Source organism: Nicotiana tomentosiformis, chromosome 5 (genome assembly GCF_000390325.3).
Source record: "Nicotiana tomentosiformis chromosome 5, ASM39032v3, whole genome shotgun sequence".
Classification (NCBI taxonomy): Eukaryota; Viridiplantae; Streptophyta; class Magnoliopsida; order Solanales; family Solanaceae; genus Nicotiana; species Nicotiana tomentosiformis.
The window spans coordinates 124,026,673-124,098,761 of NC_090816.1; the positions used below are offsets into that span (position 1 = coordinate 124,026,673).

The 72,089-nt window shown below is 38.1% G+C and overlaps 1 protein-coding gene, 2 long non-coding RNA genes and 2 pseudogenes across 7 annotated transcripts; 2 read left to right on the forward strand and 3 right to left on the reverse strand.

The window, feature by feature from the left end:
- Positions 1–6,096: 6,096 nt before the first annotated feature.
- Positions 6,097–8,562, reverse strand: LOC104116298 (5-epi-aristolochene synthase 3-like; annotated as a pseudogene).
- An 8,967-nt stretch (positions 8,563–17,529) lies between these two features.
- Positions 17,530–18,174, forward strand: LOC108944489 (uncharacterized). The gene is made up of 3 exons (XR_011408172.1): positions 17,530–17,764; positions 17,913–18,022; positions 18,123–18,174. It is a non-coding gene; the product is annotated as an uncharacterized lncRNA (long non-coding RNA).
- Positions 18,175–26,879: 8,705 nt separating this feature from the next.
- LOC104086468 (uncharacterized) lies at positions 26,880–30,536 on the forward strand. Of its 5 annotated transcripts, none has more exons than XR_011408011.1 (4): positions 26,880–27,131; positions 27,306–28,976; positions 29,041–29,956; positions 30,033–30,536. XR_011408011.1 is itself a non-coding variant. In XM_018767426.3 (4 exons), the coding sequence occupies exons 2-4, from the start codon at positions 28,845–28,847 to the stop codon at positions 30,115–30,117; spliced, it is 321 nt and encodes a 106-aa protein (XP_018622942.1). In that variant the 5' UTR covers positions 26,883–27,131; positions 27,306–28,844; the 3' UTR covers positions 30,118–30,536. The 5 variants fall into 5 exon arrangements, 3 of the variants coding, with proteins under 3 accessions (XP_018622942.1, XP_070031398.1, XP_018622943.1); XM_018767426.3 differs by having other exon boundaries at positions 26,883–27,131; positions 29,081–29,184; XM_070175297.1 differs by having other exon boundaries at positions 26,883–27,131; positions 28,791–28,976; positions 29,081–29,184.
- Positions 30,537–31,032: 496 nt separating this feature from the next.
- Positions 31,033–31,822, reverse strand: LOC104086467 (uncharacterized). The gene is made up of 2 exons (XR_001967350.3): positions 31,428–31,822; positions 31,033–31,328 (listed from the first exon to the last, which is right to left on the reverse strand). It is a non-coding gene; the product is annotated as an uncharacterized lncRNA (long non-coding RNA).
- Positions 31,823–35,860: 4,038 nt separating this feature from the next.
- Positions 35,861–49,885, reverse strand: LOC104086469 (vetispiradiene synthase 2-like; annotated as a pseudogene).
- Positions 49,886–72,089: the final 22,204 nt, after the last annotated feature.

Consider the following 72,089-nt stretch of genomic DNA (forward strand, 5'->3'; position numbering starts at 1 on the left):
TGCAAGACTTGCTTGATAAGGGCTTCATTAGACCTAGTGTCTCGCCCTGGGGTTCGCCCATTTTTATGTGAAGAAGAAATATGGATCAATGAGGATGTGTATTGACTATATGTAGTTGAACAAAGTCACCATCAAGAACAAGTATCCGTTGCCGAAGATTGATGACTTATTTGATTAGCTTCAGGGTGCTAAAGTGTTTTCGAAGATTGATTTGAGGTATGGCTATCAGTTAAAGATTAGGGCATCCGACGTGCCTAAGACAGCTTTTCGAACTTAGTATGGGCATTAAAAGTTCCTAGTGATATCATTTGGGTTGACAAATGCCCCAACAACATTTATGGATTTGATGAACCGGGTGTTCAAGCCCTATTTGGATTCTTTTATGATTGTATCCATTGATGATATCTTGATGCACTCCCGCAGTCGAGAGGAGCATGAGCAGCATCTTCGGATTGTACTTCAGACTTTAAGGTATAGCCAGTTATAAGCCAAGTTTTCAAAGTGTGAGTTTTGGTTAGATTCAGTCGCCTTTTTGGGACACGTTGTATCGACATAAGGTATAAAGGTGGATCATAAGAAGATTGAGGCAGTTCAGAACTATCCTAGACCTACTTCAGCTACAAAGATTCGGAGTTTCCATGGTTTGGCGGGTTATTATCACCAGTTCGTGGAGGGGTTTTCATCTGTAGCATCCCCATTGACCAGATTGACCCAGAAGGGTGCCCATTCATATGGTTGGATGAGTATGAGTTGAGCTTTCAGAAGCTCAAAACTGCTTTGACTACGACATTAGTGTTGGTGTTGCCCACCGATTCAGGATCTTACACCGATCTAGGATCTTACATCGATTTAGGATCTTACACTATGTATTGTGATGCATCTCGTATTGGTCTCGCTGCAGTATTGATGCAGGATGGCAGGGTGATTGCATATGAGCCATGGTAGTTGCAGGTTCATGAGAAGAATTACCATGTTTATGATTTGGAGTTGGCATCCATTGTTCATGCACTGAAGATTTGGAGGCACTATATTTACAGTGTGTCGTGCGAAGTATTCATGGATCATCGGAGCCTACAGTATTTATTCAAACAAAAGGATCTCAATTTGTGGCAGATGAGGCGGTTGGAGCTGTTGAAACACTATGGTATCACCATTTGTATTATCTCGGGAAGGCTAATGTGGTGGGTAATGCCTTGAGTATAAAGGTTGTGAGAATGGGTAGCCTTGCGTATATTCCAGTTGGTGAGAGGCCACTTGCATCAGATGTTCAGGCTTTGGCCAATCAGTTTGTGCGATGTTTCAGATCCCAGTCGTGTTCTAGATTACACAGTCGCTAGGTCTTCCTTGTAAGAGCCCATTAGAGAGCGGTAGTGATAACCCTCATTTGCTTGTCCTTAAGGACATAGTGCGACACGGTGGTGCCAAGCAGGTTGCTGTTGGAGATGGTGGGGTTTTGAGGATGCATGGCTGTATTTGTGGGCCCAATATAGATGGACTTCGTGAGTTGATTCTTTAGGAGGCCCACAGTTCCCGGTATTCTATTCACCCGGGCGCCGCCAAGAGGTATCAAGACTTGTGGAAAAATTATTGGTGGAGAAGGATGAAGAAGGATATAGTTTCATATGTGGCTCACTGTCTAAATTGTCTGCAAGTTAAGTACGAGCATCTGAGACCTGGTGGTTTGCTTCAGAAGTTAGAGATTCGTGAGTGGAAGTGGGAGCTTATCACTATGGATTTTGTTGTTGGAGTCCCACGAACTCAGAGGAAGTTCGATGCGGTATGGGTCATTGTAGACAGGTTGACCAAGTCAGTACATTTCATGCCAGTGGCAGTTACCCATTCTTCAAAGTGCTTAGCAGAGATCTACATCCGTGAGATCGACCGTCTTCACAATGTGCCCGTGTTTATCATTTCTGATCGAGGCACACAGTTCACCTCGCACTTCTGGATAGAAGTACAACGTGAGTTGGGCATGCAGGTTGAGTTGAGCACAACATTTCATCCCTAGACTGACGGACAGTCCGAGTGTACTATATAGATATTGAAGGATATGCTTCGCGCTTGTGTTATGGATTTCTGGGGTTCTTGGGACCAGTTCTTGCCACTTGCGGAGTTTTCCAACAACAACATCTACCAGTCAAGAATTCAAATGGCTCCCTATGAGGCATTATACTGGAGGCGGTGCCATTCTCCAGTTGGATGGTTTGAGCCGGGGAGGCTCGGTTGTTGGGTACAGGATGCCTTGGACAAGGTCATGATTATTCAGGATCGCCTTCGCACAACTTAGTCTAGGCAGAAGAGCTATGCTGACCGTAGAGTTCGTGATGTTGCATTCATGGTTGGAGAGAGGGTATTACTCAGGTTTTCACCCATGAAGGGTGTGATGAGGTTCGGAAAGAAGGGCAAGTTGAACCCTAGGTATATCGGGCCCTTTGAGATTCTTGAGAGAGTGGGTGAGGTGGCCTACCAGCTCGCATTGCCACCTAGTTTATCTGTAATATATATAGTTTTCCATGTGTCCATGCTCCGGAAGTATCACAGTGATCCGTCCCACGTGTTAGATTTTAGCTCAATCCAATTGGACAAGGATTTGACTCATGAGGAGGAACCGATGGCTATTCTAGCCCGGAAGGTCCGAAAGTTGAGGTCTAAGAGTTATCATTCAGTTCGAGTCCAGTGGAGAGGTCAGCCAATCAAGGCAGCCACCTGGGAGTCCGAGTCGTACATGCGGAGAATATATATCCACACCTTTACACCAGTCCGGGTACTTTACTATGCCCGTTTGAGGATGAACGGTTATTTTAGAGGTGGAGAATGTGATGAGCCGATAAGCCATTTATAGTTTTAACCCTAAATTCCATGTTTCAAAACCCCGAGTAGCTCCATTTAGCCTTCCTTGATTTACGTGCGCAGTCTTTTCCGGAAGTTTGTTTTGTGAAAACATTGATTAAAATATGAAATTGTTCTTTAAAATTCATTTGAGTTGACTTCGGTTAGCGTTTTGAATAAATAGACCCAAATTCGTGTTTTAACGGTCCCGGTGGGTCTGTATCGTGATTTGGGACTTGGGTGTATGTGCGGAATCGAATTCGGAAGTCCCAAGCTTGATTTATCACAATTCGTTAAAAATTAGAAGTTTAAAGGTTTAAGAAATTTTAAGTTTGACCGAAGTTTGACTTTGTTGCTAACGGGTCTGGATTTTGGTTCCGAAGCTTGGTATAAGTTCATTACTGTATTTATGACTTGTCTTCAAAATTTGGTGCCAAACAGAGTTGATTTGACGTGATTCAGACGTTTGGTTGGGAAATTAAAAGTTCTTAAGTTTTTTTAAAAATTTCATTTGTTTTGGTGTCTGATTCATAGTTCTAGGAGTTATTTTTATGTTTTGATCACGCGAGCTAGTTCGTATGATGTTTTTGGACTTGTGTGCATGTTTGGTTTAGAGCCCCGAGAGCTCGGATGAGTTTCAGATAGGTTTCAGAGTGGTTTAGACTTAAGAGAAATAGATGATGAACTGTGTTCTGGTGCTGCACTGCAGACTTCGCAAATGCGAGGTCTAGCTCGCAAATATGAGCCTCGCATTTGCGAGCATGGGCTGAGGACTGGTTTGTCGCATTTGCGAGATTTAGGTCGCAATTGCGATAGTCTCAAGTTCGCATTTGCGAACAAATTGTTTGCATTTGCAATGGCAGCAGATGTGTGAATTCTTCGCATTTGCGAAGTCTTTTTAGCATTTGCGTGGTTCGAAATTTTGAACCCCAGGTCGCAATTGTGACATATGCACCTGGTCAAAAGCGGAGATAGACGTGATTTTAGCTCATTCTTTTAAATTTTAAACCCTAAACACCTTAGAGGCGATTTTTTAAATAGTTTTTCTTCCTCAATTCATTGGTAAGTGACCTTAATCTACTTTATTTCAGTTACCCATTACATTTCGTAAGCTTTTATCATTAAACCTAGGATTTTCATGGTGGAAATTGAGGATTTGGGTAGAATTAGGGATTTTTGTAAAATTAGAATTTAGACCTCGAATTGAGGTCGGATTTTGAAATAAATTACATAACCGGGCTCGTGGTGAATGGGTAATCGGGATTTAGTTCGAATTTCGGGTTTTGACCAAGTAAGCCCGGGGTTGACTTTTGTTTACTTTTTCAATAATGATCTAGATTGAACCTCTTTCATTCGTGGGTAGTTCCTAAGGCTTATTTTGAATAGTTTGGTTAATAATTTTTTAGATTTGGTTGGTTTGGACTCTTGTTCGAAAGTCAAGGCCGTGGGTGAACCTTGAGTCGATTGCGGAGCGAGGTAAGTATCGTGGTTAACCTTGACTTGAGAGATTATGACTTGTTTGCCTATTTGCTAAATGTCTAATATGTGGATACAACGTATATATATGAGGTGACGAGTACTTATGCGTTGTTGTTTGGTTAAAACATGCGGGTAGAACTTGTTTCCTTGTGATTTATTGCCACTTTAAATATGACATCCATGCTTAGATTAGATTTTTACTTATTTGATCATTCCTTCCGTATTTATGGATTAACTATGATGGTTGAGTATTTTTGAAGTTGAGGTTTGGCATGTTGGAATCATTATTGACGTAAACTTTATTCTTGTATTATCTATCTCCCGAATATTTAGATTCATTACTACATGGTAAGGGAGAGTGTTAAAGCATGAAGGGCGATATCGTACCATTTTATTGTTTCATTTATCGATTAATACACAGTGAGGAAGAGAGGTAAATCACGAAGGGTGATGCCGTGCCATCTATATCAATTATTCATTGCTACATAGGCAAATCGAGTGTAAAAGCACAAAGGGTGATGTCGTGCCATTTCATTCTACTTATGTCATTATTTCATGGTAAGGTTGAGAGTAAAAACACGATAGGTGATGCCATGCCATCTTTATTCCATATCTTTATCCGTCTTTATTGGTTGATGATTTATTTGACTCTCTGGTGTTGTCATTCCTGTTGCAGTTATTGTACCTTGATCCCCTTTCAAATATCCTCTCCCAACCGTACATATTAAATCTCTATTTTGTTGTTTTTTGGTGCATATATCTATGTTTGTAGAGGTTTAATTACGTGATTGTCCTCTCATAGCATCGTCACTACCTCGTCGAGGTTAGGCTCGACACTTACGGAGTACATTGGGTCGGTTGTACTCATACTACACTCTGCACTTCTTGTGCATATTTTGGTACTAGTCCCAACTATATGTGGGGTGCACTAGCTCAGATTATCACATTCGGAGACTTGAGGTCGATCTGCTGACGTCCACAGACCTTGAAGTCCCCTTCGCCTTTCCTCTTTTACTGTTCATTTCATTCGAAACAGTTATATTTATTTCAGACTCTATTTGTAGAATTTCTAGTAGCTCGTGCACTTGTGATACCAGATCCGAGGTTGTACTTAGATATTTTGCTTGTTATACCTTTTCACACTTTATTTCAGTTTAGTTGGTTTTAATTACTTGAATTGTTTAAAAATGGCTTAAGATTTACTCTAACGTTGACTTGCCTTGCGAGTGGAATGTGAGGTGCCATCACGGTCCCGAAGGTGAAATTTCCGGATCGTGACACTCACACATCAAGACATAGTGAATTGTTAAAAAAATGCAGGATATTAGCTCTGTTATAACAAAGAGCCAAACATAGATGGAGAGGTTAATTAGGAAAGAGAGAATTAATAATATACAGATGCAGAGTATTAGAGACCCATGTATTACACATGTTGTGTGGCTAGCTTTGACTCTTGTTCGTATCATTTAGTGCAATGTTCGAGAAGGGATTGTTTCAGAGTAAGAATATAAGTGTTGATAACGTGTTATAAAATAATAAAAATATAGAGTTAAACAAGAGAATTGGAAAAGGATCTTAAAAGAGATCATATTATTTCTTCTTCTTCGTCGGGTGTTACATGTAGGTCAGAAGAGAATCTAATTACAGAAAAAGGAAAACTCCCATAACAAAATTCAAAAAAAAAACTTATTCTTATATAACACGATTTCTCCATAAATCTTGTAATGGCAGAACATCTATAATGCAAGTTGATTCATAACACTTAATGTAACAATGGTTTCTTACAAGGATCTTAAAAAGGTCCTAGTTAGGAAGTGCACTGCACAACCGCAAAAGCAGCTCCCTAACAACTTAATTATACAACATGATACAAATAAAACGTAGTAAATAAATCTACTTTCTCAACAAATCAAAGAAGAACGAAGTTTGGGAAGATGAGCAAGAATTGGCAGCTCAAATTTCGATGGAGTTCACTAGTAGGGCATTAATGTGAGGTTTCAAGACTTTCTCCGGATGAGTGTATCCATCTAGATTGTGTATATAAGTAACCTCAACAATACGGGCAAGATTGAGAAGTCCTTCATTAAGTTCCTTCCATGCCGCCTCAACCATATCTTGAAATTTAGCCATTGCCTCTTTAGTTGATATGCCATAATCTCTCATGCAACACTCAACTCCTGTTGCAATTTGTCCCCTACTTTTCTCAACCTGAAAAGACAAATAGTTTAGGGATTAGCTTTTACATTGCCTAAAGCTTTCGTCGCAAAACTTTGTTTGTCCAAATTTCATATAATGATAATATTTCGTGAGATACAACTCATACCTAGTATGTGGCTGTGTCATCAATAACTCGGCATATAATCACACTAGCTTCAAGAATTTTAGGATTCTTTGACAACCACTCAAAATCCTGCTTCATAGCAGACTTCATCCCCAAGTACGATGTTGTCGCGAGGAAGTAATATGTAGTAGTTGCTAGTGCATTGCTTAGGTATTCAGAAACTAGTGGCATATATCCTTCAAAAAACCATGTCGACTCGACATAATAATTCCTTACTGCCTCTTTCATCTGTGAACACCAAACATATGTATTTAAGTGTTAGAAAATTTTGATTTGATTCTTTCGAGTTTATGGAAACTAAAAGACATACTCAAGGTAAAACAAAGTGAGAAATGAATTAAGCAAAAAAAGTATTTCGATAGTTGAGACATACTCTTTCTTTTGCATGGTAGACAATATGATATATTCCAGCACTAGATACTTCCGTTTCATAATCCTCGTAAAGATCTAGAATAACTTTATAACTGATTTGCATGTAATCAGGAAGCCGATCAATTTCGTTGATATCCCATCTGCAGGATGACAAAATTAAGGTGAACTCATGCATTTTGAAAGAGCACAACTATAATGAGTAGAAGTTCGTCTTAATCTTTTCACAACGACATTCACTATCGAGGAATATTTGAATAAGTGAATTGATGAAGTTCATACCTCTGTATGGCATCTGTGTATGTCTCAAGTTCTTTAACTGTATCGTAAGCATCAAAGGTGTCATAGACAATCGAAATCATTGATATTGTCTTAACGAGCATGACACGGGCTTGATAGTATGAGGATCAAAATAAACTCCTAATGCCCATAAGTAACATTCAACTACTTGATCTCTAGCATATGGAAGTGTTGTTACGAAATCCAAATCTTTCCACCACCTGCAGCATAACAAATTAACATTAGTACTTGAGATATGATCAATCAAAAAGGATTCATGGTTTTTATATATCGCACCCTGATACTTCAGCAAGTTCTTGTTTGTGTAACATCTAGAGCAAGTTGAAATCCAATTTGGCAAATCGAGGTAACACATTATTTTTCGATTAGATTGATGAGATGAAGAATTCTCGACTCTAGGAATGCCCATTGCTCAAGGGCATGTGTCACTTGCTCCCTAAGTGGAGAAAGCAAGTGCGTCTTCTAAGATATCGTCATCATGAGTCCTTACATGTGAAGCTTCATACAAGTTTAATAATCCTAAGACATCACTAGCAAGAGACTCCTTGAATTTGCGATTTTCATCTTGGAATTTGCTGAAAATTTCTGGTATTTCAAGAAAGAAAACTCAAGATGAATTAGCCTTCTTCCAATAAATGGATAATAATTTTAACAACTTCATGATGAACTTACCAGGAGAGATGTTGAAACCGTGTTGCCTGAGCAATCGAAATTGAAGTGCAGAGGTGCACAAATCATTGCAGTTTGAGTTTTGGTTGTAAATCTGATCCAAAATCTCATCAATTTCTTTCTCAAAGTGGTAGGATATACCAAGGCGTTCAATAATGTCAATCAAATTCAATGTATCGGCCAATTTCCTTCCGGTTGCTAACAGCATACTCCTCGTTTGTTCCTTCAATGCTTCAATCTCTTGAGCATATATATACTTTTCCGCAACCTATATGTAATGTACATTAAACTGAAATTAGCAAAATTAATGTTGTTCAACATAAATAAATTACCTGATTATTAATGGAGAACAAACTATAAATATAAATAAAGAATACTAGTATTAGTTAAATTACCTGATTATCAATGGAGAATGAAAGGAACTGATCACCCCAGAGACTAGGGGAGAAGTCGGCGACGGGGCGAACAATCTCTTCTTCATAGTTTGCAACTGCTGCTGAGGCCATTGCTAATTAAAGATGAGTGTATTTTTACTTGTTCTTTTAAGTTTTAAGGAAGAAAGAAAGGAACTCTACTTAAATGGAACAGAAGGGACAAGTATATATAGTGGTGAGAGACTAGTTAATGTAATTGATCAAAAGCACCTAATCATTTAATTTCCCAGTTGCCTTACTAGACTTTACACTAGCTAGCAGCCTTTTGATTCATTGTCTGGCGTCTGGGGTCTATTGATTCATTGTTGGCGTCAGAAAAGATCTATCTTGGTAACTGAGTTAAGGTTCTGTTTGAGTATGCTCTGTGGTTGCAGCTTAGTCTGATCTTCCACACCAGAAAGGAAATAATCTTGATTTGTGTCGTCAGCTACTAAATAATATTTGTGTCAAAATGGGAGACAGTAAACAAGAAGAATCTACATCAAGTGTCAATAATACGTCATCGTTGGCATCTTCGCTTATGACAAGAATTGTGTCAAATGCGAAATTTGCGGTAGAAATTTTTGACGGGTCAGGACATTTTGGGATGTGGCAAGGCGAGGTTCTAGATGTTCTTTTTCAACAAGGGCTAGATCTTGCCATTGAAGAAAAGAAGCCAGATGTTATTGGAGAAGAAGATTGGAAAATTATCAATCGTGTTGCTTGCGGTACCATTCGATCCTACCTTGCTAGAGAGCAGAAATATCCATACACAAAGGAAACTTCTGCAAGTAAATTATGGAAAGCACTGGAGGATAAATTTTTGAAGAAAAACAGTCAAAATAAATTGTACATGAAGAAGAGACTGTTTCGCTTCACCTATGTTTCTGGTACCACAATGAATGAACATATCACCAGTTTCAATAAGTTGGTCATAGATTTGCAAAATATGGATGCAACTTTTGATAATGGTGACTTGGCCTTGATGTTGTTAGGGTCACTTCCTAATGAGTACGAGCACCTTGAAACTACTCTACTCCATGAAAATGACAAAATTTCTCTCAGAGAAGTTTGTTCGGCTTTGTACAGCTATGAACAAAGAAAGGGAGAAAAACAGAAGGGCGGAGAAGGAGAAGCACTAATTGTGAGGGGTCGTTCTCAAAATCAAACGAGGACTAAGAAAGGAAGATCCAAGTCGAGATCTAGACCCAACAAAGATGAATGTGCCTTTTGTCGAGAAAGGGGGCACTAGAAGAAAGATTGTCCGAAGTTGAAGAATAAGGCCAAACATAACAATGGAAAGGCCATTATGGATTCAAATGTAGCTGATTGTGATGATACAGACTTCTCATTAGTTACAACAGAGTTATCAACATCATCAGACATATGGTTGATGGACTCAGCTTGTAGCTATCATATGGGTCCCAACAAGGACTGGTTCGTGAATTTTCAAGAAGGAGAATATGGAGTCATCCACACAGCGGATAACAGTCATCTTACCTCATATGGCATTTGTTCAATAAGATTAAGGAGCCATGATGGAATGATCAGAACATTAACAGATGTTCGATATGTACCGGGTTTGAAGAAGAATCTCATCTCTGTGGGAGCCCTAGAATCAAAAGGGTTCAAAATATTGCAGAACATGGAGTGATGAGAATATGCTCTGGTGCACTAGTGGTAATGAAGGCCAATCGGAAGAACAATAACATGTACCGCTATCGTGGTAGTACAGTTATTGGGAAAGCAACAGTGACATCCAGTGATGACAAAGAGGCAGAAGCAACCAGGCTATGGCACATGCGCTTGGGACATGCTGGAGGGAAATCCTTCAAAGCTCTATCTAATCAAGGATTGTTAAAAGGTGTAAAGACTTGCAACTTGGAGTTTTGCGAGCATTGTGTCAAAGGGAAACAGACAAGGGTTAAATTTGGTACAGCGATCCATAATACTAAAGGCATTTTGGATTATGTACACTCTGTTGTTTGGGGTTCTTCCAAAACATCTTCATTGTGTGGGAAGCACTATTTTGTAACCTTTATTGATGATATTTCCCGAAGAGTGTGGGTGTATATAATGAAGAGGAAAAATAAAGTGTTGGGAATTTTTCTCAAATGGAAGACGATGGTGGAGAATCAAACAGGCAGGAGGACCAAGTTTATTCGCACAGAGAATGGAGGTGAATACAAAAATGATCATTTCAATAAGGTCTGTGAAAATGATGGCATCGTCCGACACTTCACTGTCAGACATACACCACAATACAATGGAGTGGCAGAACGTATGAACCGAACTTTACTGGAAGGTACGGTGTATGTTGTCCAATGCTGGCTTGGGCAAAGAATTTTGGGCTGAGGCAATTACATATGCATGCCACCTCATTAATCGTCTACCATCTGCTGCTATTGATGGCAAGACACCATTTGAATAATGGTATGGAAAACCTGCTGTAGATTATGACTCTTTGCACGTGTTTGGCTCAATTGCATACTATCATGTGAAAGAGTCAAAATTGGATTCGAGAGCAAATAAGGCTATATTTATGGGGATTACTTCTGGAGTCAAAGGATACCTCTTATGGTGTCCAGAGACAAGGAATATTATATTCAGCAGAGATGTTACCTTTGATGAATCTGCCATAACAGATAAGGTGACAGTTGAAGATGTCAAACAAACCGGTGGTGCATCAAAGCAGGTGGAGTTTGAGGGAAATTTTATTTTTCCTACACAAGAAGCAGAGGAGGAAACTCATGAAGATTACCCTCTGGAAAAAGAGCCAGTAGAGAGGGAGATTCCAACTCAGGAACCTCGACAAAAACTTGAATCAATAGCAACCAGCAGGCCAAAAAGGACAATAACGAAACCTGTTCGTCTCATAGAGATGGTTGCTTGTGCAACCTCAATTGTAGCTGATGGTGTTCCTACCAATTATAAAGACGCAATCCAAAGTTCAGAAGAAGATAAGTGGAGGATTGCCATGAATGAAGAAATGCAGTCCCTTCATCAGAATCATACATGGAAATTGGCCAATTTCCCGAAGGGAAAGAAAACAATTGGGTGCAAATGGGTATTTGCAAATAAAGAATGATTTCCTAACCAAGAAGATGTTCGCTACAAAGAAAGATTGGTGGCCAAAGAATATGCTCAAAAGGAGGGAATTGATTACAATGAAGTATTTTCTCAAGTTGTAAAACATTCCTCTATTAGAATTATGTTGGCTTTGGTACCATAGTTGGATTTGGAACTAGTTCAGATGGATGTAAAAACTACGTTTTTACATGGAAACTTGGAGGAGAAAATCTACATGAATCAGCCAGAAGGATTCAAAGTTGCTGGAAAAGAAAATATGGTATGCAAACTTGAAAAATCGTTATACGGATTGAAACAATCTTCTAGACAATGGTACAAGCGATTTGACAAGTTTATGTTGCGGCAAGGGTACAAGAGAAGCAAATACGATCATTGTGTGTATTTGCACAAACTTAATGATGGTTCCTTTGTATATCTTCTCCTATATGTTGATGATATGTTGATAACTTCCAAGAATTCGGAAGAAATTGATAAGTTAAAGATTCAACTGAAGGAGGAGTTCGAGATGAAGGATCTGGGTGAGGCAAAGAAAATTCTTGGCATGGAGATAATAAGAGATAGACGTTCAAAGAAACTCTGTTTATCTCAGAAAGAATATTTGAAGAGAGTACTACAGCGTTTTGGCATAGATAAGAAGACTAAGCCAATTAGTACGCCACTTGCTCCCCATTTTAAGCTAAGTACTACTATGTCGCCAAAGGATGAAACTGAACATGAGTATATGTCAAGGGTACCATACGCAAATGTTGTTGGTAGCTTGATGTATGCAATGGTTTGTACGAGACCTGACATTTCACAAGCCGTTAGAGTTATTAGCAGATATATGCATAATCTAGGAAAGGAGCATTGGCAAGCTGTGAAATGGATTCTACGGTATATTCATAGTACTGTAGATGTTGGGTTAGTTTTTGAGCAGGAAGGCAATCGGTCTGTAGTTGGATATTGTGACTCAGATTTTGCGGGTGATCTGGACAAACGAAGGTCAACTACTGGTTATGTGTTTACTTTTGCAAAGGCACCAGTTAGTTGGAAGTCTACTTTGCAGTCAACAGTTGCTTTGTCTACAACAGAGGCAGAGTACATGGCTATTACAGAGGCTGTGAAGGAGGCAATTTGGCTTCAGGGGTTGCTAACGGAGCTTGGTATTGAACAAAAAAATATTACATTTTTTTGTGATAGTTAAAGTGCTATTCAATTAGCGAAGAACCAAGTTTATCATGCAAGGACGAAGCACATTGATGTTCGGTATCATTTCGTACGAGAAATCATAGAAGAAGGTGGAGCCACGGTGAAGAAAATTCATGCTACGGAGAACCCTGCTGATATGCTGACAAAAGTGGTGACTGCGGTCAAGTTTCAACATTGTTTGGATTTGATCAACATTGTTGAACACTAAAGATTGAAGATGAAGACACAACCAAAATTTATTATTGAAAGAAGTTATTGAGAGAAAATTGAAGATGTGAAATTTTGCCAAGGTGGAGATTTGTTGAAATTGTCAAAAATCCCACATCGGTGGATGACAATTTTGAATGGGAATTTCACCCTATAAAAGGAGGCCTAATGTTTAGGATTTAAACACACCTCTCATTTGCCTTTTTATCTTCTTAAGGCATTTTTATATTCTCTCTTTAGTATTATTTCACTTGTAATTTTGTAGTGGAATAAAATATTGATTGTGTCCGAGGAAGTAGGCATAATTGGCCGAACCTCGTAAATTCTGGTGTTCTTTTATTGTTGTCTTATTGTCTTGTCTATTATTTAGTAGTTGTCATAATTTTTAGTATAGTAGTTGTGACTCATTCACACTATATATATTTGGCTTCCGCAACACAAAATACATCGTCCAGGAAGAACAAAGAAGACATTAGCTTTGCATGTAAGAAGAAAAGATAATTAGTAAGTACCAGATTGTCAATGGAGAAAGAAAGGAAACGGTCGCCCCAAAGAATAGGAGAGAAGTCGGCGCTGGGGCGAACAATCTCTTCTTCTTCAATCTTCACAAGATTATTGCCAACTGCAGCTGAAGCCATTGCTAATTAATTTATACTTTTAGTAGTTGTTGCCACAAAAGACTAAGAGAATTTTTGGTACTTTAGAATAAAGAAACTACTCAAATGGATATATGAAAGAGTAATGAGTGAGACGATGACTCAAATGAATAAGTATTTATAATGGTCTGCTACAACCATCTTGTTTTCCTTCTCTCTTTTACTTTAATTACTAGTCAAATTGCCCGTGCTTCGCGCGGTTATAAGAGAAGATAATAAATTTTAAATATCAACTTATAGTAAATTTGATCCAAATATAAGAGATAAAAAAATTATGCACATGAGTAAAAATTAAGTATATTTACTCTGCTAAGCAAGCTTTCTGTTCGCTTTTCTTTTTCGAATATTATTGTGTTTTGTCCCTCTAAATGGAAAGGCAGACGCTCAACAACCGGCTTTCTATAATGTATGTCAAATTTAAAGATCCTCCAGCAAGCTTCTGTAGCTGATATGTATCTGCAGTCTACAATATTTTTTTATCTCATCAATTTCTGTACCAGTATTGGTAGATTCTATAGTTGTAGTTGCTCTATCAGACCCTTTATGGACATATTTGAACAGGTACTTCACAGACCTTGTGTAATTGCATAATTCGACATTTATATGTGCATCATATTTGACAAGCAAATCCCTATTGTAAGGGACAGCATATCTATTGTCTAAGTTGGCACTATTTTTCTTGACTTGAGTACCTGCGTTCCTTCTCCTATAAATAGGAAATCCATCTGAATCAAAAGTTGTTCGATCATTTAATTTCTTCGGAAAATGCTTCGTGCACTTTCCTTGCCTCATACATGGGCAATGTGGATTCAGTACTCCGCAAGGTCCATGCATCATAAAGTTCTTAACAACATTATAACCATCAGGATCAACTTCCAAATCAGGTATTTCTGCTGCTATTACTCTGTCAATGTGATCTGTGGAGGGGCTTTTTTAATGTGGGATGCAGAAAGAGCAATATATGCTCATGAGGTAAGCCTCTTTTCTGAAACTCAATTGTATATAAACCTGAAAATGAATAGAATAAGGTTATGGTTAGGATGCAGATACAAAAGATATGCAGTACACATTCTTTTGCCAACATATGCAGAAGCTATACTATGTAATTATTCTCTGTTTTTCGGTAGTAAAGGTTTTCCTGGATTAAGATTGAGATTTAATCTGACATGAAAAAAAGGATTTGGTAAAATCAATAAAAACTGTTGTCTATGTGCATTTGTGCTAAAAAAAAAGTAATCTCAACAAACGTATGATACGTCAATGATTCTTATCTGGACATTGGCAGGACGTTTAGTGACTCATGACAATTACTCCATTGCCAATCCTGGTGAATGGTGGGCTTATGGCTAAGGTTTAATAATCTATTTTCTTTTGGTATTAAGTCCTATAGTTATGTATTAGTGATGAAATTATTTTTCAAGCTTGGATCTGTATCTAGGCTTGCTATTCAGACTGGGATAGTTGGTATCATTGTGTGCTCGCCAACTCGATTATGTACCTGCGAAAATCATCGCTCCTGAAGAGCTATGTAACTTTTTCTAACTTAGTAGTTATTCTTTTGGTTCTTTTGCTTGGACATGCCACCTATGTATTTCTTCTAAAGTTATCAAATATAAGTCTAATAGAACTTCTATACATGCATATAAATACATTTCATAATAGAATTTTGTAAAATCGTCTGATTCAATTTTGTGAAAATAGCATCAAGTAGCATCGTTAACAATTCAAAATATTTTTCTTGCTTAGTTTTTCAAGATCCTTTACTATCCCACATATATGTATGCTGCATTATATTGTTACCAAAATTCAGATGAGCACATTGATGTGAATGCCATGTATATTGAGATTATGCACGACTAAGTTGTTGGATTATGAGGAACTTCTTTAATATCGTAGCTTCTGTAGCTGATATGTATCTGCAGTCTACGATATATCAACCTGGCTGTCATCGCTCTCCTGTCCAATTAAACGGAGCATTTCATTTATTTCTGGCCACTTTGGGTTGCAAGTGAAAGTAAGGAACAAATCTGGATATCCAGCCCACCTACAAATTGCCATTGCATCTTGATAGTTTTGTACCCTATATCGAGGTCCCCCAGTGTGTGAATAAGGCAAGATAATGGTTTTCCCTATCATTGAACAATCAGAATCACCTCGAACAATAGCATCCATCAATCCAGAAAATAGATCAGTCCTGAGTTTTTTTATTTTTCCGGATATAACGAAATCTTTCATCTTCAATTGCCATGTGACCATCCACGATGTACTGCTGCAATAGTCTACCAGCTTGTAGAAGAGTGTGCGCTTTGTTAAGTCTTTGTTATATCCTGAAGCAGTAGAGCTGTCTCATTGTCAACTTTTCTCTCACGAAAGTTTTGTTGATTACATTTGTCAAAAGAATTCCAAGCTTATATCCATCTTCACCATATGGTTGTATTAATGGGTAAGTTATAAACATGAAACTTGGGTGTAAATCTGTGATTCTTTGAAGTTCGTTTTTCCGATGTTCTACTATAACATCTCACTAGAAATTTTCATCAGTAAGATCACCAATTATTATTCCTGCAACTTCAGAAGTTGTCGGTATATTGTATTATCGGCCATCTCTTGTCCTATCAGATGGGAGTCGTAGACGAAAAATAGATTCATGATGTTGTTTATATCTATCCCTTGCCATTCGAAATGTTTTTGCCAAAATATTATGCTCGTCCAACATTTCAGATAAGCCCTGAACAATTTTAGGATCAACTTCATGGAGCAGACTATTCATTGTGTTATGTATCTCATTTTCAGTATCATATATATAAAGCTGGGAAAACTGTGGTTTTTTTCCCACTTTCCGGCAACAAAGAGCCAATGTGACGATAATTTTGACCACTCATCGTGAAAACGTATGGGCCCTTTGAACGATTGACGCTTCTGCCAACTCGACCTCCCATAGATGTAAATGCGAACATCGAGTTATAAACTCTGATATTTTTTCGAAAACTAATACCAAGTTGTCCAGAATCTATGCTCAAAAGATATTTGAGATAGGGCAGGGGTTGGCTCATTAACGGTAGTCTTACACGGCCTTCCATACAACAAAATGAGAATTTAGGTCGTGTTGTCTGTTTAGTTTTTTTTGTCCGTTCTTCATACCATAAAATGGCACCACAATATTGGCAGATGTTTGTAGGAGAGCCAAAATTCCAAGTTGTTGTATTATGACCTGCCAAATACAAATTTGAAAATCAATATGAACTGTCTTTCAAGTCTAATGTTATTGACATCTCTTGCAGATACATTAGGTGTTTGTGAGCTGTCTTGGAAGTCATTTAAGATTTGGATGTCAGTAGAAAGTGCAGAGAACCTCTAATGTTAAAGACCTCCATGTTATTTAGTATTAGATTGAAACAGGTTCGAAATGAGTGAAATGGATATTGAGGATTCATATTGCCACGCCAGCAAGCTTTTTCACGTTTCAAGAACAAAATTTTTATCGCAAAGAACACTGGACATTCAAACTGAAGTCCGTTGATTGCATTTTCTGCTAAGTTGAGCAACATGCTACATTTGTTCCTTTTGAAGTAGGATTTGGTTTATTCAAGCAGAAATTCTATAGAATTGGTTTCCCCTTTGCGTTTCCATATCAGGAGACTTACTGTTTTCTAAAGTATTTTAGTATGCAACCTTTGAACATGTTATGCATAGATAATAATGTGTCTTTTTTCTTCTATTTTATCAGGATTTTGACAACAATATGATCAGTGACGTTGCTCTATTTTGAGAGTGATTTGGGATGGATACAATGTCATTTTCTCTTGAAAGGATCTTTCAGTTTTTAGCTGAAGTTTATAATTGATGATATAGTGCTCAAATTGCGTCTTGAAATTGAGTAAATGGTGGAGTGGTCAGTGATTGCTCAATCCCCCACTCGGTTAATAATGAACTCATATAGAGAGCAAGATAAATAAGTGATTCTCCAAAAACTGGTGCCTATTAGTTTTCAAGGCTTCTCTTGGCTTGTTTATTAATTGCTTGTCTTTTCTAATATTCTAGACTGATATGCATCATTTATTTCTGTTGCAAAAATTATTAGTCCCTTCATTCCCCTATTTATAGTCTCCCGTCACTTCCCGTATAACATGAATGGTTGTTTTGACAGGCAACAGTAACACACAATTTATCAGCCCTTTGATTGGTGAAAAAACTGAAACGATATAAGGCTTATAAGTTTTGAGGTAATATTGCTTTTTATTCAAAATTTATTTCCCATTCTATGATTTTTTTTACAATCATTCAAGCAATGTATGGTCCAGTTATTGCAAAATGCTGATATTTGATTCCTTGAAGCTAATATCTTTTCTTTCGCAGATGGAGGTTGATTAGAATGATGTGATGCCTGAAGTTTCAGCTAAAACCACATCTAGAATTTGACAAGGGGGATTACTGGCCAAAATTGCTTAAATTTCTACCATAAGAGTCGATGGGAAATACCTGTATGATTAAAACGAAGGTGCTCTAACTGATCTAAGTTATTTCTGTTTTTTCTTTCTGTTGTTTGTTGATTCTTTCCCTTTGTGAAATATTGTTGAGCAGTGTGTAGAGTCTATTGTCACTATGAAGCCGAGGAAGCATTTTCATATCAGGATGAGACAAAAAAAGGTAATATGTTGCAACTACAGAAATTATTATTCATTGTAAGAAAAGAAAAGACACAGTATAGGCTGAAATTAATAATTTTATCTAGGAAGTTCATAGCAAAATGTAATTTTAACAAACTAGAAACCTTTTTACCATTAGTGTCACGACCCAAACTAATCCTATCGTGGAACTAGGCAAGCCGACTCATTTCCAAAACAAACCGATATTTTCATTTCAAAGATAATTTCAAGGCTATTTAACATAAAAACCTTCGTAAGGGAGTTCAAATCAAAATAAAAGTGCGGAAAAGAAAAGCCCGACATCGGGGTGTCACTAGTCATGAGCATCTACTACAATTTATCTGACAATATCGAGACTAATACAGTCTTGAAAATAGCTAAATACAACTAAAGGAAGATAAGAGGGAGAAGAGCAGGGCTGCAATCGCCAGCAAGCTACCTTGCTTTCCCCGAGAAAATCTACAACCGAAATAGTCAACAATCGCTACTGTGTCCAGATACGCATGGATCTGCACACAAGGTGTATGGAGTAACGTGAGTACACCAACCCAGTAAGTAACAATAGTAAATAAAGACTTAGAAGTAGTGACGAGCAATAATGCAAGTAAAGTTCATATCACAAAAATTCAGTAAAATACAGTATGCTTTTAAAACCAGAGTTTGAATCAAATCAACTTTTTTAAATCCAGTTCCAGTAAATTCATTTAAAGACATCATTCAACAGTTTTCAAACAAAGGCTCAATGCAAAGGTGAGCAAAATAATGAAATCATAATCAGCCCCTCGGGTAACATCACTCATATACAACCCCTTAGGCAAACCTCACAATCACTCGTATACAACCCCTCAGGCAGACCTCACCATCACTCATGCCTCCCACTCACTCAGCATTCGGCACTCGACACTCGCACTCAGTAGGTACCTGCGCTCGCTAGGGGTGTGTACAGACTCCGGAGGTGCTCCTTCAGCCCAAGCGCTATATCAAGCCAATCATGGCATAAATCAATGAGGTCATCGGCCTATATCAATCATGTTGCGGCATGCAATCCGATCCCATAAATATCCTCACAAATCAAGCCCTCGGCCTCACTCAGTCATAAACCTCTCCAGCCTCTCGGGCTCTCAGAAAACAAAGTATTCAGCCCAAACAACATTTATATGATACATCAAAATATGTAATAGAGACTGAGTTATGCTGTAAATATGTATAAACATGACCGAGTATAAATTTTCAATAAAAAACAATGAGAAGATAGCAAGAAAAGACTTCTAAGGGTCCAAACAACACTTGCATAAGGCCTAAACATGGCATCCAGCCTGATTTACAGAAATTCTTTTGAAAACACATAAGAATCATATAGTTTCAACAAAATATTTAACTTTATAGTTGATACGGGATGGACCAAGTCACTATCCCCAACGGTGTACGCCCACACGCCTGTCACCTAGCATGTGCTCCACCTCCAAATAGTAAAATGATACAAAATTTTGGGGTTTCATACCCTCAGGACCAGATTTACAATCGTTACTTACCTCAATCCGAGCAAATCTCTACTCCGCAATGCTCTTGACCCTCAATTCAGCCTCCAAGTGTCCTAAATCTAGCCACAAGCAATACAATACGATCAATATAGGCTAAAGGAATCAATTCCACAAGAAAAATACCAAATTATAGCCAAAATTCGAAATCGGCTCAAACCTAGCCCCCGGGCCCAAGTCTCGAAATTCGACAAAAGTCACAAAACTAGAAAGCTCATTCACTCACGATTCCATACATACAAAATTTATCAAAATTCGACATCATTTGGTCCCTCAAATCCTTAAATTATACTCTCCAAAATCACAAGCCCTAACCCCTTATTTCACTTCAAAATTCCTACTAATTAGGTGAGAAATCAACGGAAAAATACCATAGCTAATGATAATAGAGCTCAAGCAACTTACCTCAGTGAATAACCTTGAATCCCCTTCAAATATCCCCTCAAAAGCTCCAAAGTCCGAGTTAAAAATGGTGGGAATGAGCAAAATTCACAAAGTCCTGAATTTATACATTCTGCCCAGCGAAGCAGCACCCGCGGTCTCTTTTTTTTCACTTCTGCGACACCACACCTGCGGAATTTCCATTGCAGGTGCGGAACTCACTTAAGATCCCAGGTTTCGCATCTGCGGCCAACATTTCGTGCCTGCGCTTGCGCACCTACGCATAACTCTCCGCATCTGCGAAGGAAGTCATTTTCCTCCCTTCCGCATTTGCGCCCTAGGTCTTGCACCCGCGGGCTTGCAGATGCGATAGCCTTCTCGCACCTTCGGTTCCAGTCCACCTTATCCTTGCCCGCACCTGCGACTTCTCCAAGCGCTTCTGCGCCCTCGCACATGCGGCTTCCCCTCCGCAGGTGCGGAAATACCAGTAGCAGCAGCTTCAGCTGCATTTTTCCAACTCCAAACAATCTGTTAACCATACGTAATCACCTCGAGACCCTCGGGACTTCAACCAACCATCCAAAAAGTTATATATCAACATACAAACTTAGTCAAACCTTCGAAACACTCAAAACGACATCAAAACACCAAATTATACTCGGATTCAAGCCTAAGAACTTCTAAACTTCTGAATTCCACCAACGATGCCGAAACTTGCTAAACCACGTCTGAATGACCTCGAATGTTACACACAATTCAAAAATAACACCACGAACCTATTTCAACTTCCGGAATTCCATTCCGACCCCTATATCAAAATTTTCACTACCGACCAAAATCGCCAAATTTTCAACTTTCGCCAATTCAAACCTAATTCTACTACGGACCTCCAAATCACATTGCGGATGCGCTCCTAAGTCCAAAATCACCTAACGGAGCTAACGGAATCATCAAAAATCAAATCTGAGGTCGCTTACATATAAGTCAACGTCCGGTAGACTTTTCCAACTTAAGCTTCTACCTTAGAGACTAAGTGCCTAAATCCACTCCGAAACTACTTCGGACCCGAACCAACTAACCCGATATATCATAATATAGCTGAAGAATACGAAAAGAAGCAGAAATGGGGGAAACGGGGCTATAACTCTCGGAACGACCGACTGCATCGTTACAATTAGCATACGTAGATATGTCAGCCGGATGTGCGTAGTCTTTTGAAATACGAGTGAATCTTACTTGAAAATTGTATTACAGCTCGTAGCTCAATTGGTGAAAGGGATGTAGGGCTGACATTCTCCATTGACTAGACAATCACCTTGAATGTGGTATGTCAGCAAAGTGTAAGTGAAGAAAAATACTTCTCTTTGCGTGGAATTTGACAGTACTACTTCTCTTAGGAAATATTGTGCAAGATTTTCAGTAGGTACATTTTGCCTTATCCCTGTAGAAAAACTGCTTGAAGAGCTTTTCCACATAATCTTGTTCTTTTTTAAGTAGTAATAGATCTATTGATTTTCACTGATCCAAAAGAAAAGTAAAAATATATCATGATTTTCAAATTCCTTGTTACCTCTGTTTTTTGATAGTTAACACTAATGCAATTTATCAGCCATTGGCAGTTTAGTTGAAAGGATGAGCAGGGAAGTCAGATTGTCTAAAATAATATCTCCTATACTTCTTCTACTTCATTGTTTGGAGATAATTGGTCCAAATGATGCGTTTCGAATCTTGAGTCTTATGTGTCTGGTGGAACACGAAAGTTGCAAAAAAACAATATAAATTTTTAAATATTGTCACGGCCCAAAATCTCACCATAGGCGTAGTGATGACACTTAGTCTCTAAGACTAGGTAAGCTGATTACAATTACATTTCGAGCCCTTTTTTTTAGATATTCGAAACCAACAGCGGAAATAAATACAACAACCTCTCAAGACTGGTAATACTGAGTCAGGAACTCTGACTTAATATAAGCAATGATCTCAAAGGGACTGCGATGGCCAAGCAGCTGTAACGACCCGACTTGTCATTTTAAGAATTTATTCCCCGTTCAGTGACTTAAGGTCTTGAGAAGCCTCGCAATATGTATTATGACCCACGTGTGTGGTCGAGTTTGATTTACGGATGATTCAGAGAGATTTGGAACACTTAGTCCCTGAGATGAAAGCTTAAGCCTTAGGATTTTTACCGTAGTCGGAATTGTGTGAAGACGACTCCGAAATAGAGTTATGTCGGTTCTGTTAGCTTCATTGGGTGATTTTGGACTTAGGAGCATGTCTGAACCGTGAATCTGAGGTCTGTAGCCAATTTAAGCTTGAAATAGCGAAAGTCAAATTTTTGGGAAGTTTGACCGGGGGTTGACTTTTTGATATCGGGGTCGGAATGCGATTTTGAGAGTTGGAACAACTCCGTTATGTTATTTGGGACTTGCCTGCAAAATTTGAAGTCATTCCGGATTGATTTGATGTGTTTCGGCACAAGTTATAGAATTTAAAATTTCAAAGTTCATTATGCTTGAATTGGGGTATGATTCATGGCTTTGATGTTGTTTGATGTGATTTGAGGCCACGAGAAGGATCGTGTTATGTATTGGGACTGGTTGGTACGATTGGACGGGGTCCCGGGGGCCTCGGGTTTGATTCGGGGTGGTTCTGGACCAAGTTTGGGTGTTTTGATGCTGCTGGTTGCTGGTTCTGGTATTGTTCTTCACGTTTGCGAGGATCCTCTCGCATTCGCGAAGAAGGAATTTGCTGTTAGGACTTTGTTCTTCGCGTTCGCGAAGAGGTTCTTGCGTTCGCGAAGAAGGAAATTTTGCTGTTTGTCGTCTAATTTTAGAGGCTGATATCTCGCAATCTATAAGGAATTTGGAGATGATCCAAAAATGAAAGTTGTAGACCTTTGTGTCTAGTTTTCAGAAAGGGAAACCATTTGTCATTTGGAATTGTGTACAAAAGGTTATGATGGATATACTATAGGCTATCTAGGAAGAGTTTGGAAATCCATGTTGCACAGGGCTGACTTTGGAAGCTTATATCTCATAATCTATAAAGAATTTTGAGATGAGAAACAAATTAAGATTATAGCCCTTGGAGTCTAGTTTTTAGAAAGTTAAACCATTTATCATTTGGAGTTATGTACAAAACATTATGACCATTATACTAGAGGCTGTTTGAGAAGAGTTGGAAAATAACTTTTGAAGAATTTGTTCTTCGCGAACGCGAGGTGAGTCTCGCGAACGCGAAGAACAAACCCCTAGGCAGTAGAATAAAGTCCAAATTCGTGTCATTCTTCCATTTTTGGACCAAGGAAGCTCGGGTGAGGCGATATTTTGAGAGTTTTTCAAGGAAAACATTGGGGTAAGAATTCCTAACTTGATTTGGGTTAAATTACATGAATCTATTGTTGTTTTTATCACTAAATTAGTGAATTGGGTTGAAAAATTTAGAAAATCCTCTTGGTTTAAATTTAAGATTTGGAGGTCGATTTGTTATTGGAATTCGATAAAATTGGTATGGTTGAACTCGTATCGGAATAGGTGTTCGGATTTCATGAAAAATATGTCGGGTTCCGAGAGGCGGGTCCCGCATTGACTTTTGTTGACTTTTTGGAATAAATTTTTAAGTCGACATATTATTATCCGGAATTGTTTCTGATGAATTTTAATGGAGTTATGCAATTAATTTGTTTAGATTTGAGCTATCCGGAGGTCAATTCAAGCAAGAAGGCTATTTTGGAATATCAGCCTAACTTCAAAAAGGTAAGTATCTTGCTTAACCTCGAGTGGGGGAAACTCCCCTTAGGCATTGAGTCTTATGTGGAACTTGGGTAATTGAAAACCATGTACGCGAGGTGACGAGTACGTACTTGGTTTATATGTGCAAATTTTATTGAGATAGTCTTGAGCATATTGTGTAGTAAATTGGATAATTGTTGGCATATATTTAATCATCTACTTGTCGTGCCTAAACCCTTGTTGTTGACTCTGTTATTATATGACAATGTGATGTGATTGTTATTTGATTATTTACGAAATTTCGTGAATTTGCTGGCTTGATAATTATTGGAATTTAATTTCATTTTGGATTTTTCCCTCTGCAAATAATTAATTAAATGAGCTTAAGAAGAGGTGTTTATATAATTATTAAAAATTTGATATTTTATGAAGACTTTGTTTTATGTTGAGTAATTTCTATCTCTATTGATTATTTTTGGGTGTTGTACACATTGTGTGGAGCATTTGGTTATTTGCTGTGCCATAATCGTGTAAGTAACACGGAGACAGAATATATATGAAAATAAAATCATAGAGGGATTCCATATCAAGGTCGGAATCAGGGAGGATTGAAGGGTGTGGAGGCTAGAGTTTCTCAAAGACGAATGGGAAAGGGAGGATTCAAAGGCGGCTGAAGTGGGGATATGGGATTAGGGTTCAGGTGAGGGGATATAAGGAAAGGTGGGGATTTATTATGCGTCATTGATCATTTAAGATCAACGGCCAAGATCGAATAGGAGATGGGCGGGTCAAATGAACGGGTCCCCGACCGGGTTAAATTAGAGGGTCGTTTGGCTTGGGCTCTATGAATTGAGCCATTAATATGGTCCGAAAATTGGCATAACTTGGGCTATATTTTAAATACAAGGAATTAAGGGAAAATAATTTAATAAAATAGTTAAATAAAATATAAAAATGCTATTTATGAAACTTAATAATTTAAAACAACAATAGAGGATTAGAAAAATGTAAAACATTATTTTGACCTTAAACAAAATGACAAATGTAATTAATTATAAAATATAGTAAAATATAATTATATGAATAAATTGAAAATATTATGAAATATATTTGTGGGTGTAAAAATAAGTTTGGATAATTAAGTCATCACAAAATAATTTGCAGGGGTAATTAGTAAATATTTGAGTAATTAAAATGCAAGAAAATCAATTTTAAAGCCTTAAACGTTGTGAAAAATTATGGAAAGCACTTATATGATTCTTGTAAATTGGTGATGGTGCAGAAATGATATTTTAAAATTATATATTACTATTTCAAATATGAGGGCAAAATTGGGTATCAACACTCGGTATATTATTTCGTACTGACGTCCCTTTTGTTGGGGACGTTGCATGTCATGCCTGCAGGTCCTGATAGACAGGTGGATAAATCTTCCTAGTGGACAAAGTCAAACATCAGCTTGGTAGGTAAGCTCCACTTCCTCGGAGTTACCAGGTCTAGACCTTGGAGTCCATTTTATATATACACGTTTGATGGGTAGGTCGAGGCTCTGTCCTGACCATGATACAATTTTGTTATCTCTAGAGGCTTGTAGACGAGCCCTCTATAATTTGTATATCAGTATTGTGGCCTTACCAGCCCTATGTACATGTTAGTTTGGTATTGCTGGTTTTAAACATTCATGGTGACCTCGTCGGTCTTGATTTGTAAGGTTGACCTCATCTGCCTAAGTTGAGGATTACCCCTCCAGAGTTCATAGTTATAGAGTGGTACGCTCGGAAAAAATATGACACCAAGTGCCGGCCACGCCTCCCCAAGTTTGGGGCGTGACATATAAATATATATACCGAGCTTTATCACCTTGAGTTGTTGGTAAGTTATTGAGAAACGGTAAAGGTTATATTCACTTTGTGCTTATGTACTGTATTGTATGTGCGTGTCTCATAATTCGATAATTTCCTTCCTTTATTATGGAGTGGGCCGAACGCCTCGACAATATAATAGATGCATCTATGGTTCGTGCCGCTCAATCCTCGGCAGTGTACACATATTTTTGGATCGGGTCATGCGACCTCGGCATAATCGTGCGTTATATCTCTAGCAGTCTGAATATTCACAAGATTATCCTTCCCCTAGTGCCCGACATTTTATATGGTAATTCCCTATCCGTTTGATATTGGCACTTGATACATCTAAGCTGTTGAGATAGAAAACGAGACTGAAAAATTTATATCCTTAAAAGAATTTTTTTGGAGATTATGTAACTTACAGTATTACCCATTATTATTGTTGTGTTTCGTATCTACTTATGATTTATCATATGACTTTATTGGACCTCTAGTAAGTGTCGATTTCGACCCCTTGCCACTATTTCTCCGGGGTTAGACTAGATACTTACTGGGTAAGCATTGATTTACGTACTCATGTTGTACTTCTGCACTAAATGTGCAGGATCTGACGGGTTCAATTGGTGGTCATCTTGGCGCATAGACGGAGCTGATGACGAGATTTATGGTGAGCTATATTCCAGGCTGCGTATCGCCACCCACAGAGTCTCCATCAGACTATTTACTTTATCCTTCCTTTTTATATTTCGGGCAGATATTGTATTAATATTGTACTCCTTAGCAAATTCTCATGCACTTGTGACACCAGGTTTTGGGATACTCTAGTGGTTGTTTATGGTTCAACTCAATATTATCATCTTTTATTTTATATTTTACTAATATTTTAAGTATTCATGATTTTTAAACGCATTGAATCCTTTATTTAATAAGACTTATGATTTTAAAAATAATAAAATAAATAATTGAATTGATAGTTCACCGCTGGCTTTCCTAACAACGACGTTGGGCGCCATCATCATCTATAGTGGAAAATTGGGTCGTAACAACATGACATATAGTCGCTCCTACGTGGTTAAGTGAACCAATCAGAATTTAACACGTAGACTACACGTGGTTAAACCTTCTAGAGACAAATTTAAACGGAAAAATAAAATGAAAATTAAAACGATACAAAAGAGGGCAAATGAAACAGGGGTTTTCATATTAGTAAATTTCTTTTTTACTGAAAACCCTAATTCCCAAATCTCCTCAAATCGATCTATATCAATATCTTCAATGGTGGGGGTAATCGTTCAATATCTTTGATAAAGCTTAAAAAACTAGAACATTATACATTATTTTCCTTTAGTTTTTCTTCGTTCATATTTCATTAGTCATTGGTGTGGAAGATATCAATATCGATCGGAGTGGGCTTGAAGATAAATAACATAAGAGATTTTGTTAAGAGGTATTAACATTTCTACTGTTTGTTATCTTTTTTTCATGTGTTTGTAAATGGGATTTTTTTTATTTTTGGGAAAGGTTTTACTCTTTTACTATACTCTGTTAAAGGGGAAATGTTTTAGCCTTTTCGTCTGTTAAAGGGTAGGGAATCTTGACCTTTATTTCTTGTCTTTTTCAGAATTTGTTCACATGTGTGGCTCTATTATTGTTGTTTTTCACCATGGTGGTATGGTTATTGAAAGATAATATGTTGGGGAGTTGGAAAGGGTTGTTTTTACTATAGATAAATATCATTTCTCTCTGACTCAGATGAAATGTTACACTAGGGATAATGGGTACGATAAAGTTGAAGGCTTTTATGTTGAAGACCCTACCTATATTCAATTTGTTGCATTGGAAACTGATAGCCGACTATGTAATATTGTTAAAGACTTGCGTACTGGGTCCATTATTGACCTGTATGTGAAACATGTCATGGAGGAAGAAGGGGTCCCTGCTGGAATTATTGTAGGTCCACTGGTTGGTGGCATAGACCAAGAAACAATTAATATAGAAAGTCGAGTTAATTCTAGGAAAACATAGATTGAGGGTTCTATAAATATGACCTTAAATGAGGCAGCTAGGAGGGGGGGGGGTAGAACAACCTTCTAATGATGAAGATAGTAGTGATGAAGATAACTTAGAGAATATTCCTGATGAAGATGATAGTGAAATTGATGAAGAATTGAGGGTTTCTAGAGAAACTGATAGAAAAGAAAAGATAAGTGAAAGAAAGACCAAAAAACATAGAAAATCCAATGTCATTCATGAATTGGAGCTTAGGGAAGCTAGGGTAGATAAGGGATTTGAAGATCTAGGGCATAACAAGAAAGACAGATTTGTTGGAAAGTTGGGTGGTGATAAAGACTTCATTGACTCATCAGATGATGCTAGTGAAGACACTAGTGAAGATTTAGATGTTCTTGCACAACCATGTGTTGATTTACCTTCCAGAAGAAGAAGGAAAAAGCTGAGGTTTGATGATTTTGCCAAGTATGCTTTATTTGAATTAGGTATGGTATTTAAAAATGTGCAAAGTTTTAGACAAAGCTGTAGCTGACTATGCTATTCAGAAGAAGGTTCAATTAACTCTAAGACCCAATGAACCACATAGAGTAAGGGTAAAATGTAAAGGAAAGTTGTGTAATTGGGAACTGTATGCTAGTGTTGATAAAGATTCAGGAGATTTCACTGTGAAAAAAATACTATCCAGCCAATAAATGTAATACAAAGAACAAGAACAAGTTATGCTCAATCAAATATATTGCTAAGAAGTTCAAGGACATAATAATCTCTCAACCTGATATTAGAGTGTATAAGCTACAAGAAACAATTAGAAAAAGTTGGGGTTGCAGGTGAAAATATCAGTGTGTTCTATAGGGAAAAGATGAGTATTATTAGTAAGTTCATGGGTGACTGAGCTCTTGAGTTTTCAAGGCTGCTGGACTATGCTGATATTATTAAGAGTACAAATCCTGGGACTTCTTGGTGGGTCAGAATTGATAATAAGACACGACTTGGGAAATATTTGTTCAAGTATTTTTATGTCCGTTTTGATGCATTGAAGAAGGAATGGTTAGAAGGTTGTAAGAGGATCATAGGGTTGGATGGTTGTTTCTTGAAGGGGGCTTGCAAAGATGAATTGTTAGTTGCTATTGGAAAGAATGGGAATCAGCAAATGTACCCAATAACATGGGAAGTTATTGACCAAGAAACTAAACATTCTTGGAGTTGCTTCTTAAGTCATCTCATTAAAGATTTGGAGCTTGGTCTAGGAGATAGATTAACAGTAATGTCTGACATGCAAAAGGTACTATACTAAACATGCTTTATGTTGCTTATTTCATTTTGTTTCCTTTTATTATGTCTATAAGGGTCTTGTTCCAGCTGTTCAAGAATTACTTCCTAATGCAGAAAGGAGGATGTGTGCAAGGCATATTTGGGCAAACTAGCAAGAAACATGGAGCGGTGAAGCAAGAAGAAAAACTTTCTGTAGATGTGCTAAGGTCAGTTTTGAGGTAAAATTGAAAGAAAAATTTGAACACTTGGATAAACTCAGGCATAACATTTGTCAATCCCTACTTAGTTATAATAAAGAGTACTGGTGTAGGACTTATTTTAGTGAAACTGTTAGGTGTGATGTTGAAAATAACATGTGTGAGACATTTAACTCTTGGATTGTGGGTCCTATACATAAATCAGTAATTAGTATGCTTGAAGACATTAGACATAAGATAATGAATAGACATAGGGATATGGTCAAATTTGATGAAACTTGGGTCAGTGACATTTTACACATGGCAAGATCAGCTTTAGAAAAAAATAAAGAAGTTGGTAGGAGATTAAATGTAATGTGGAATGCTGATACTAGATTTGAAATTGAGGAAGGGGAATATAGGTTCATTGTTGACATAGTTAGGAAAACATGCAGTTGCAGACTGTGGCAGTTGAGGGGTATCCCTTGTGCCCATGTATTTTGTGCATTATCTCATATTGGGGAAGATCCAGAAGATTATGTTGAGCATTGGTATAGAAAAAAATACATACTTGAATGCTTACAAGTACTTCATTCAACCAATCCCCAATATGAAGATGTGGCCTAAATCACATAACCCACCAGTCGAGCCACCTGAAGTTAAACCAATGCCTGGTAGACCTAAGAGATGTAGGAGAAAGGACAAAGATGGACCAAGAAAAAATAAATGGGAAAAAACATCAAAGAAAGTAGCCAAGATGACATGTTCTAAATGCCACCAAGTTGGCCACAACAAAAAATGGTGCAAATCAAGAGTATGTCCTTTGTTATTTTCATTGATCTACTTACTTTTTAACATTTGTCTTCTAACCTTTGTTTTGTTACTTATAGCCTCAAGAAAGAACAAGAACAACAATCGAAGCAACACCAAACAGTCAACCTGCTACTAAACAATCTAGTACAACTACTGAAGTAATACCAATGAGACAACCTAGTACCCAACATTCCAGTGTTCCTTCTTCTTTGCGTCAAGATACTACAAGAGTTAGAAATAATACTTCTAGTGGGAGAGGCATAGGGAGAGGTCTAGGAATATGAGTTGGCAGAGGAAAGGGAAGGGGAACTGGTATAGGAATGAGAATTGGTAAAGGAAGGGGAATGTAGGCCGGTTCTGATTCAACAAATACACCATCTAGTGCACCTACTGGATTTGCTACTATTGCTTCTCTTCATGCTACTACTTAATATGTTTTTGCTGCTGTTGGAAAAAAAAAGAACAAGAGAATGAGATTTGGCATTTACACAGACATACAATCTGGAAGACAAGTTCTTAATGTAAGCTCTTTCATATTTCTATATGATAGCTATTTCATAAGTTATTAATAGATTGCCTGATAGATATCACTCTAAATTTACAACCTGGAACACTAAGTGAAAGAGTCATTTCTAATGGGAGACAATTAAAGAATGCATCACTTACCATTGATCTTGGATTCAAGCAACCTCGATTGAAATAAAAGGGAAAAACTGTTATTACTGGAAACCAACTTCAACAACAAAAAGAGATGCAAATGAAGAAGAAAAAGGCTCATTAGAGAAGATTCACTTTATGTAGTTTGTTTAAGTGTTTTTTCGAATTTGGTTTTCATGGACCTAAAACTGCAGTTTTTGTTATTTGCTATTAAAGCAATATTTCAGATATATGTTTGACATTTTTTTGTAACTATTACCTTGGTTTGAGCAATAAATTTTGCAGTTTATTCTACAGATTGTATTTCTCTTGGTAGAGTTTATTGTACAGTTTGTAATTGTGTCTTGTAGCTACGGGTTGGGAGAACATTAGCCATGTCAAAATTTTGCTGAAATATTAGTCCAAAAGTGGTTCAACTTGTATTCATCTAAGTTTCTTACATTACAACATTCAAAAGAGCTACTGGTTTACATAACTGCCAATATACAAAAGAGCTCCTTTAACCAACTAAATTTCAACATACATAGCAAATATTACATAAGAAACTCTCTAACAATCCAAGCGAGTATCACAATGACCAGCAACATTCTGTACTTTCTCCTAATATTCTCCTTTTCTTCGTCGTGTTTTTTTATCCTCTTCAAAAATTCCAAAATTACAATCCTAGCTTGTTCAGGAAATTCATCTTCAAACGACTTAAAATACTTACGCTCTTCCTGTAAGACAGTAATAAAGGTCCATAAAAATGAAGTCTTGGCCAACCAATTTTGAAGAAACAAAATAGGCACAAAACAATACCTTTAAAAATTACTTACTCGACCATATTGGAATCCAAGATTCCTGCGACCTGGGTTATTTTGTGACCACGAAATCATCAATTTTGCCTTTTTACCACAACGACAATACAAGGTGACTTCCATTTTTGATAATGTTTCGTAATAGAGAAAGAGGGAAGATAGAAGTAGGAAAGGGTCGGGGAAGAATGTGGATGTATATTTAGGAATTTGAGAATTGGGATAAATATAAAAGGAATTCATTAAGGGTATAATAGTAATTTTGCAGTTTTTAAACCGTTACAACTAAGAAAAATTTAACCTAACGTGCTGCCCAACGTTTGTATCTCACTCGAGTTGCCATGTCAGACACGTGTGCTTACTTGACACAATAAACCCAAACATAAAGTGTGTATATGGTCACCTGGTAAGTTAGAGTGTGAGATAGACATCTGAGGCCAACTTTAGGTGTCTTTTTATGTATTTTGCCTTTTCTAATTTCTAGTTAAAGTATATGTTTTTTTTAATTATAAATAGGAAAGCTAATATCTATTTTCTTGTGTATAAAACATTGTGAGATGTATTGAGATTATGAGTTAATTATTTTTTCGGATAATTGTATCCTTCGAAATTGTTCAATTTTCTCAAAATTTCAACATTGTGTATTCCTACCTGTTTTTTTCAAACTCAACACATCGTTTAAAAGATGGAAGCTCAGTCTCTCTTTCTTTTCGTTTAATTGCCCCAGAACTTGAATTTTTAAAATTTCTGTTATGTGGAAGAGAAGGGGATACTTTAAGAACAATAATAGAAGGATTTCACCTTTGAGTGGAATTCAGAGAGTTGAAATTTCAAGACAAGGTTCAATAATCATCAATGGTTCAAGACATGGATTCTTCACATCATCACAAGGACCAAAATAGGGAGATCCTTTATCTCCATATTTCTTTATATTAGCTGCAGAAGTACTATCTGGATCTCTGAATAATCTCTATAACAACCCTCAAGTTATTCCATTTTTCTATGAATTGCGAGGGCCTAAGCCCTAAGGTTAATCACCTTGTATATGCATATTGTTAAATGTTTGTCATGATTTTTTTATCAAATTTGATTTTCTTATCAAATTTCATGAAATCTGTTGATTCGTCCATGAAGTCTCTCATGAAATCCCTCAACCAAAGCTAAACTGCACTTTTTCTAACCCATAGAGTTGGATTTGGGTATTAAAGAAAGTTGTCGTCGTCGACAGTAGAAGAGTTGACGAATGACGATGGTGTTTGTTAAAATTGTTTTCTTTTGCTGCATGTTTTTAACAAGTTGTTGAAAGTTGAATATTGAGGCGGTGGCAGTGGTGGATGAGGAGATGATGTTGTGCAAGGAACGCCGGCGGAGGTGGTTACCCGATTGCTGCATGTTACAAGTTTACTTTTCCTATTCTTTTTTAACAGGTTCAGGAAAAGCTTAGACAGCGGCGGGGATTCCTTGTTACAATTTTTACCTATCTTGAGGAGCTTTCCATCGAATTAGTCGTTGCTAGCGGCGGTGACGGTGCGCTGCCCAATTTCTTAAACAAAAAACGAGTGGTGGGGTGGGGCTCACATAACAAAGTTCAATTTAATTCTTTTATTTTTTGAGTAAATCTTCTAAAAGGGAGAAAAAGCATGATTTAAGCTTCTCTCACGAGCTCAAATACAAGTGAAATACAAACACATTGCCATGTCAGCAAAAGGGGTTCACGAGACACAGATCTGTTAAGTTGAAGTGTCTAGATGGTTATTAGATACGTCGGAGTGTGCAAGTGACAGTAAATTCCAACTTTAAGTGTCTGTTTAATTATTTTGCAAATCAAAAAATATAAAAAATGTTCTGGACAGAAAGTTAATGACAACAAAAGCTTCTTCATTACTACACCAAGAACCAGTGCTTACAGAATCAATAGATTGAGGATGTGCACAGGTTTTATGGATAAACAATTTCCTTTTACATATTTAGGTTACCCAATTTATGTTGGCAGAAAGAAAATTAGCTACTTTGATGGCATGGATACTAAGGTGGTTAAAAGATAGGGAGGTTGGTAGGGGTAAAATGCTCTCTTGTGGAGGAAGAATGATGCTTATTAAAAGTGTTCTATACGCTCTTCCTACATATATTTTATCTGCTATATGCTCACCCAAAAGTACTCTGAAGCTCTTAGAAAAATATTTTGCTAGATTCTTCTGGCGATCTACTAGGGATAAGGATAACTACCATTGGAGCTCATAGAAGAACTTATGTATGCCTAAGTCTGAAGGTGGAGCAGGGATCATAAGCATGGAAGATATCGCTAACACCTTGGCAATTAAGAGATGGTGGAGGTTTAGAACTCAACCATCTTTATTGGCTAACTTCATCCAAGATAAATATTGTAGTAGAAGTCACCCCGTTAAGAAGAAAGTGGCCAACAAAGACTTTCAATTATAGAAAAATATGATTCTCTTTGGAGACAATGCTGAAGCTAGAATGATTTGGAAGATCAATAGAGAGGAGATAAAATTCTGGTGGGATAACTGGTTGGATATTGGTGCTCTGTCCAACTTAATTCCTAACAGTGACAGAAGCCACAGGGATTCCAAAAGACTAGTCAGGGACTACATTGTTGATGGCCAGTGGAATATCAATAACCTCAGACTAGTAGTTCCTGAGGACATAGTTCAACAGAATATCCACATTGACATAGGTGATCAAAATGATAAGGACTATGCAGTGTGGAAAGACAATGCAGAGGGACATTACTCCAACAAATCAGCTTGGAACATAATCAGACAGAGAAACCAACAGAATCTCGAGTTAAACAAGGTGTGGCACAAAGTCATTCCATTCAAAATGTCTTTTCTGGCCTGGAGACTATACAAATGAAAGCTCTCATTTAATGAAATGCTCAATAGATTTAACAGATCTCGCAATCATATTAGTTCTATGTATTACTCCTACCATACACCTCACAGTGACACCATGCAACCTTCATTCTTTGAGGGTGAAGCTGCGATACACATATGGAAGTACTTTGGAGCTCCTCTTGGAATCATTCATCAACACTGGAGTATTAAGAGGGTCTTCAAAAATTGGTGGCATCTGAAACCCAAGAACGAGGTTCACAAACTCATTCTTCAAGTTATGCATGTAGTGATAAGGTGGGAATTATGGAGAAACTGGACTTCTTGCAAATATGGAGATAAAAAATGATTTATAAAATAAGATGAAATATTATAATGGTTGGATCCTTAATGCAGCATTAAAATATGCATTTCCTTTGGTTATTCTTGCTGGCAGGTGGGCTGACATGTGTGACACTATTGAGAGGTTCTAACCAGTGGTTATTTGGAGGCAGGTGTCCTAGTTTAGGCCTCTCTTAGAATGGGTAAAGGTTAATACTGATGGAAGCTACATGCTAAATATCAATAGAGCAGGAATGGGAGGAGTTGTTAGAAACCACTCTGGTGACTTAGTTATAGGCTATTGCATACCTATTCAATTGTGATAGTAACAATCAAGCGGAGGCTGCAGCTGCTTACTTTGGTACAAAGTGATGCACTCAAAATGGAATGTTGAAATTTAATCTTGAACTGGATTCCATGATTATCTCTAATATGATCAAGGAAGAAGACACTACTAATTTGAAGCTCAGGAAAACCATCAGAGATTCTTCCCAGCTGCTGAAAAATGCTGAGGTTACGATTTCACACTGTTACATGGAAGTTAACCACGTAGCAGACTGTCTTGCCAAGATGGCATCTATGAGTGGAAACACCACCTTCTAGCTGCCGGAAGAAGTGAAGGGAGTGTTTCAACTCGATAAATGTCAGCTCCCAAGTATTAGAAGAAGATATGACAAGTGCAATTTTTTTGTTAGTTGAACACAATTATCAGGAATGGAAGTGCACATGTATAGAACCTTCATTCCTCTGTTTTTGAAGAAAGTATGTTGCTTCCCTTTTGTATCCATTCGTGTATTTTGGAGGTTTAGTTTATGCCCCCTCCTCACTCTGGTTTTTGGTATTTCGAAGGAATGGAATGGGTTCTGCCTGACCCAACACTGAAGGCACCATGCCTAAAGTGAAGGCAAATAAAAAACAAAAAGAGTTGAAATTTCAAAAAACCAACAGATTTTCGAGTAGAGAAGCATTATATTGACACTTGTTCGTATCATTTAGCTCAATGATTTCGAGAAGGGATTGTTTCAGAGTGTGAATAATTATGCTGATAACGTGTTATAAAATGATATAGATTGAAAATAAACAAGAAAATTACAAAAGGAACTTAAAGAGAGATTTTATTTCTCCTTCTTGGTGTATTACAAAAAGGTCACAAGTGACTATTTATAAGAAAAGGAAAACTGCCACATGAAACTTCATAACCTTAAGCTTATTGATATATAACAAGATTTCTCCATAAAATTTGTTATGGTAGGACATCCACATTAATGCACAAGGAGGTCCTAGTTAAGAAGTGCAATGCACAACCGCAAAAGCAACTCCCTAACAACTTTATTCAACAGGATAAAAATAAAACATATATATCTACTTTCTAAACAAAGAAGCATGAAGTTTCCTTAAGATGAACAACAGTTGGCAGCTCAAATTTTGATGTAGTCCACAAGTAGGGTAATAATGTGAGGTGTTAAGACTTTCTCCGGGTTAGTATATCCATCTTGATTGTTTTTATATGTAAAGTCAACAATACGAGAGAATACGATATAAAAGCTCCATAGAGACAGGACTGGGCCTAAGAATTCCTTCATTAATATCCTTCCATGCTGCATCAACCATTTCTTGAAATTTAGTCATTGTCTCTTCTGTTAATACACCATAATCTCTCATGTAGCACTCAATTCCTGTTACAATCTGTCCCCTACCTTTCTCAACCTGTAAGGCAGATAGATTAAGGTTGCCTCAATTGTCATCGCAATACTTTGTTTGGTCAAATATCAAATAATGATCTAATATGTGTGGGATACTACCTCGTATGTTGATATGTCATCAATAACTCGGCAAAATATCGCACTAGCTTCAAAAATCTTAGGATTCTTTGCTAACCACTAAAAATCCTGCTCGGTAATAGACTTCACGCCCAAATAACATGTTGTAGGGCACGAGTAATAGGTGCTAGTTGCAAGTCCATTGGTTAGGTATTCAGAAAAATGTGGCTTATATCCTTCAATAAGCCATTTTGCCTCGATATTATAATTCCTCACTAGTTCTTTCACCTTTGAAACCCAAACGTATAAATTCAAGTGTTAGAAAATTGTAACTCGATTGCTCCAAGTTTATGATCACCTAGACGGGAGATAAAATGACGTGAGAAATGAATTAAGGAAAAAATAATTTGGTAGTTAGGTTACTGGGACTACAGACTCTTTCTTTTGCATGGCAGACAACATGAGATCTTCCATCACTAGACAATTCCTTTTCATAATCCTCATGAAGATCTAAAATAGCCTTATAACTGATTTTCATGTAATCAAGGAGCCGATCAATTTCCTTTATATCCCATCTGCAAGGTGACAAAGCTATGGTAGATTTGTGCATTTTAAAAGAGCATAAATATAATGAGCAAAAGCTCGCCTTAATCTTTTCATGATATTGATCACTTTCAAAGTATATCTAAATAAGTGAATTGATGAGGTTCCTACATTTCTATTGCATCTGTGTATGTGTCAAGTTCTTTAACTGTACCATAAGCATCAAAGGTGGCATTCAAAATCGAAATCATTGATATGGTCTTAGTGAGCATGACACGAGCTTGAGAAAATTGGGGCTCAAAATATACTCCTAATGCCCAAAAGTAGCATTCAACTATTCTATCTCTAGCATATGAAAGTGTTATCACAAAATCCAAATCTTCCCACCACTTGCAACATAATAATTTACATCAGTACTTAGAGAAATGATTAGTCAAAAAGGTTTTATCGTTTTTATATATCGCACCTTGATACTTCAGCAAGTTCTTTTTTGTGCAACATCTAGAGCAAATTAAAATGCAATTTGGAAAATCAAAGTAACATATTGTTCTTCGATTTCTCCTTCTCATAGACTGATGAGATGAAGAAACGGGTCTCAACTCTAGGAACGCCCTTGCTCAAGGGCACGTGTAACTTGCTCCGTAAGTGGAGAATTCAAATGCGGAGCTGCAGATTCAAGATGAATAATGGAGAAAGGAATTGCATCTTCTAAGCTGCCGTCGGCATGAATCCTTACATGTAAAGCTTCATACAAACTTAATAATTCTAAGACATCATGTCACGACCCGAAATTCCCACCTTCGGACCGTGATGTCGCCTAACATTTCACTTGCTAGGCAAGCCAATGTTAGAATAATATTATCCATTTTTTAAACAATTTTTAAATTTAATAATAATAGAGAAAAATTGCGGAAGTAACGTCTGAAATATAGTGAATAATCCATAAAAATAACGGTGTCTAAATACCATCCTAGAATTGGTGTCACAAGTGCACAAGCTTCTAGAATTATACAAATAAAGGTCTGAAATAAAATAAAACTGTCTGAAAATAAACACACACCTAAAGTAAAATAGACGGGGACTTCAGAACTGCGAACACCGTGCAGTTATACCTCAAGTCTCCTCTGAGTAGCTGAAATCCGAGCAAATCTATGGTACGCTGTTGAGACCAACTCCAAAATCTGCATAAGAAGTGTAGAGTGTAGTATCAGTACAACCGACCCCATGCACTGGTAAGTGCTGAGCCTAACCTCGACGAAGTTGTGACGAGGCTAAGACGGGTCATGACTTACATTACCTGTATGCAATATTAGTAACAAAAACAATAATAGAAATAAATCAGGTAATTCATTTATAATAATTGAAGCCAACTCAGCAGTCATAACCAATTGTCATTTCCATCAATTTTGTTGCAGCGTGCAACCCGCTCTCATAATATATTCACATTCAATTCTGTTGCAGCGTGCAACCCGCTCTCACAATATATTCAATTTTAATCAAGTCTGTTGCGGCGTGCAACCCGATCCCCAAATTTATATATGTATGTCGACTTTTAAATAAGTCTGTTGTGGCATGCAATCCGATCCTCCAATATAGACTTTTAATAAGTCTGTTGCGGCGTGCAACCCGATCCTCCAATATATTCATTATAATCAATTCTGTTGCGGCATGCAACCCGCTCCTCTAGTATATTCATTTACCAATTCTTATAGAAGGAATTTTTCCAATAAATGCAATAATTAATAGGAAATTATAAGACAACAAACATACAATAATTATAATTTAATCATGAAATAGATAATGTCAAATAGCAAATTATTATAGAAATCAAGGAGAAAATAGGCAGTTTAATATTTAATATGCTAAATGTCAAATAACAATTAAGACACATAATTCAAGTAGCATGTAACAATTAATGCATGAATTCAAGAATTAATATTTGGCAAAGAATAGGAGAGAAACAATTATTATAATAATTAATTCACGATTTAAAACAATTTATGATTTTCAAGTAATTATGCAAACAATTAATTTGACGATGTATAGACACTCGTCACCTCGCCTATACGTCGTTCACATGAATTTTACATAATAAATAATTTAAGGGTTCTATTCCCTCAAGTCAAGGTTAAAATTCCATATGAATTTACTAATTTTCCGGATAAAAATCCGAAATTCATTTAAATATTCGACAGTGAGACCCACGTCTCAAATCCCGGAAAAACTCATGAAATCCGGACACCCGTTCCGATACGAGTTCAACCATACAAAAATTGTCCAATTTCGATATCAAATGGACCTTCAAATCTTAACTTTTCGGTTTTGGAAGATTTTATAAAAATCTGATTTTTCTTCCATTAATTCACGGATTCATGATATAAATGAGTATGAAATTATGAAATATAATCAATATAGGATAAGGAACACTTACCCCAATATTTTCCCGTGAAAATCGCCCAAATATCGCCTTACCCGAGCTTAAAAATGAAAAAGGGTAGAAAATGGGACGAATCCCATTTTTCAGAACTTAAGTTCTGTTTCTGGGATTTTTACCCTTCGCGAACGCGGTCAGTACCTCGCGTTCGCGAAGCACAAATTTGTGCTATCCCATTTTATTCTTCGCGAACACGAGGGCTACCTCGCGAACGCGATGCTTGCCTGGCTTGGCCTTCGCGAACGCGAGATGCCCTTCGCGAACGCGAAGGATAATTTTCCCGGCCAGCCTCTTTCCCTTCGCGAACGCGAGGCTTCGATCGCGAACGCGAAGCTTTGAACCTCAAGCCTTCGCGAACGCAGTCACTCTGTCGCGAACGTGAAGCATAAAACGTGTCAGCCCCAATTTGCTCTTCGCGTTCGCGAGAGTACCTTCGCGAACGTGAAGAAGAACACATCAGAAGCGTGAAGTCTGCAGAAAATCAGATTTCCTAAAGTCCGAAAATGATTCGTTAACCACCCGAAACTAACCCGAGCCCTCGGGGTTCCAAACCAAACATGTACCCAAGTCCTAAAATATCATACGAACTTGCTCGCGCCATCAAATCTCCAAACTAACACCTAGAACTACGAATCGGACACCAAATCAAAGGAAATTTTCAAGAAAACTTTAAAACCTTTATTTTTACAACCGACGTCTGAATCACGTCAAATTAACTCCGATTCTCACCAAATTCGGCAGACAAGTCATAAATATTATAGTGGAACTACACCGGGCTCCGGAACAAAAATACGGACCCGTGGTCAATAAATCCATCATCAATAATTTCTTAAAAAACATTAAGCTTTCAAGCTTTTAATTTTTCTTCAAAATTCCCTATCTCGAGCTAGGGTCCTTGGAATTCGATTCTGGGCATACACCCAAGTCCCAAATCACGATACAGACCTACCGAAATTGTCAAAATACTGATCCGAGTCTGTTTGCTCAAAATGTTGACTAAAGTCAACTTAGTTGAGTTGTTAAAGTTCTATTTCACATTTTAATCCATTTTTCACATAAAAACTTTTTGGAAAATTGTACGGATTGCGCACGTAAGTCGAGGAGTGATAATTGGTGCTTTTCCAGGTCTTAGAACACAACATTACTTATTAAGTTTAAAGATGATATTTTAGGTCATCACATTCTCCACCTCTAAAACAAATGTTCGTCCTCGAACGGAGTTAGAAAAAGTACTGAGCTGGAGAAAAGGTGTGGATATTTACTCCGCATGTCTGACTCGGACTCCCAGGTAGATGCCTCTACCGGCTAACCTCTCCATTGCACCCGAACTGAAGGATAACTCTTAGACCTCAATTGTCGGACCTACCGGGCTAGAATAGCCACCAGCTCCTCCTCGTAAGTCAAATCTCTATCTAATTGGACTGAGCTGAAATCTAGAACATGGCACAGATCACCATGATATTTACGGAGCATAGACACATGGAACACCAGAATATACGCAAGACTGCCCATACTCACAGCCTTCCTACTCAAAGCATCGGCCACCACATTGGCCTTTCCGGGGTGATACAAAATGGTGATATCATAGTCTTTCAACAACTCCAACCATCTTCTCTGCCTCAAATTAAGAACCTTTTGTTTGAACAAATACTGAAGGCTATGATGATCAGTAAATACCTCACACGAGACACCGTAGACGTAATGCCTCCAAATCTTTAGCGCATGAACAATGGCTGCCAATTCTAAGTCATGAACATGATAGTTCTTCTCGTGAACTTTCAACTGCCGCGACGCATATGCAATTACCTTGCCATCTTGCATTAATACTGAACCAAGCCCAATGTGAGATGCGTCATAATATACCGTATACGAACCTGAACCTGTGGGTAATACCAACACTGGCGCCGTAGTCAAAGCGGTCTTGAGCTTCTGAAAGCTCATCTCACACTCGTCTGACCATCCGAATGGGACACCTTTCTGGGTCAATCTGGTCAATGGGCTTGCTATAGATGAAAATCCTTCCACGAACGGACAATAATAACCTGCTAAACCCAGGAAACTCCGGATCTCTGTAACTGAAGTAGGTCTAGGTCAATTCTGAATAGCCTCAATCTTCTTAGGATCCACCTTTATGCCTTCTGCAGATAAAACATGCCCTAAAAGGAAACTGAGTCTAAGTAAAACTCACATTTTGAAAACTTGGCATATAATTGATTATTCTTCAAGGTGTGAAGCACACTTCGAAGATGCTACTCATGTTCCTCTCGACTACTGGAGTAAATCAAGACATCATCAATGAATAGAACCACAAAAGAATCCAAATAAGGTTTGAACACCCGATTCATCAAATCCATAAATACTGTTGAGGCATTTGTCAACCCAAATGACATCACTAGGAATTCGTAATGCCCATACGGAGTTCGAAAAGCTATTTTAGGGACATCAGATGCCCTAATCTTCAACTGATGGTATCTAGACCTCAAATTGATATTTGAAAATACCTTGGCACCCTGAAGCTGATCAAATAAGTCATTAATTCTTGGCAGCGGATATTTGTTTTTGATAGTAGCTTTGTTCACCTGCCGATAATCTATACACATCCTCATAGAGCCATCTTTCTTCTTTACAAATAATACTGGTGCACCCTAGGGTGAGACACTGGGTCTAATGAATCCCTGATCAAGCAAGTCTTGTAACTGCTCTTTCAACTCTGGCGGGGCCATATGGTATGGTGGAATAAAAATGGGCTAAGTGCCCGGAGCCAAAACAATACAGAAGTTAATATCTCTGTCGGGTGTCATCCCCGGCAAATCTGCAGGAAATACTTCTGGAAATTCACGAACAACTGGTACTGAGTCCATAGAAGGGACATCTCCACTGGGATCACGAATATAAGCCAAATAGGCTAGACACCCTTTCTCTACCATATGTCGAGATTTCATATAAGAAATAACCCTGATGGCAGAATGACCAGGAGTTCATTTCCACTCTAACCGAGCTAACCCCGGCATAGCTAGGGTCACTGTCTTGGCATGACAATCCAATCTAGCATGATAAGGTGACATCCAATCCATACCCAAAATGACATCAAAATCTACCATATCAAGAAGTAGAAGATCTACACTAGTCTCAAGATTACCAATAGTAACCACGCACGAATGATAGACATGGTCCACTACAATAGAGTCTCCCACCGGTATAGATACACATACAGAAGCACTCAGAGAATAAGAAGGCACAACCAATTATGAAGTAAAATAGGAGGACACATAGGAATAAGTAGATCCTGGATCAAATAGAACTGAAGCATCTCTATGAAAAACTAGAATAATACCTGTGATCACAGCATCGGATGAATCGGCCTCAGGCCTAGCTGGAAAAGAAGAAAATCGGGGCTGGGCCCTACCACTCTGAACTGCGTCCCTGGGACGGCATCTGACTAGCTGGCCTCCACCTCTAACAGTCTAGCCTCCACCTCTAGCTGCCTGACCCCTACCTCTAGCTGGCTGAGCAGGCGGTGAAGCAACCGGTACTGGGATGATGGCACGAGAATCTTGCCGAGATATGTTACTCGCCAATCTAGGACAATACCTCCTAATGTGACCAATGTTTCCACACTCATAACACCTATCCTGATGTCGTGGCTGCTGAAGCTGACCCAAATGGGCTGGATAACCACTGTAGTAACTCTGGAGTGGTGATGCACTGATAGGAGCTGAATGTGCACTGAATGTTGGCTGTCCAGAGTAAGGCATAATAGGATCATGATTCCCTGAAGCACTGGGAGATACATGAAGTGCTGAATGAAACGGTCTGGGAGGATGACCCCTACCAAAATAACCTCTGCCTCTAGACGAGGCACCACTGAAATCACCGAACTGACGAGGCCTTTTATCGGACCTCTGCCCTCTCTCTTGTGCAAGAACCATCTCGATCCTCCTTGCGACATTAGCAGCCGCCTAAAAAGAAATCTCACGTCCGGTCTCCTTGACCATCTGAAGTCTGATAGGGTGAGTGAGTCCCTCAATAAACCTCCTCACTCTATCTCCCTCCGTAGGTAGTAAAAGGAGAGCATGACGAGCCAAATCCACAAAACGGGACTCATATTAAGTAACAGTCATACTGCCTGCTGTAGACGTTCAAATTACTTGCAGAATTCCTCTCTCAGTGTGATAGGGAGGAACTTCTCCAAAAATAGCTGAGAGAACTACTCCTAGGTAAGTGCAGGCGATCCGACTGGTCGGGTCAATGTATAATCTCTCCACCACCTCTTGGTGGAACCCTTTATCTGAAATACAGCAAAATCAACCCCATTGGTCTCAACTATACCCATGTTCCGCATCACCTCATGGCAGCGTTCAAGATAATCCTATGGGTCCTTAGAAGGTGTACCACTGAAGTGAACTGGAAAGAGCTTGGTGAACTTATCCAGTCTCAATAAGGCCTCAAAAGACATGGCGGGCCTATCACCGATTTGTGCCGCAACAACTGGCTGAACTACTCCAACTGGTGGGGCTGCTGGAGCCTGATTCTGGGGAGCCATCTGCTCCAGAGCGGGAGTAGTTGGAGTTTGAGCTCCTCCCCCAGTCTGTGAGATGGCTGGTGCCAGTGGAAATGTACCATTTTGGCCATTCCCTCCATAAGACTTACCAAACGGACTAGAGCGTCCTGAAGTACTGGAGTGGCTATGAATCCTTTCGGGACCTGAACGGGTCCAACTGGTACATTCTGAACGGGAACCTCCTCCTGAAGGTCCACCTAAGATCTTCAACAGGTGCAACTACTCGAGCTTTGGAATGAGCTCTACCTCGGCCTCTAGCAAGACCTCGACCTCGACCTCTACCCCTGGCCATAGTTGCCACCGGGGGTTTTGGTCCCTGTCCATCGGTAGAGGTATTACGTGTTCTCACCATCTGTGAGAGAATAAGAGTAGAATGGTTCAGTCATCGATGATAGAATAAAATCACATGACAGAATAAGAAAGAAGTGATATTGTTCCTAAACTTCATAGCCTCTAAGAGATAAGTACAGACGGCTCCGTACCGATCCTTCTGACTCTATTAAGCTTGCTCGTGACTCGTGAGACCTATGTAACCTAGTGCTTTGCTACCAACTATCACGACCCGAAATTCCCACCTTCGAACCGTGATGGAGCCTAACATATCACTTACTAGGCAAGCCAATGTTAGAATAATATTATCCATTTTTTTTAAAATTTATTAATAACAGAGAACAATTGCGGAAGTAACGTCTGAAATATAGTGAATAATCCATAAAAATAACGGTGTCTAAATACCATTCCAGAATTGGTGTCACAAGTGCACGAGCTTCTAGAATTATACAAATAAAGTCCTGAAATAAAATAAAGCTGTCTGGAAATAAACACACAGCTAAAGTAAAATAGACGGGGATTTTAGAACTGCGAACGCCGTGCAGTTATACCTCAGGTCTCCTCTGAGTAGCTTAAATCCGAGCAAGTCTATGGTACGTCGCTGGGACCAATTCCAAAATTTACACAAGAAGTGCATAGTGTAGTATCAGTACAACCGACCCCATGTACTGGTAAGTGCTGAGCCTAACCTCGACGAAGTAGTGATGAGGCTAAGGCGGGTCACTTACATTACCTGTACGTAATATTAGTAATAAAAACAATAATAGAAATAAATCAGGTAATTCATTTATAATAATTGAAGCCAACTCATCAGTCATAACCAATTGTCATTTCCATCAATTCTGTTGCAACGTGAAACCCACTCTCACAATATATTAACATTCAATTCTGTTGCAACGTGAAACCCGCTCTCACAATATATTCACATTCAATTCTGTTGCAGCGTGCAACCCGCTCTCACAATATATTCAATTTTAATCAAGTCTGTTGCGGCGTGCAACCCGATCCCCCAATATATATATGTATGTCCACTTTTAAATAAGTCTGTTGCGGCGTACAACCCGATCCTCCAATATGGACTTTTAATAAGTTTGTTGCGGCGTGCAACCCGATCCTCCAATATAGACTTTTAATAAGTTTGTTGCGGCGTGCAACCTGATCCTCCAATATATTCATTATAATCAATTCTTTTGCGGCGTGCAACCCGCTCCTCCAGTATATTCATTTACCAATTCTTATAGAAGGAATTTTTCCATTAAATGCAATAATTAATATGAAATTATAAGACAACAAGCATACAATAATTATGATTTAATCATGAAACAGACAATGTCAAATAGCAAATTATTATAGAAATCAGGGAGAAAATAAGCAGTTTAATATTTAATATGCTAAATGTCAAATAACAATTAAGACACATAATTCAAGTAGCATGTAACAATTAATGCAGGAAATCAAGAATTAATATTTGGCAAAGAATATGATAGAAACAATTATTATAATAATTAATTCATGATTTAAAATAATTTATGAATTTTCAAGTAATTATGCAAACAATTAATTTGACGACGTATAGACACTCGTCACCTCTCCTATATGTCGTTCACATGCATTTCACATAACAAATAATTTAAGAGTTCTATTCCCTCAAGTCAAGGTTAACCACGACACTTACCTCGCTTTACAAATTCCAATCAATTACTCGACTACAACTTTTCCTTTTTAAATTTGCCTACAAAAGCTTCAAATCTATTCACAAACAATTTGAGATACTCAATACGAATCATAGAAATTAATTCGATATGAATTTACTATTTTTTCTGATAATAATCCGAAATTCATTTAAATATTCGACAGTGGGACCCACATCTCAAATCCCGAAAAAACTTGCAAAATCCGAACACCCGTTCTGATACAAGTTCAACCATACAAAAGTTGTCCAATTTCGATATCAAATGGACCTTCAAATCTTAACTTTTCGTTTTTGGAAGATTTTATAAAAATCTTATTTTTCTTCCATAAATTTACGGATTCATGATATAAATGAGTATGAAATCATGAAATATAATCAATATAGGATAAGGAACACTTACCCTAATATTTTCCTGTGAAAATCGCCCAAATATCGCCTTACCCGAGCTTAAAAATGGAAAAGGGTTGAAAATGGGACGAATCCCATTTTCTAGAACTTAAGTTCTATTTCTGGGATTTTTACCCTTCGCGAACGCAGTCAGTGCCTCGCGTTCGCGAAACACAAATTTGTGCTATCCCATTTTACTCTTCGCGAACGCGAGGGATACCTCATAAACGCGATGCTTGCCTGGCTTGGCCTTCGCGAACGCGAAAGCTAATTTTCTTGGCCAGCCTCTTTCCCTCCGCAAACGCAAGGCTTTGATCGCGAACGCAAAGCTTTGAACCTCAAGCCCTCTTGAACGCGGTCACTCTGTCGCGAACGCGAAGCACAAAACTTGACAGCCCCAATTTTCTCTTCGCGTTCACGAGCGTACCTTCGCGAACGTGAAGAAGAACACAGCAGAAGCCTGCAGTCTGCAGAAAACCAGATTTCCTAAGTCCGAAAATGATACGTTATCCACCCGAAACCAACCCGAGCCCTCAGGGCTCCAAACCAAACATGCACCCAAGTCCAAAATTATCATACGAACTTTCTTGCATGATCATATCACCAAACTAACACCTAGAACTACAAATCAGACACCAAATCAAAGTAAATTTTCAAGAAAACTTTAAAACCTTTATTTTTACAACCGGACATCCGAATCACGTCAAATTAACTCTGATTCTCACCAAATTTGGCAGACAAGTCATAAATATTATAGTGGACCTACACCGAGCTCCGGAACCAAAATACGGACACGAGGTCAATAAATCCAACATTAGTAATTTCTTAAAAAACATTAACCTTTCAAGCTTTTAGTTTTTCATCAAAATTCCATATCTCGAGCAAGGGACCTCGTATTTCGATTCCGGGCATACGCCCAAGTCCCAAATCACGATACGGCCCTACAAAAATTATGAAAATACAGATCCGGGTCCGTTTGCTCAAAATATTGACTAAAGTTAAGTCAATTGAGTTTTAAAGCTCTATTTCACATTTTAATCCATTTTTCACATAAATAATTTTTGAAAAATTGTACGGACTACGCACGCAAGATGTGGAATGATAAATGGTGTCTTTTGAGGTCTTAGAACACAGCATTACTTATTAAATTTAAAGATGCCATTTTAGGTCATCACACATTACTGGCAAGAGACTCCTGGAATTTGCCATTTTAATCTAGGAATTTGCTGAAAATTTCTGGTATTTCAAAAAAGAAAACTCAAGATTAATTAGCCTTCTTCCACATGGATATAGATATATAATATTAAAAGCGTATGTTCTTCAAGAGAGTAACAACGATACCAACTCTTTTAATGAGGTAAAATACAATACCCGAGTGAAGCAATATTACCACTAATATTACAACTTAGTATTGTCAAGAGACTACTATAATTTTGAAAGAAATAACACTCTTTATTTAAATACCTCACTACAATATTACTCACACTCACTATTTATCTCGCAAGCTATAATCTGTGGATTACTCTCTCTAACTTCTATTGCTTCTCTCTTATTTTGGTGTGTACTCAAATTAGGAGAAGCTCCTCTATTTATAGCAAGAAATACTTGGCCTCATAGTGGATATGATGTCATGACAAATGTCATGAAAATTTGGTCTACAAATTTGTTATAGTGGATATGATGCCATGGCAAATGTCATGAAAACATGGCCCCTACTAAAAAAGAAGTCAAATTAATGGCCATATTTCATGTGGGATGGACCCATCAAATCTCCCCCTTAATTTTGATTTTCTTCTTCATTCCACGTCTTGATCTTAATCTCTGAAAATCTTCAAATTTGAGAGGTTTTGTAAAAATGTCTGCAACTTGATCATGAGACTTCACATATTTGAGTTCTACCTCTTTCTTGGCAATGCATTATCTGATGAAGTGATACCTTGTATCTAAATGCTTGCTTCTTTCAAGATACACCGGATTCTTCGAAAGTGCCAGTGCGGATTTGTTGTCAATACAAATCTCTCTAGTTTCAATTTGTGGCAAATTGAGCTACTTCAATAATCTTCTCAGCCAAATAGCATGACATGTATAAGATGTTGCTGCTATATATTCAGCTTCATAAGTCGAGAGAGTAACAATGGATTGTTTTTTTGAACTCCAAGAAATAATAAAATCACCCAAGAAAAACACAAAAACAGTTGTGCTTTTTCTATCATCAATATATCCCGCATAATTACTATCACAAAATCCCATAAGATTGAAATCACTAGAAGAAGAATAAAATAACCCAAAGTCAATCACACCATTTAGGTAATGAAGAATTCTTCTAGTGACTTTCAAATGAGTGGAGGTAGGAGCTTCCATGAAGCGACTTGCTACTCCAACTGTAAAGAGTATATCTGGCCTGGTACAAGTCAAGTACCTCAAACTTCCCACAAGACTTTTAAAAAATGTGGGATCCACTTTTTTTCCTTCATCAAACTTAGACAATTTTGTCCAACTTTCCATCGGTGTGTTCACGAGGTTGCAATCGAGCATTTTGAAATTTTTCAATATCTCTTTTGTATAACTTTCTTGAGATATAAAAATTCCATCCTCCATCTGCTTCACTTCTAGGCCCAGGTAGTATGATATGAGCCCTACGTCTGTCATCTCGAACTTACGGGACATATCTTTCTTAGAAGCTTCAAACAAACTTGGGTTATTACCTGTAAAAATAAGATCATCAATATAAAGAAAAACAAGTAATATATCTCTATTAGTATGAATGTTAAGGTAAATATCATACTCATGGAGATAACGAGTAAACCCATTGTCTTGAAAATACTTGTCGATGCAACTATTCCATGCTCGTGGGGCTTGCTTTAATCCATATAAAGCTTTCTTCAACTGCAACACTTTATCTTCATGGTTTTTGACCAAGAAGCCCAATGGTTGTTCAACATAGGCTTATTCTTCAAGATAATCATTCAATAAGGTTGACTTGACGTCTAGTTGATGGATCTTCCACTTCATTTGCCTCCAAAGAGATCAGCAAACGAATCATATCCATGCAGGCAACAGGTGCATAGACTTCTTCATAGTCAATGCCTTGCCTTTTCTTGTAGATTTTAGCCACAAGTCATGCCTTTTATCTCTCCACATCTCCATCATCATTCTTCTTCGTCTTGTATACCTATTTTACCCCAATTGCGCGATGACCCTTGGGAAGAGTTGTTAACTCCCAAGTGTTGTTCTTCTCTATTGACTCGATCTCCTCCTCCATGGCTTGTCTCCACCTTTTGTCTGTAATAGCTTCATCAAAGTTCATTGGTTCACTATTAGTAAAGTGACAATATAAAACATCAAAATTTGTAACTTATTTCGTGCCATCCTCACCCAAAGTTCACCCAAAGCTCACCACATGAGATCCTAGCATAAAACCACACTGCGCTACGGCCCAAAAGCCGTTGTATTCCCTTTTAAGCACCCCAAAAGTACCACAATTGAGACACTCACTCTGTAAATACCTTATGTGAATCTAAAGTCGTTTCCTTTACCTTTCTGATACTGAAATGTAAAATCCATAATGATATAGAAATACTGCAAGTTCCGACACCATCCTATGCAAATCTCAAATTCTAGCTATATACATACAAATCCGAAAAATTCACAATTACTATATATAATTCTTGACTCCATTAGATCCTTCTCGAGAGTTATTCATTCTACTCAAATATCGATTGCATGGCCAAAACATGCCAAACGTCATGTGCCTCATTGACACAACAGTACCCAAAGAAGTAACACACACCTTTAAGCAACTGAGCAATTTCTTACTCCACCTGCACTACATCTTTAACGAATAACAACTCTATAATTCCATGATTCCCATATACCCAAAAAGTGTAATATAACCCGTATCTAGAAATTTCTTTACTCGAGTCATCCTTGATATGAACCTCTGCCAGTCATAACCGATCCACAAGTATGCCGCAGACCAAAACCAGTACAACACGTAACCAGGCAATCAATTTGTCGATAGTAGACTCCCCCACTTAGCTCGAAGCTATAGATCTAAACACTCGATAACTCATAATGTCCTTACTCTATTACTGCCATAATACCGCAGGGAGATTCAACTAAATCCTTCATAAGCTCACATAGCACAAACCATATGGTACCTCAAATCATCTACTAAAATTGCATACATCCACATGACGATCAGGTCAACTTTCTCAACCAAATTCAAAATTCAAATCTCAACACATATAATCCGCTAGAAGAAAGAAGCTATCCACACAACATCAGATGGTTCACACATCCGTAGATTAACTAGCAAGTTATAACCCTCCTACTTAGTCTTAAACTGACATCTCTCTGTAACCTTTCACCGCCACAACTACTACGCCATCACTTAACCTTCTTGTGTCTGAACTCATTAACAAAACATGAAAATATTTCAACACACTCATAACTCGAGACTATACGTCACATCAAGATAGAAATCGGGCACCCAATAGTCCTTTCCACATCCCAGGCAAACACTTCTTGTCATATTCAACCCATCTGAACATATCTCGCAGTCACATCATACGCATCATATAGCCATCCAGCCACTCGTCGAGTCACAAATTCCACTCATAGGGATGCTACCAGACATATAAGTCCATAAGCACATGCTCACACAACCGAAATACCTATGCTCAAGATGCAGTCAAAACTCGGTCTCAACTCTCAAGTCCTCCAGACTAGCCCATCATCAGCGCACCGAAATCACACCTCGCACCTCATCCATGAAATCACAAGCCGGTGATACAGAGCTAATACTGAGCGCTCACATGTGCATATGAATGCGTGGAGGGAATTCAAAGAGTTATGTTTCAAGTTGAATCAATGTCGAATGATAAGGAAAGAAAGATGAGAAGTTTATCCTAAATGCCCTGTACCCTCTCAAAGATAGGTATGGACGTCATCATACCGATCCACAAAACACTACTAGACACTTGCTCATGACTTGTATAGCCTATGAACCTAGAGCTCTGATACCAACTTGTCACAACCTAAAATCCAACTAGTCGTGATGTCACCGAACCCAACCCGCTACGTAAGCGAATTAGCAACTATCCAATTCCAATGAAATTTAATGAGACAATAAAGTGAAAGAAAATATCTGAATCTTATACATTCCCCAAGGAATAGTAGAACAAATCATGAGCTTCTAAGATTTGAATTTACAAAGCTGGTATGAAATAAATACATCATCTATTCGAAATGTACACAAACAAATTTTTATAAATCTAAAGCTACAATGAACAAGAGCCAGCTACAACCGGAACACAAGTACGTATTCAATTCCAGCTCCTGGCGATCACAACAACATCAGCATCCAACATCTACACGCAAGGTGCAGAAATATAGTATGAGTACAACCGACCCCTTGTACTCAATAATTAACAAACCTAACCTTAGGTTGAAAGTAGTGACGAGCTGGAACACATGTCGGGGTCCGACACTAATAGCCAACAATATTTCTTAAAAACATAATGGAAGTAATAAACGAAATAGCTCAGAGATAAAATGCTCAGCGCGCTCACTGTTCCAAAAAAGCCCAAATCTTTTACCGAAATCACCAAATATATGAGTAAGTTTTAAAACTGTGATTTTCCCAAAAACATTAGTGACAAATAAGAAATTCCATTATCAGATAGCTTGAGGAAAAATACTTCTCTATGCCTACATATCAAGTATGCATATATAATGCAATGTAGCATAGTGATGAACTCATGTACTCACACTCTTAGAGTGCTCAATCTCACTGTCTCGCATTTTAACTCATCACGCACAATATTCAGCACTCGGCACTTTACAGGGCAGATCCAACCCAAATATAAGTGACAACTCGCGCACAGTCACTTAGTACTATATATGGCCAATCCAGCCCAGGGAAAATCCATCCCAACTATATATATATATGATAATTGACGTGCAGTCACTCAGTACTGTATAGGGCCAATCCAGCCCAGGGAAGATCCACCCCTCAATATAAATAATTAGGCAAGATCCATGCCTAGGGGAAATCCATCCCTAAATATAATATCAATTGTGCTCACTGTGGGTGTGCAGACTCCGAAGGGGCTCCTTCAGCCCAAACGCTATAATAAGCCAAATCTAGGCATAAATCAATAAAATATGTTGCGGCGTGCAGCCCGATCCCATAAATATCACTCACAATCAGGCCCTCGGCCTCACTCAGTCAACAATCTCTCTAGTCTATCGGGCTCATAATGTCATGAAACTAGCCCAAAATGATGATATGATGTATCAATAAATAGCAACAGAGACTGAGATATGATATGCAATGAATGAAAATGACTTAGTGCGAAATTACAATTTAAACATATAATTCGACAGCAGAAATGACCTTAGTGTGTCCCAATAATACCAGCATTTTCCTAAGCATGATTTCTAACATGAGTCACAACTTAGTTTCTCTAACACGTGAAATATACATGGACAATACAAGTCAATTGGCTACACAACTCTACGGAATCGACCGAGTCTCAATTTCTACGATACACGCCAACACGCCCATCACCTATCATGTGTGGCACCTCCAAACAAATCACATAACATGTATAATCAAGGTTCATACCCTCAACTCCAAGTTTAGAAGTGTTACTTACCTCAAACAAGCCAATTCCAATATCGAGCAAGCCAAGTGATGCTCCAAAAATGCCATCTCGCATGCACAGACCTCCGAACAGCTCAAAACTAGCCAAAAGAAACTTAAAATACATTAATTAACGCCAAAGGAATCAAAAGCCCAAAATCGACCCAAAATTCTAACCCGGGACCGCATCTCAGAACTCAACGAAACATACATAATTCGATAACCTATTTAATTACGAGTCTAACCATACTAGTTTCACTCAAATCCGACTCCGAATCGACATTCAAAACTCAAAAACTCACTATATGAAGCTTTAGGCTAAAATCCCAGATTTTCTCTTTAAAACTCATAATCCAATTGCAAAAAATGAAGATAAAATCACGAAATATAATCCCTTTTCTTCACAAACAATACAGGAGCACCCCAGGGTGACACACTTGGCCGAATGAAGCCCTTATCAAGCAACTCCTTCAAATCAGGAGGAGCCATACGATATGGAGGAATAGAGATGGACTGAGTGCCCGACAACAAATCAAGGCCAAAATTAATGTCTCTGTCGGGCGGCATGCCCAAAAGATCAGCTAAAAAAAATCCGAAAAGTCCCTCAGTACTGGAACTAACTCAACCGTAGGGGTATCAATATTGACATCTCTGACATAAGCTAGATACGCGTCACACTCCTTCTCAACCATTCGTTGAGCTATAAGAAATGAAATAACTTCGCTGGGAGTATACTCTAAGGTACCTCTCCACTCTAATTGCGGTAATCCTAGCATAGCTAGCGTCACGGTTTTGGCGTGGCAATAAAGAATAGCATAATGGGGAAACAACCAGTCCATGCCCAAAATAATATCAAAGTCTACCATATTGAGCAGTAATAAATCGGCTCTTGTATCAAACCCACTAAGAACAACCAAACACGACCGATACACACGGTCCACAATAAGAGAATCTCCCACAGGTGTATACACATAAACAGGAGAACTCAAAGAATCACGAGATACGGCTAAATACGGGGAACAATAAGAGGACACATAGGAATAAGTGGAGCCTGGGTCAAATAAAACTGACATATCTCTATGAAAATGTCACGACCCAAAATCCTAACCTGTCGTGATGGCACCTATCTCAATACTAGGCAAGCCGACAACCTCAATGAGCCACATTTTTCTCTTATGTTCAAAACCATAATATTTGAATTTCCATAGAAAAATCTCACAAATTACTAACATAAGATACATTCCCAAAGCTCGGTGTCACTAAGTACATGAGCATATAAATGATAACAAAGTCTGACTGATAAAAACACTATCTAAAAAAATGTAGAGCAGTACAACAACTCTATGCGTATGTGCATTGATTATCGTCAGCTGAACAAAGTTACAGTGAAGAACATGTATCCATTGCCTCGTATTGATGATTTATTTGATTAGTTACAGGGTGCTAGAGAGTTTTCCAATATTGACTTACGTTCAGGCTATCATCAGTTGAAGATTTGGGAGCCAGATATTGCAAAAACTACTTTTAGGAATCGGTATGGTCACTACGAGTTCCTTATGATGTCATTTGGGCGGACCAACGCCCCAACAATATTTATGCACTTGATGCATAGTGTTTTCCGACCCTATCTTCACTCATTCATCGCTGTGTTTATTGACGACATTCTGGTGTACTCCCAGACTCAGAAGGATCATGAGCAACACCTGATGATTGTGCTTCAGAGCCTGAGAGAAAAGAGGTTATATTCAAAATTTTCAAAGTGTGAGTTTTGTCTAGACTCAGTGGCATTTTTGGGTCATGTAGTATCGCGTGATGGGTTCAAGGTGGATCTGAAAAAGGTTGAAGCAGTGTAGAGTTAGCCCAGACCGTCCTCATCTACGGAGATTTGGAGTTTTCTTGGTTTGGCAGGGTATTACCGTCAATTTGTAGAGTGTTTCTCATATATTGCAGCACCTATGACCAGGCTGATCCAGAATGGTGCTACGTTCAAGTGGACAGAAGAGTGTGAGGAGAGCTTTCAGAGGCTCAATACATCTATGACTATAGCCCCGGTATTGGTATTGCCTACAGGTTCAGTGTCTTATACTGTATATTGTAATACGTCGAGGATTGGTCTCGACACGGTGTTGATGCATGACCGTAGGGTGATTGCCTACGCGTCCAGACAGCTGAAGGTGCATGAAAAGAACTATCCTGTCGAAAACCTTGAGTTAGCAGCTATTGTTCATCCCTTGAAGATTTGGCGGCACTTTTTGTACGGTGTCCCTTGTGAGATCTACACCGATCACCGGAGTTTGCAGAATCTGTTCAAAAAGAAGGATCTTAACTTGCATCAATGAAGGTTGTTGGAGCTGCTTAAGGATTATGATATCACCATTTTGTACCATCCTGGGAAGGCCAATGTAGTGGCCGATTCTTTGAGTCGTCGGGCGAAGAGTTTGGGGAGCTTAGCATATCTACCAGTGGTAGAGATGCCACTGGCATTAGATGTTCAGGCCTTAGCCAACCAGTTTGTTAGATTGGATATTTCTGAGCTGAGTCAAGTATTGGCTTGTGTGGTCTCTCGGTCTTCTCTTTATGATCATATCAGGGAGCGTCAGTATGATGACTCTCATATGCTTGTCCTTTAGGACACGGGTCAACACAGTGATCCTAAGGAGGTCACTATTGGAGATGATGGTGCATTGAGGATACAAGGAAGGCTATGTGCACCCAATGTAGATGGGTTGCATGAGTTGATTCTCCAGGAGGCTCACAGTTCGCGGTACTCCATTCATCCGGGTGCTGCGAAGATGTATCAGGATTTGAGACAACATTACTGGTGGAGAATAATGAAGAAGGACATAGTGGAATATGTAGCTCGGGTATGAATTGCCAACAGGTAAAGTATGAGCATTAGCGACCATGTGGATTGCTTCAGAAGTTAGAGATTCCGGAGTGGAAATGGGAGCGAGTCACTATGGATTTCGTTGTTGGGCTTCCACGGACTCAGCGAAAGTTTGATACAGTTTGGGTGATTCTGGATAGGCTGACCAAGTCAGCTCATTTCATTCCTGTGATGACTACCTATTCTTCCCAGCAGTTGGCTCGAATTTATATCCGCGAGATTGTCAGGCTTCATGGCGTACTAGTATATATCATCTCTGACCGGGGTACACAGTTTATATCACGGTTCTTGAGGGATGTATAATAGGATTTGGGTACTCGGGTTGGGTTGAGCATATCATTTCATCCTCAGATGGATGGACAGTCCGAGCGCACTATTCATATACTAGAGGATATGCTTCGTGCTTGTGTGATAGATTTTGCGGTTGTTTGGGACTAGTTCTTGCCACTTGCGGAGTTTACTTACAAAAATAGTTATCAGTCACGCATTCAGATGGCACCATATGAGGCCTTATATGGGAGGCAGTGCCGGTCTCCAGTGGGTTGGTTTGAGCTGGGTGAGGCTAGGCTATTGGGTACAGACTTGGTTCAAGTTACCTTCGAGAAAGTTAAATTGATTCAGGATCGACTTCGTACAGCCTAGTCCAAATAGAAGAGTTTTGCGGATCGGAAGGTTCGCAATGTTGCATTCATGGTTAGAAAGCAGGTCCTGCTCCAGGTGTCACCCATGAATGGTGTTATGAGGTTCGAAAAAAAGGGCAAACTGAGCCCAAGGTTTATCATCCCATTCGAGGTGTTGCGGCGTGTTGGGGAGGATGCTTATGAACTTGTCTTCCCTCCCAGTATAGCAGGAGTTCATCAATTATTCCATGTCTCGATGCTCCGAATGTATCACGGCGATCCGTCTTATGTGTTGGATTTCAGCTCAGTCCAGTTGGACAAGGATTTATCTTATGTTGAGGAGCCCGTGGCTATTTTGGACAGGTAGGTTCGAAAGATGAGGTCGAAGAACATTGCTTCCGTAAAGGAGTAGTAGAGGGGTCAGCCGGTCGAGGAGGCAACTTGGGAGACCGAGCATGATATGCGCAACCGCTATCCTCATCTTTTCACCACTTCAGGTATGTCTCTATGTTCGTTCGAGGATGAACGATTGTTTTAAGAAGGGGGGATGTAATGACCCACCTGATCATTTTGATAGTAACAGCCTCGATTCCCTATTTACTGCCTTCCCCGTATATATTTCTGCTTATGTGACTTGCCGGGAGGTTCCGTTTTTGGTTTCGGAGTATTTTGGGACACTTAGTCCCTAAAATGGAAGCTTAAGTCTTAGGATTTTAACCGTAGTTGGAACTGTGAGTAGACAACTCTAAAATGGAGCTTCTTTGGTTCCGTTAGCTTTGTTGGGTGATTTTGGACTTAGGAGCGTGTCCGGAATGTGAATTAGAGGTCTGTAACTAATTTAGGCTTGAAATGGCGAAAGTCGAATTTTTGGGAAGTTTGACCGGTAGTGGACTTTTTGATATAGGGGCGGATTCCAATTCCGGAAGTTGGAGTAGGTCTGAAATGTTGAATATGACATGTGTCCAAAATTTGAGGTCAATCAGACGTGGTTTGATAGGTTTCGGCATCGGTTGTGGAAGTTTGAAACTTTGAAGTTCATTAGGCTTGAATCGATGTGTAATTCATGTTTTTAGCGTTGTTTGATATGATTTAAAGGCTAGAACGATTTTGTGTGATGTTTCAGCACTGGTTGGTATATATTGTTGAGGTCCTGGGGGCCTCGGGTGAATTTCGGATGGTTAACGGATCATTTTCGGACTTATATGATTTTCTGGTGCTGGGTTGGTTCTACTGTATTCGCACTTGCGCAAGGCTGACTGCAGGTGCGAGCAATAGGGCGCAAGTGCGGGGCTAGGGGAATTGGCCAGTGGTCTCAAGTGCGGTGTTAGGGCCGCAGAAGCGGAGTCGCTTCTGCGGATGATCGATCGCAGAAGCGGACAAGTTCTTAGGGAGGCCTGTCCGCAGAAGCGGGAGTGTCGCAGGTGTGGGAGAGCCGACCGCAAAAGCGAAGGAACCGCACATGCGGGAATGTTTTCGCTTCTGCGATGCCGCAAATGTGGCTAAGTGACTGCATAAGCGAAAATGCTGAACAAAACACTTAAATACAAGGGTTTGCGATTTTTGCTCATTTTAAACATTTTGAGCTTGGGTTTGGCGATTTCTTGAGAGCATTTTTGAGGGATTTCTCGAGGTAAGTCCCTTTTGATTATTTTTGATCAATAATCTTGCTTCCCCATTCATTTTTCCACTTAGTTAGTGTTTATTTAAGGTGGAATTTGGGAGTTTGAGGCTAGGGATTTGGAGAGTTTGATTTTACGATTTGAGGGTGGAGTTGATGTCGGATATTGGTAATTATGGTATGGTTGGACTCGTGAGTGAATGTGTGTTCATATTTTGTGGCTTTTACCCGATTCCGAGACGTGTGCCCTGGTCGACTTTTAGGAAGAATTTTGAATTTTTTGTTAAAGTCTTGATTTCATTAATTATATTAGTCTATTATAGTTGTATTTATGATATGTAATTGTTTTTTGGCTAGATTTGGGGCATTCAGAGTCGGATAATCGAATAAAGGATATTCTTACTGATTGATTGAGCTTGGTTCGAGGTAAGTGGCTTGCCTAATCTTGTGTGAGGGAAATCCCCTTAGGATTTGGTACTGTTGTGATATGTGAGCGCCGTGTATGTAAGGCGATGAGTGCGTACACATGCCATTTGTTGTAAAATCTGATTTTTACTGAGTAATAACCTATATTTTTCATCTTAATTGAGTTATACCAACATGTGTAGTTATCTTGTTTAGCCTAATATGGCATGTCTACATGCTTTAACTGCTTATTTAAATTTTGTGTAGCATGCCTAGTTGATTTTCTGTTTCTCCTTGTCCTTTATCAGTCTTAACTGTAGAATTCCTTCCATTAACTGTTGTATTTATCGATTTGAGCTGCGTGTTTACTTTTGAGACTTCAAGGCGGTACCTCGGGAGTTCTCCCTGTATATTAACTTTTGAGACTACGAGGAGGTACCTCGGGAGTTCTCCCTGCATGTTTACTTTTGAGACTACGAGGCAGTACCTCGGGAGTTCTCCTTATATATTTACTTTTGAGACTTCGAGGCGGTACCTCGGGAGTTCTCCCTGCATATTTACTTCCATTTTTGTTATTTCCGCATTTGTTAGGCTTACCTAGTTTAACGACCCCACTTGTCATTTTAAGAATTTAAGCCCCGTCTGGTAGCATAAGGCCCTGAGCAGCTTCTTATTATGAGTATTGACTTGCGTACGTGGTTGAATTTAGCTACCAGATGATTTGGAGTGATTTGGGAGACTTGGTCCCAAAAACAGAAGCTTAAGTCTTAGGATTTTTTACCATAGTTGGAATTGTGTGAAGACGACTTCGAAATGGAATTTTGATGATGTCAATAGTTTCGTATGGTAATTTTGGACTTAGGAACGTGTCTGGAAAATTATTTGGAGGTCCGTAGTTGAAGTAAGCTTGAAATGGCAAAAGTTGTATTTTGGAAAGTTTGACCAGGGGATTGACTTTTCGATATCGGGGTCTAAATCTGATTCTGGAAATTTGAGTAGCTTCGTTATGTCATTTATAACTAGTGTGCAAAATTTGAAGTCATTTCGTATTGATTTGATATGTTTCGGCACAAGATATAGAATTTGAAAGTTCAAAGTTCATAGATTTTGATTTGAGGTGCGATTCGTCATTTTGATGTTGTTTGATATGATTTGAGGCCTCGAGTAGGTCCGTGTTATGTTATGGAACATGTTGGTATGTTTGGAAGGGTAAGTTTCGGATGCTTAACGGATCAAATTTGGATTTGGAGGAGGAGCTGAAGCAACTGGACATCTGGTGTGATCGCACCTACGCGAAAAAGGGCCGCAGGTGCCATGGGCTGGCCAGGCACATGCGAGGAATTAGTCGCAGAAGCGAAAATTGCATGGGCTGGCCAGGTACCGCGGGTGCAAAAACTATTACCGCAGGTGCAAAGTCACGGGTGCAAAAAATATTACCGTGGGTGCGAAGACCGCAGGCGCGAAGAAATCATCGCGGGTGCGAAGACCGTAGGTGCGAAAAACTCACCGCGGGTGTGAAGACCGCGGGTGCGAAAAAATCAACGTGGGTGCGAAAATCCTGGACAAAATATTAAAAAGAAAGGGGTTCCGAGTTTTTGCCATTTTTGGACCTTTAAGCACGGTTGTTTGGGCGATTTTGAGAGAGAATTCAAGGGAAACTTGAGGTAAATCACTTGTGATCATTTCTACTCCATAATATTGAATTATCATCAACAAATCCAACTAGATTACATGTTTTTGAGGTGTAAATCGGGGGTTTGAACTTAGGTATTTGAAAATAGGATTTGAAGATTTGGAGGTCGAGTTGAGGTCGGATTTTGGTAAAATTGGTATGGTTAGACTCATGGTTGAATGGGCTTTCGGATTTCGTAAATTTTGCTGGGTTCCGAGATGTGTGCTCCACGGACATTTTTTAGCTAATTTCAGATTTTTGTTGGAAAATTAGTATTTTCTTATGGAATTAATTCCAATAAATTTTATTTACTGAATCGAATTATTTGTGGCTAGATTCGAGGTGTTTGGAGGTCAATTCAAGCAAGAAGGCGATTATAGAATATTGACATAACTTCAAAAAGGTAAGTATCTTGCCTAACCTCGAGTGAGGGAATTATCCCTTAGGCATTGAGTCTTATGTGGAAATTGTGTAATTAAAAACCATGTACGCGAGGTGACGAGTACGTACTTGGTTTATATGTGTAAATTATATCGGTTAAAATTCGTAGATGCCCTTAAGTATTAAGTTGGAAAATTGTTGTAACTTATTAAATCCCTTATTTGTCATGCCTCATTCTTTGTTTGTCGAGGTTGTTTTTATATGATAAATTGGTGTGATTCTCACTTGACTTTTATGTGAACTCTATGTTTGTTTGAGTTGCCATTTTTTTTATGGAAAATACTTCCATTATTGATTTTACCTACAAATAGTTAAAATAGAAAATTTAGTTAATAAGATGAATTACTTTTCAGTTCATGTTGTGGAAATTTTGGTATTGAATTATAAAGGTCGTGAATCATATTGAGGCAAAGCGCCAAATTCTGAAATATTATTCGGTTGAATTGTTTACTCCCGAACATTTTGTTAAGATGTTGTGCACATTATGATCGAGTCATGGCTCCTTATTGTGGAAAAATAATGTGTTGTTGATTTCTGTGGCAAGTTGTAATATTTGAGCACTTGACGTGAATTTATCATATGTTGTAATAATTGAGCACTTGATGTGCAATTTGTGATATGTTGTAATATTTGAGCACTTGATGTGCAATTTGTGATATGTTGTAATATTTGGGCACTTGAGGTGCAAGTTGTATTATGCTGTGATATTTGGGCACTTGAGGTGCAATTTGTGAAATATTGTGATATTGATACGCATGTGGTGAGATAAGGGTGGCTTGAAACGCATGGCTAGTAGGGGAACTACTAGAAGTCATACGGTGATATAAGGTCAGGGTGTTGAAACGCATGTGGTGAGATAAGGGTGGCTTAAAATACGTAGCTAGTAGGGGAACTACTAGAAGCCATGCGGTGTGATAAGGATGGATAAAACGCGGGATGCCATTTCGGGAAAAATGTGAAAGACATGTGGAAATAGATTGATCATGTGGATCTTATATACATTGAGGATATTTGGCACGTGAGTTGTTCGTACAGTTGAGGTATGAATTGAGGGAACGAGGTGCCGGGGAAACATGACGATTTAATTATGGGCACGAGGTGCCATGAAAATATGAAAATGGGCAGAGACCTGTGTTTACGAAAAATATGAAAATGGGCTGAGACCCGTATTTTTTATGATTATGAAATGAGGTGTCACATGGTGACTTTTAAATTGAAAGAATTATATTCAAAATATTTATTTGGAGAGATTTTTATTCAAAAAGAATTATATGAAGGAATTATATGTGAAAGACATTTATTTGAAGGACTTGATTTAATTGGGTGTAATTGTATTTATTAATTGTTGAGGGATATTAATGGTATTCTTGTTATCTGTTGTGCATATCACTGATTATTTTATCCTGCCCTTATTGTTATTGTTTCCTAGTATTTTATATATTATATTGCACAGGTTATTAGACTAGTGAGTGTCTTGACTTTACCTCGTCTCTACTCCATTGAGGTTAGTCTTGATACTTACTGGGCACCGCTGTGGTGTTCTCACTCTACACTTCTACACATTTTTGTGCAGAGCCAGGTATTGGAGGTATCAGACTTGAGCAGAGTTAAAGCGCAGTCGTAAAGATTTAAGGTAGAGTTGCTTGGCCGTCGCAGTCCCTTGGAGTCTTTTCATGTCACTGTACTATTCATGTGTAATCAAACAGTATTGTATATTCGGTCTTCGTGATCATTCCATGTATTCAGTTAGAGTTCGTGACTCAGTACTACCAGTCTTGGGAGGTTGTATATTGTGATTATATTCGCTGTTTTTTTTTTTAAAAAAAAAGGCTTCAAAAGGTAATTGTAATCGGCTTATCTAGTCTTAGAGACTATTTGCCATCACGACGCCTGTGGTGGGATTTTGGGTCGTGATAAGTTGGTATCAGAGCTCAAGGTTCATAGGTTCTACGAGTCATGAACGAGTTTAGTAGAGTCTTGCGGATAGGTACGGAAACGTCTGTACTTATCTTCGAGAGGCTACAGAATTGTTAGGAAATTTCACTTCTTTCATTCCTTATCGTGCGACATTTATTCAGATTGAAGCATATATCTTATGTCCTTTTGCATCCACTCGTATATGAAATTGTGCACTCGGTATCAACTATGCGCCAACGGTTCGTGATACTATAGAGGGGTTATAAGAGAGCCAGGGTTGCTCAACCATTATTACAACATGTCATCCAGATAGAAGATGCAGAAGTATTGAGAGATCATTCAGTTGTGCACATTGGGATGCAGCAGGTTCTGACATCTGGTTGATAAGTATGATATTAAAAAGGTTTAATTAATTGCCTAATCATCATAAATTGTGGTAGGGTCATGAGGTGGATGTAGATCTGAAATAGCTGGTGGTATTAAAGACTATGTAGTTCGTATGGGATTTCTATTTAGCGAAGGGTACGTACGCAACCAAGGCACTAGAGGAAGCGAGTTTAACTGTCAAGAGGATGCCATGCGCAAAATAAATGGTTTAATATGTCTTATGACCGGAGTCGTACGAGCGATGAAGGTTAGTATTGTTGATCATCAGAATGTGCCCTATAGCTTCACGCCAAGTGAGGGGAGTCCACTATCAATGATCAGATTGTGAGGGTCATGTGTTATATCAGTTTTGGCCTGAGATGTATTTATGTGGTATTGAATAGTTCTCCGAAATTTGTATATAATTAAGAGCTGAGATTGGTATGGGATGATGTTGGGACTTGCAGTATTCCTGCTTCCTTAATAATTCTACATTTTAGTACTAGCGAGGTCACAGAAACAATTTCAGAATACTCGGGGTGCTACAGTAAGTTCTTTTAATGCACCACCGGCACGAGGTTCCTATAATGGTTATTCCAGTTATCCTGCAGAGACTTAGTATGAGCAGCCAAACCCGTAGAGGGGTTGTTATCAGTGTGATTGTACTAGACATATCAAGAGCAATGTCTAAGACTTGGAAGAGACGGATTTCATCAGAATAGTTATGCTACAAGATTTATTCCAGTTAATACTCCACGTGCACAGTCAGCTTGAGATGGAGGACATGCGGGTAGTGGGCACCTAAGAGGTGGAGACCCTACCCGTTGATATAATCGCTATAATTTGGTTGAGGCCAATATACTGGATCGTGACATTACAGTTACGATCCTGATTTTTGTTATAAAAGGATATTTTCCCCTTAATTTGATTCGGTTTTGAATATTAAGGTGAGTCCTCCTATTATGCTTCACCTATGGGTGAGCTTCGTAAATTTGTGACCCACTTATATGTGTATCCCTGTTGGGAGATTTAAAGATGTGAGCATGTGTCTGTCATTTTATTTTTGTGCACCATTGAGGGCTATAAGTCCAAGAGCAAAATTTTATTATTCAATATAGTGGGTTTTGATGTGATTTCGGAATAATTGATTTCAATTTTTATAAATTATATGACCTACCGGTATAAGTGTAATTTGTACAATAATATCAATAGGGAGTCATGCCTATAAGGCTTATCTGATAATTCTTGTATATTTTCTATGCATATTTAGCCATTTTCGTGCTATAAACATTGAGTTTTAACCTATAAGATGAGTGCCCAGGTGGCGTTAAATGTGACTCGTTAAATCGGGCAAATAGTTATGAGGTCTTCATGCCTCACATTATGTTGTCAGTGTTGTGAAAAAAAAAATTTTGAAACGAGGTGCTGGTTTATATGAGATTAATTGATGATGCTGGAATTAATTATGAACAACTTTTAAGACCTGAGATGTGGTGATGAGCATACATATGATGTACTTCATGTCCTGATATCATAATGATAATGCAATGCTTGTAATTCGGAGATCAGTGTTATTGATATATACCTTGTGGATGTATTGTTAGGAGTCATTTTGGTGTTACTCTGGCAGGTGGATAAGCCCATTTACAAAGGAGACTCTGCCGAAATTTTCTGAAAAATTTGGGAGTTAGAAAAACATTTGGGAGATTGATATGTGTGAAAGAAGAGATAAATTATGTTATCTGTTTGAGGACGAATGATCCTAAGTGAGGAAGAATGTAACACCCCAGAAACATTTTTAAGTACTTCAACACTATCAAGAAAGTTGATGTATGCGTAGGCATGAGTTGCTACAACCAGTTGAGACTAATACCGTGAGTTGATGAAATATCAGACTTTTTGAAAATGTTTGGAGTGTAAACATAAATTGGTCTTAAGGTTCACAAATATGGTTAAAAAAATAATCTCAAATCAGATGGTGTTTCCGAACTTACCTCCAATGCAGTAACGTGGGACCAACCGTGAGTATATGTGTAAAAGTAAAAAATCATCAATTAGGTAACCTCAGAATAATTATTAGCACATTCGAGGACGAACGTTTGTTTAAGAGGTGGAGAATGTAGCGACCCGACTTGTCATTTTAAGAATTTAAGCCCCGTATGGAGGCCTAAGGCCCTGAGAAGCTTCTTATTATGAGTATTTACTTGCGTGCGTGGTTGAACTCAGCTATCGGATGATTTGGAGTGATTTGGGACACTTGGTCCCCAAAATGGAAGCTTAAGTCTTAGAATTTTTTACCGTAGTCGGAACTGTGTGAAGACGACTCCGAAATGGAATTTTGATGATGTCAATAGCTCCGTATGGTGATTTTTGACTTAGGAGTATGTCCGGATGATTATTTGGAGGTCCGTAGTGGAAGTAAGCTTGAAATGGCGAAAGTTGAATTTTGGAAAGTTTGAACGGGGGGTTGACTTTTCGATATCTGGGACGAAATCTGATTCTGGAAATTTGAATAGCTTCGTTATGTCATTTATGACTTGTGTGCAAAATTTGAAGTCATTCCGGATTGATTTGATATGTTTCGGCACAAGATATAGAATTTGAAAGTTCAAAGTTCATAGATTTTGATTTGAGGTGCGATTCATCGTTTTGATGTTGTTTTATATGAATTGAGGCCTCGAGTAGGTCCGTGTTATGTTATGTAACGTGTTGGTATGTTCGGATAGGGTCCCGAGGGCCTCGGGTAAGTTTCGGATGCTTAACAGATCGAATTTGGATTTGGAGGAGGAGTTGAAGCAGCTGGGCATCTGGTGTGATCACACCTGTGCGAAAAAGGGCCGCAAGTGCGAGCTCGCGGATGCGAAGAATTAGTCGCGGAAGCGGAAAATGCATGGGCTGGCCAGGTACCGCGGGTGCGAAAACTATATTACCACGGGTGCGAAGACCGCTGGCGCAAAGATATCATCGCGGGTGCGAAGACCACAGGTGTGAAGAAATCACCGCGGATGCGAACAAATCACCGCGGGTGCGAAAATCCTGGATAGAATGTTAAAAACAGAGGGGTTCTGAGTTTTTGCCATTTTTGGACCTTCAAGCACGGTTTTTGGGGCGATTTTGAGAGAGAATTCCAGGGAAACTTGAGGCAAGTCAATTGTGATCATTTCTACTCCATAATATTGAATTATCATCAACTAATACGACTAGATTACATGTTTTTGAGGTGTAAATCGGGGGTTTGATATTAGGGATTTAAAAATAAGATTTGAAAATTTGGAGGTCGAGTTGAGGTCGGATTTTGGTAAAATTGGTATGGTTAGACTCGTGGTTGAATGCGCTTTCAAATTTCGTAACTTTTGTTAGTTTTTGACATGTTGGTTGAAATTCGTAGACACCCTTAAGTATTAAGTTAAATTTTTTTTGTAACTTATTAAATACCTTATTTGTCATGCCTCATTCTTTGTTTGTCGAGGTCGTTTTTATATGATAAATTGGTGTGATTGTAACTTGACTTTTATGTGAACCCTGTGTTTGTTTGAGTTGCCATTTTTTTTTATGGAAAACACTTTCATTATTGATTTTACCTACAAATAGTTAAAATGGAAAATTTAGTTAATAAGATGAATTACTTTTCAGTTCACGTTGTGGAAATTTTGATATTGAATTATAAAGGTCGTGAATCATATTGAGGAAAAGTGCCAAATTGTGTAATATTATTCGGTTGCGTTGTTCACTCTCGAATATTTTGTTAATATGTTGTGCACATTATGATCGAGTCATGGCTCCTTATTGTGGAAAAGTAATGTTATGTTGATTTCTGTGGCAAGTTGTAATATTTGAGCACTTGATGTGCAATTTATGATATGTTGTAATAATTGAGCACTTGATGTGCAATTTGTGATATATTGTAAGATTTGAGCACTTGATGTGCAATTTGTGATATGTTGTAATATTTGGGTACTTGAGGTACAAGTTGTATTATGCTGTGATATTTGGGCACTTGAGGTGCGATTTGTGAAATATTGTGATATTGATATGCATGCGGTGAGATAAGGGTGGCTGAAACACATGGCTAGTAGGGGAATTACTAGAAGTCATGCGGTGATATAAGGTCAGGGTGTTGAAACGCATGTGGTGAGATAAGGGTGGCTTGAAACGCGTGGTTAGTAGAATAACTACTAGAAGCCATGCGGTGTGATAAGGATGGCTAAAACGTGGGATGCCATTTGGGAAAAATAATTTCTTTAAAAATGAAATGTGAAGGCTCCCGCGGTGATATAAGAAAATGTGATATTATGAATTTATTTATGATTTGGGACTACGAGGCGGTACCTCGGGAGTGCCCTGTTGATATTTCTTTATTTATGTTCCTGTCTTGGTAATTTTGTTTCATTGAATATGTAAATTCTTGTCTTCTTTCGTGATGTACTAGTTGACTTTATTATCATGTGTTTTGTGTTCCTAATTATATTGTATTGGCTTTGGCTTTTTAGCACGTGACTCTAAAGAAGTATATTTCTGGGTTTTCTTACTGATTTTCGATGATTGAGTTGATTTAAATAAAAAGGAATTATTATTTTATTTTAAATTAAATAGTTTTACAACCAAACAAGTAGTTTATCTAATGCCTTAATTTAAGTGAAATGTTACTTTCTTGACCCAAATGAATTCTAAAAATAAATTCAATTCTTTGTTGATTTATTACTTGATTTAAAAATTTTAAACTCACTTTAGTGGAAATAGATTGATCATGTGGATCTTATATACATTGAGGATATTTGGCACGTGAGTTGTTTGTGTAGTTGAGGTATGAATTTAGGGCACGATACTTACTAGGCACCACTGTGGTGTGCTCACTCTACACTTCTACAAATTTTTATGCAGAGCCAGGTATTGGAGATATTGGACTTGAGCAGAGTTAAAGCGCGATCGTAAAGATTTAAGGTTGAGTTGCTTGGCCGTCGCAGTCCCTTGGAGTCTTTTCATGTTACTGTACTGTTAATTTGTAATCAAACAGTATTGTATATTCGTTCTTCAAAAGGTAATTGTAATCGACTTACCTAGTCTTAGAGACTAGGTGCTATCACGACGCATGTGGTGGGATTTAGGGTCGTGACACCTAGTCGTAGAGACTAGGTGCCATCACAACGCCTGTGGTGGGATTTTGGGTCGTGACACCTAGTAGTAGAGACTAGGTGCCATCACGACGTCTTAGAGAGGGAGTTTTGAGTTGTGACAGATATACTTTTTAAACATTTCTATTACTAATTTAATTCGAGAACGTATTATGATATCATATTACTAATTTAATTTGAGAATGTATTATATTTTCCAAATCTATTTAGAAAAAGGAGAGTCTATTTTATTATAAAAGAATAAATACAATATTAATATACCAAAATAGCCCTAAAATATTAAGCGGAAGAAGTCACAGGGGAAGGACATAATTGTAATAACCTATTTTTGGACTACAATACCTTATTCGCTAATTTTTAATATTTAAGATTTTTAAATTAATAAAATTTTGTCTATTAAATACTTATTAACAATATGTATGAAGGTTTAACAAAATCAATTTCATAAGAATTCTCCATATTGGCAATACATTACTACTCCATAATGTCCAATACCCAAAATAATAATATTAAATGGACTGCATAAAGAGTTGAAATTGAGGAAAAATAAATACCCCCATGATAATTATTTTTATATTATATTTTAACTATTTTCTTTACTCAAATAATATTTTTTTAATTAATTTTTCATGTAATATTGAAAAATACCCAATTATTAAAAAATAACTAAGAAAATATTTAAGAATATAAATGTGTGAGAAAACAATGGTTGGTAAGAGTCAATACCACTAATGATTCTACAACCATAAAGATCTAAAAGTGAAATATTATATCAATCTTTTGCTCTTTGAAAATACAATTTATAGTGGATAAAATTATAATTAAGATTCATTATTCAAAACATGAGATGAACTAATATTAAGATCTGAATCAACATAGAATAAATTAGTTTTTAGGTTAAAACTAAATAATTAAATCTTTTAATTATTTATTTAGCAAGAGAATCCAATTCAATTAATTTTTAATTCATCACATGAATAAAATTCTTATTCAAGTTAAAAAAATATCTTAGGATACTATTCCATAAAAAGAACGTTAGAACACAAATTAAAAAGGTTAGTAAATTATTAAGATACTAGGCAATATCTCAATAAATTATTCACGACCCAAAATCTCACCTGTCATGATGGCGCCTATTTCAATACTAGGCAAGCCGACAATCTTAATAAACCACCATATCTTCTAAATTTGAAAACATAATATTTAAATTCAGCGGAAGAAATCTCACAAATTTAAAAAATAACACTTCAAAAATCCGGTGTCACTGAGTACATGAGCATATAATATGAATACAAAGTCTGACTGATAAAAACACTGTCTGACAGTATAGAACAATACAATAACTGAGAGAAAGAGAGAGTCAAGGTCAACGGACGTCAGGTAGCTACCATGATAGTCTCCAACGGATAGCACTCTGAGATCTAACAGTCGCCATGTCCGGAATCACCTGGATCCGCACACGAGGTGCAGAGTATAGTATGCGTACAACCAACTCAATAAGTAAAAAAATTAACCTCTGGGCTGAAAGTAGTGACGAGCTCCGTAGGTACAGTTCGGTACATAAATAAAGGTACATAAGTGTAGTCATGCTTTCAAGTTCAACAGATAAACTCAATACAAGCAAAATTGATCAATACTGCATGATATGAAGAATATGACATCTTAGTGGGAAGACATCATGTACCACTGGTCACTAATCATTCGGTCACTCGGTAGTGTTTATGGCCAATACAGCCAAGGGATATTCCATTCCGTATATATATATTTATATACACACACACACATCGACTAACAGTCAGTCACTCAGTACCTTATAAGGCCAATCCAGCCCTGGGGTAATTCATTCCCAAATGCAAATGATACGGACAAGATCCATGTCCAGGCAAATTCATCACAATATAAATAAGTAAGGCAAGTCCATGCCTTGGGAAGTCCATCCCGAATATATAATCATCTACGCTCACTGGGGGTATGTACAGACTCTAGAGGGGCTCCTTCAGCCCAAGCGTAATATAAAGCCGATATGTCCTACTGCAGGCGGGCAGTCCCGATCCGTATAATAAATAAGCCTATAAGGCATGCTGCAGGCGGGCATCCCCGATTCATATAATAATAAAGCCTATAAGGCCTTCAGTAGGTGGGCAACCCTGATCCATATAATAATAAAGCTTACAAGGCCTGCTGCAGGCGGGCAGCCCTGATCCATATAATAATAAAATATATAAAGCTAATATGGCCTGCTGCGGCGCGCAGCTCGATCCCATAAATATCCTCACAATGGATGAATATAACTGAGTGTGAAATGTATATTTTTTAAAAATAATTAATTCGACAATAACACGACCGGTGGGTTCCAAAAGATCGGCACGTAGCCTAAACATGATCTTTAATAAGAGCCTCATCTCAATTTCTCTAACACATGGAGGATACTCGGATAATAACATGGTTCTTTAATTTTTCAACTTCACACAATTTATTTAAGTCACAAATTCTATGGTGCACGCCCACACACTCGTCACCTAGCATATGCGTCACCTCCAAGAATTGATATAAGACAACATTTAGGGATTCATACCTTCCAAATCAAGTTTAAAAATGTTACTTACTTCAAACCGTGTAATTTCTTACTCCGTAATTCCCTTGTCTAGTGAATTGGTCTCTGAAAGCCTCGTATCTAGCCACAATTAATTTGACTCAGTCAATGCAAATTATTGGAATTAATTCCATATAAAAATACTAATTTTCCAACAAAATCCGAAATTTAAGTAAAGAATTGCCGGTGGGTCCCATATAAAAATACTAATTTACACCTCAAAATCATGTAATCTAGTTTGATTATTCGATGATAATTCAATATTATGGAGTAGAAATGATCACAAGTGACTTACCCCAATATTTCCCGTGATTTCTTGCTCAAAAATCACCTCAAGCCGTGTTCTTTCGTCCAAAAATGTTAAAATGAGCTAGAAATACAGAACTGCTCAATAAAAACACTATTCCGGTCGCCAAAATCCCAATTCTCGTCGCTAAAAGTGTCAAATCTGGTCGCTAAACGTGCGCACCAGAACCTGTTGCACCAACAAAATTTTGTTTTTACTAAAAAAGGCTCTAACTCAATCATATGATCTCGGAAGTCGACGATTCTTGTTCCTATGAGTCACAAATAATAATACGAACCTAGTCCTTCAATCAAAACTCAATTCGGAGCTCATTTGCTCAATACGGTACCAATTTCGCTCGTTAAATAATTAACTCATGTTTCGCGCTAAAATCACAATCGCGACTTGATAAAATTACACCAAACTTTCCAGATCATTCCTATAATTAATTATCAAACTTCCGGAAGTCTCGAATTCGAATTTCGATCTCTAGGACTAAAAATGGACCTTTGGATCATTACATGCTTATGATGAAAACATCAAACTCTTTCAAAACTCTTCCTCGACAGCCAATAGTGTATCAACCATAACTTCTTGTACCCAACTCCAACTGCCAAACGGTTTAAATTTCTAAAAATGGTTCGAAATAACTCCAAAATTCACCCGAGCCCCTTGGGACCCCGCCTGAACATACCAACAAGTCTCAAAATATATTACTTACTTAGTCGATGCCTTAAATCACATCAAACAACATTAAAACCATGAATCACACCCCAATTCAAACCTAATGAAACTAAAAAATTCCAACTTTTACATTTGATGTCGAAACCTATCAAATCAAGTCTGATTGAGCTCAAATTTTTCACACAAGTCATAAATGACATAACTAACCTAAGAAAATTTCCAAAACCTGATTCCGACCCCGATATCAAAAGGTCAACTCCCCGGTCAAACTTCTAAACTTAAGTTTTGTATTTTTGCCATTTCATGCCTAATTTAGCTACGGACCTCAAAATAAATATCCGGACACACTCCTAAGTTCGAAATCACCATACGAAGCTATTGGAACCATCAGAATTTCATTCCGGGGTTGTTTACACATAATTCACCATCCAGCCAATTATTTCAACTTAAGCTTCCAAAACAATAATTGTTCTTTCAATTAAATCCTGAATCATCCGAAAACCAAACCACCCTCGTAAGTCATAATAAACAT

What these genes read in the sequence shown, in the direction of transcription:
- LOC104086468 (XM_018767426.3), top strand. Translation starts at nt 28,845, where the DNA reads ATGTACCCAATAACATGGGAAGTTATTGACCAAGAAACTAAACATTCT. An exon ending in TAATGTCTGACATGCAAAAG is followed by an intron (nt 28,977 to 29,080) that starts GTACTATACTAA and finishes TTCCTAATGCAG; the next exon opens with AAAGGAGGATGTGTGCAAGG. An exon ending in GTGCTAAGGTCAGTTTTGAG is followed by an intron (nt 29,185 to 30,032) that starts GTAAAATTGAAA and finishes TGTTACTTATAG; the next exon opens with CCTCAAGAAAGAACAAGAAC.